Source organism: Marmota marmota, unplaced genomic scaffold (genome assembly GCF_001458135.2).
Source record: "Marmota marmota marmota unplaced genomic scaffold, marMar, whole genome shotgun sequence".
In the NCBI taxonomy this organism is placed as follows: domain Eukaryota; kingdom Metazoa; phylum Chordata; class Mammalia; order Rodentia; family Sciuridae; genus Marmota; species Marmota marmota.
The window spans coordinates 626,022-693,991 of NW_026000140.1; the positions used below are offsets into that span (position 1 = coordinate 626,022).

General features: G+C 33.4%; 1 protein-coding gene across 1 annotated transcript; it reads left to right on the top strand.

Annotated features, from left to right (window-relative positions):
• The first annotated feature begins 51,864 nt into the window (after positions 1-51,864).
• Prr27 (proline rich 27) lies at positions 51,865-55,895 on the top strand. Its single transcript, XM_048785741.1, has 4 exons — positions 51,865-51,915; positions 52,950-52,970; positions 55,023-55,234; positions 55,412-55,895. Exons 1-4 carry the CDS (start codon positions 51,865-51,867, stop codon positions 55,893-55,895), a joined length of 768 nt encoding a protein of 255 aa, XP_048641698.1.
• The last annotated feature ends 12,075 nt before the right edge of the window (positions 55,896-67,970 follow it).

The following is a 67,970-nucleotide window of genomic DNA, read 5'->3' on the forward strand; positions in this document are numbered from 1 at the left end:
TTTCTTTCTTGAGAATTAGACCACTGAAAATATTGTTAAAAGAAACCTCTAACTGAAAATAGGTACAGAAAAAAAAGTACTTTCAGCTACTTTGAGAAACTGGAATTTATTCCCATGTTAATTTAAATGGGGGATCAAGGGAAGATTAAAACTAAGTGTTTTTTATACATATAGATGGAAGAAGATGGACAGATGATAAATAAACAGATGTATAGATATACATCTATAAGATAAGTATATACTGATACATAATTTAAGGAGTTTGAGAACATATTTCCCAAAAAACACAATGACAAAAATTTGAAATCTTAAAAAAATATTATTTTATGGAAAGTGGAAAATGAAATAGAAAATATAAAGAAAACAAATATAAAACACAGAGAAGTCTATTATATAGTGTTAATTTTAAAGAATTACAGATCTGTTTCAATGCAGAAAAGGGCTATGTAAAGATGAAGGAAAATATTCACTGATGGAATACAATAACTGCAAAACTTACAACATGGAGAAAAACATTTAAAAATGAAGAACTTACATTATATTCCTATCAACTTTAAAATTACTCTCAAAGGCACATATCAAAGTCATTATTGAGAAAGTGAACATGATATAACTAGTCAAGAAAATAAGGAGACTCTGAGTAACCTACCAAACAGGGAAAAGGAACACACAGGTTCTCATTCCACCTCATTCACTTGGTACAATGTTTGCTGAGGTCAGCACAGAGGAATTGAGTCTTGAACTCACCTTCAGATCCTGACATGGAATCATCAAATCCTTAATTGTTTCTTTATGAAAAATTATCAATAGATGATACACATGATTATTTTTATTTGATTTTAGTATGAAAAGATTCAACTGAGACCTCGTGTTACCTTGTACATAAGTACATTACCTGTATACAAGATGAGACTCAAGAGTCAGGAGAACTGAGTGGAAGCTGAGCTGAAGAGAGACTGTGCTCCCCTAGGGAGCTGGTGTATTTAAAGACACTGAAATGCCACCTTTGTTTTCCTAAATAATGTCAGTATGAGGTCACTATGAGAAGGAAACTCAAAATACCACCGGAAATCTGTCTCTATGGATTCTAACATCAATACAATGTGGTTTTACAATAAAAGTTCATGAAAACAAAGTGACCAGGAAACGAATAGACCCAACAAAGGTTAATCCCTCTATTTGTGGAGGTTTGTGAGGAGAAGACAATGGGAAACACATTCTGGAGCAAACAGAGCACAAAATGGTTGAAATGATGAAAACTGTCTGGGTAGATCATCATGTTCTCTGTTTCAACAAATGTACTTCCAAGATGGCAGGATTCTATGCCAATAATATTAGTTACCATTTACCAATATTTTACCTGTTCTGTAATAAATCATAAACAATATGGCAGAGTTTGAGTCATTACTAATCTCAATTGTGTTTCCTACAGATCATTGTTTGAAACTTTTACCTTATTCTATTCATTTTAGAAAACTTAAAGTCATGCACTAGATGCAAATATTTGCTGAAATTCAGTAATTAGGGGATGATCTATGATAAAACTGTTCTCATGTAAACGGTGACCCAAGGCACTGTGTGCCATATATTTCACATAGTAACTGGGTGCTTATGATTGGAAATTTAATTTACTAATTTTGCATCCTTAGGGACTCATGTCCCTCAGCAGAGTCTGTGTGTTTACATGATTACAGTGAACAAAGGAGAAAATATTCACAGTATTCATAGGAAAAATTATGCAAAAATCCACTTACTTGCTGCTGATTAGATAATTTCTTGTTCTCAGAAATGACATCAGAAAATCATTGGTAATATTTTGATAAACTATATAGCACATGACATTTTAACTCAGATTGTCACACATGTGATCACCAGAATAAGTGCCAAATGGGAGTTTGTTTGAAATGCAAATTCTGTTTTTTGTTTTTTGTTTTTTGTTTTAGGGCATTGCTGAATTTTTTTATTGGTGCATTACAATTATGTGTAATAGTGGGATTCATTCTTATATATTTGTACATGAATACAATATAATAATATATTTTGATCTGTTTCATTGTTCCCCAATATTTTCCCTTTCCCTTTTTCCTCCAACTTCCTGGTCCTCTTCCTCTATTCTATTCGTCTCCCTTCTCTTGTCAGGAAATTCCCCCAATTTTTTTCAGTCTTCTCTCTACCTTCTGCATATGAGAGGAAATGTACAACCCTTGGCTTTCTGAGTTTGGTGTATTTCATCTAACATAATGCTCTTAGTACCATCCATTTTCCTGAAATTTCATTCTCTTTTATGGTTGAATGAAACTCTACTGTGTATATATATAAAACACATTTTATTTTTCCTTTCATCCATTGATGGACACCTAGGCTGGTTTAATGATTAGGCTATTGTGAATTGTGCTTCTATAAACATGGGTATGCATGTATGACCATAGTATGCTGACTTTAATTCTTTAGCACAGATAACAAGAAGTGGTATAAATGAGTCATATGCTTTCATTCCTAGTCTTTTGAGAAAACTCCATACTCATTTGCATAATAGTTGTAATAATGTGCAATCCCACAAACAATTGCTGAATTAAAAAATATAAAATATAGCACACATAAAAGAGTGTAGATATCATAAGCACACTGCTCATTATAATCCACTACTAGAACCAATCGGACATTTTCATCATCTCCAAACTTAGGTTCCCTTCACAGAATATTCCCTCACTATTTCATTACTATGTGGGCCTCCAAACCTGTGGTTTAGTTTTTCTTATTCCTGTATTTATATAAGTGAAGTCACATACTATGTGTTCTCTTGTATTGAATTTCTGTGCTCAAATTAATGTTTGGAAAATTTATTTCTGTTGTATGTTTCTGAGATTTTTTTTCAGTCACTATTGCTGTAGAGTATCTCACTGAATGGTGTGCACCACAATTTCTACTGTGAGTACATTGGAGTTGCTTCAAATTTGGTGTTGTTACAAATAACATTGCTGTACACATTCTTGAAAATGTCTTTTTATACACACATACTTGAATTTCTCTGGGGATATGCCGGGGCTGGAATTGATAATTCATGGGTAGATGGGTTTTTTTTTCAATTTGTGTTTCCCTAATTTTTAATTAGGCTAAGCCCCTCTCATAGGCTATTAGTTTTTTGGATAATATATTTGTAAAGAAGATATATTGAGTTGTCTGTATATATTTTGTGGGATTGAAAAACTTTTATATATTGTGGACAGACCATCTTTTACATGTGTTGCAAATAGCTTTTTCTCTGTGGCTAACTTTGTTCTCTTCTGATAGTGACATTTGATGAACAAAAGTTCTTAATTTAATATAATTTAATATACATGACAGTAGAATATATTTTGACATACATGGAGTATAACTTATTCTAATTAGGATCTCATTCTTGTGATTGAGCATGATGTGAAATTACACTGGTCAAGTATTCTTGATCCTTTTTTCCATTTTGATGGATTGAATTCCTGAGGCTGCCCTAGGAACACACATTTGAACTCGTGTCCTGGTGATTGATTGTGAACTACAAAGTTGGAGAAACCAAATAATCAATGCTTTATGTGTCTTGAGATTGAGAATTAGGGATATTCCCCAGTTGATATACAATAAATTTAAATGTCTTCTTAAATAAATTAATTAATACAGTCAAATTCAATTAAAATGACTTTTCATGTGGTATAATCATCCTAGACACATGCTGTTTTTCATTATTGTGCAAAACCAAATGAATCTCTAATATATGTTCAGTGGAACAAAAGATATATAAGGTCTACTAAGTATTAAAATATGACTGATTTTTTAAAAAAAAAAAAAAAACAGTTTATTAAAGACAATGTTCAGCTGGGTTGTAGTTCCTGCCTGCAATGCCAACTACTTGGCCCTGGTCGGAGGATGTCCAGTGCAGGGAGCCACCTTCCCAAGCAGATCTCAGCAATGGCTAAGGCTCTGGCAGTTCCCCACAATCCCAGTCTCCCTTGGGGGCCCTTTGGAAAGGGAGAATCAAAGGCACAGGGAACCTAGGCAACACTGAAAGTCTGTAACTCTCTGAATTCCCTCTGTAGCTGAGGGTTAGGATTGGACATTTCCCCAATTGGAACATGAATGTCAAACCTACTGGCCACTAGAAATTAGGCATTCTGAAAATGGCCTAGAGTTAAGGGTACCCAGTAATAATGCCTCTAGGGGAAACCACATTCCCATTTCACCCCTGCACGTCCTCTTTAGTGGGCATCCTAGTAGCCTAATAGGGTCCATGAGACCAGGGTTCTCTACCCCCACTGGCGACTCAATATGCTAGTCTTATCTTCATGTGAACAATTAGCTGAGGCCAGGGTGGGCATGCTCAAAGCTGTAATCCCCAGAGGACTGCAGCAATAGTAGGCGAGCCTGGACAATTAGGCCAGACTGTCTCCAAGGGCTGGGATGTGGCTCAGTGATTAGCAACACTGGGTTCAATTGCAGGAACCAAAGGAAGAAGAATTAGCTTACTCTGGGGGCATGAAGTCTTACTGAGGGCTGGACGAAGGTGCAGAAGTCGCAGACATCCAGAAGTGTGGCTGTGGCAGGTCAAAAGGCACACTGGCTCCCGGAGTCCTCCTCAGACAGCAATATGACTGATTTTTAAAGATGAACCTGATTTTAGTGATTTTGAACGAGTGAGATGACTGCCTCCCTTCATTTTATTTTCTCTCAATCCATAACTTTCCTCTTTCACTTATTTTTCATTAATTCCTGTAACCAGAATTATTAACCACTGTTGCAACAGACCTGTGATATTCACAACTTTGCAAACTACCAACATGATGCTCCAAGGATCCACCAAACAACCATATCCTATCAGGTTACAAGTGGAAGTTAAAATATTTGAAGCTACCATAAAACTAAAATGATGGAACCTGAGTTTGAAAGGTCAAAGTGTACATATTATTTTTCTCCTTTTCTGCTTCAACAGTTTAGGAACAGGGATTCTATAAGACAGTGGGAAACAGGAACAGTGGGTTATAAACCAAAGGAAAACCCTGGGATACTTATGATTTTAATATCAGTCACAATAGTAGGATATTTTAGATTGATGGACCAGAACATATCTGATATATTATAAGTAAGGGAAAGAGATATCTGATCATCTATAAAGGCAAGCATGGTCTTTAAAAATGCCATGGTGTTCACGGAAATATCATTAAAGGTTCACGGGTCTATCACAAGTGTGGTATTACATAGACGATTTAGCAATGCTACTCAAGTTTAGTATTTGGAGTGATGTTTGTGCCGAATGCTCCTCCATCACATCCTCCTTCTCCTCCTATATTTGCCTATGATCAAAGCATTTTGTGTAGTCTGTTACCACAGTCCATCATATTTATTTTAACTAAAATTAAAACCAACAGTATTTATCTCCTTGAGTTATCAAAAGAAAAACACAGCAGCTGACAATATTAAACAACATGTGACTGTGTAATGGATATCATAAAACCTCTTTGGCACTGGAGGCACAGTGATGAGCTGCATTCCAGATCTTCAAGGGGTAAACTACATAATAGATTAAAGAGACAGGCTGAAGGCAATTATACTACAGAAATTCAGAAATGAGTTATTTGCATAAGTTGACACTGGGAAGCAGAACATGCATACTAGAGCTGCAGCTTTGGGACTTACCAGCATATTGATTGTATTCAGCACGTTGAACATAGAAGACATTGTACATGATGTTTCATTCAGAAGGGAAGTAGGCTGAGAATACATCCTTCATATCACCATAATATACTATGAGAGAGAAAATGAAGATGTCCAGGAAAATCTATGAAGAGGAAGAGAATAGCCAAAAGGAAGACAATATCTTGTTAATGTTTTTATCATGGAAGCAAAGAGAATGAAACATCAAGAAAGAAAGCTTAATTCCCATAAGCTAATTCTGCTGTGACCTTGAAGTTTGCTTATCATCATGAAACCGCACTTTTCTCATCTGGAAGGTGTTATCATAATAGTTGGATCCAAATTAAATGGGAATGCATATGTTATGTTACAAATGAGAATTGCTCAAATGTAAACTTTAGATATTATCATTATGGTTTAGTCATCATACTGTTCATTAGAAATTCCTGAATAAAAAAAATCTCTAAGAATAATGGAGGAAATAAATACAAGAAGCAGTGAGAAAATACTTTGAACAATACAGGGGTCATAGGACTGGCAAGGCATTCCCTTATAGAACAGGCCAGATCTTAGGTCTACCAGTTACAAATATTTTGTATTATAAGGAAGTGTTTTAGGCAGACTAAGATTTCTCAACCCTCAGACACATTCACATTCTAATTCCTAAAATCTGTGAATATGTCAAGTTATAAGGCAAAAGGGAATTAAGGTTGGAGATGGAATTAATGTTGCCAATCATCTGAAATTGAGATTAGGCAGGTGAGCATATTGTAATCACAAAAACTCTTCAAAGTGGAAAAGGAAGGCAGAAAGATGACAGTCATGTGATATGAAAAAAATTCAAGCACTCATCAATGGTTGGAAAATGAAGAAGTCAGGCACTGAGCTAAAAAACTCAAGGATCCTCTAGAAGCTAGAAAAGAATGAAAAGTAGATTCTACTCTATAGCTTCCAGAAATGCAGCTTTGTGGCTCCTTAATTCTATCCTAAAAGCATCCATTTTCAACCTATGACCTACAAGTTTGACACAACAAATCTGTTTTGTTTCTGGTAATTTGTCACGACAGCAAAAATAAAGTGAAACAGGCAATTTGGCTCAAATATGCAGTGTTACCATGGACTTTGGAATCTAATAGATCTGAGCATAGGTGAATTTCTCTAAAAGTTTACTAATTATGAGATCTTGGGCTCCGGAAGCCCTTAGGGTATGTCCCCTACTACAGTTTTCTGAAATATTCCTGAGACTTCCTTTCCTATGGTGCTTATCCATATGACTACTTTCCTGTGTGTGTATATATACATATGATTTTATACTTATATTATGAATTATACAAATACATACATATGACATTATTTCCAAAAGCAAGTGGAGCAACTTCTAACTGTAAGAAAAAGTTCTTAAGTCACAGACTCTTATATGCTCAGCCATATTTGTTCACTATATAGCACTATGTTTCAATTCTAGAATTTCAAATAAAAGACAAGTCAATATTCACAGTAAACTTATTGTAACTTCATATTTTGACACCACTACTCAGTGATGTCCAGAAAAACATGAGCAAAATTTTTGAAGTTGCTGACAATACCCCAACATACACTGGTACATATTTTTGGTGTATTTCTTTCCAAATCTATTGCACATTATAACAGTTGAGGATTGGGTTGTACAAAATGGACTACCAAACACTAGACTCCACAATGTTGTACTGCTAACAATGTTCCTTACCTGGAGAAAGAAAAGGAATTTTAGCTTCTTCTATACAGAAATTAAAAATAACAAGTGTTATAATTTTGGTTGATTTAGAAGACCAAGTAAAATTCCTGTTTGTTTTTATTTTTATTTGGAAAATGACCTTTACAAAACTTTACTTATGTGGGTTCATTTGCAAAACTTTCCTCGTGTTCTAGAAATTAAACATGTGATAGTTCTATCTTTGGAGCAAATCCTGTTCTCTTTACTGTGTTTCTTACTGTTTGCAATTCTTTGGGCACTCAAGCTTTTTATAAAATCAATACACTTATTGTATATTCTAATAATGAATGAGATGTATATAAGTGTTTCTAAAGATATTGAAAGATATTATATTTAATAGTAAGTATTTGAGAGGAAAAATATGTCATTTGGTTTTATAAATTAAGTTTTAATTCATATCAATTAGCTGGTATCTTCTCTCAAGCAAAAAGAAGTAAAAATTGAAAGCTGAAGTGATTTTCCCTGATATGAGTATTCAAGATAATCTAGTATTATCCTAGATTTCTTAGAAACTGATGACAAATATATTGTTCCATCTCCATAATCAAATGATGTTCATCATTTCTTTTGTTTTGCTGAGTAAACACATTTTGTGAACAGAAAGGGTGGAAGCTAATTATTGGCATGAAATGATTCAAGTATAACAGTCAAAGGGAGAAGCTTCAGAATGCTATGTCCCTTAAAAATTCATCTATTCAAATAAATGCCCCAGATGATGGTGCTTGCAAGTGGAACCTCTGGGTGGTGATTAAATCATAAGGGCTGGGTCTTCATGCATGAGACTTGTGGCCTTATAAAAGTGATCCCGGAGAAGTTTCTGCATCTTCTACTATGTGAGGAGACTGAAAATAATTGGGCACTTGTGAAAAATGCAAGTGACCCTCACTAACTTCCAGAACTGTGAGAACTGCATTTCTGTTGTTTCTCAGACACAGGTTTATGACATTCGGATAGCAGCTAGGATGCACTGGGACAGGAAATAGGCAAACTGAACTCTTCTAATTTTACTTCATTTTTATATAAAAAATTTATTTTCTGAAATTAATCATCACTTGGTTAAAACTTTAAGGATGTGCCCAAATCTTTCAAAATACATGCTTGAGATATAGAATGATGAGCTGTCAAAGGCTCTGAGCATTATTAGAACTTGTGAGGTAACTGAGTGACAAATTGCAGTGTGTGTGTGTGTGTGTGTGTGAGAGAGAGAGAGAGAGAGAGAGAGAGAGGAGAGTTGAGCTGCTTTTCTCTGTAGATTAATGAAAAAACAATCAGATATGCCTGTAACATTTTTTGAGGAAGATAATGAAAATGATATGTTGAAAAATTACACATATATTTTTGAAATGTATACAACACTTTCATAATGTTCACTAAATACTCAATATTTTGTGTAATTAATATTAGTTCCTCATATATGAAGAGAAAATGAAACTCAGACAAGTTTATGTATTTTACACTTGGCACCAGAGCTATTAAATTGCAGTTACAACTTCTGGCCAGTCTTTCCTAATACAAGGTCATATATTTGTTACATATTTAGTCTTGTGGCTAATCATTAGGGATTCAGAACTATTGTTATTAAGTATGATGAAAGTAACATTTCTTTGGTAAACCATGATGTATGAAGCCTGCCAAAGAAATGTGAGTTCTCAAGTCAATCAACACACAGAGTAAAATGCACACTTTTCCATATGTAACTAAAACTCAAACTCCAAAACCACAGTAAAGATATTTCAAGAACGGAGTGGTTTTGGTGCACTTTAACAATCCGAAAAGTTGTCTTTAATTACTAGTTAATACTTCAGGATAGCAGACTTAAAATACAATCATTATTACTCATAAAACCACTTAACATTTATTGATAGTGAAAAGTTCTGATATTTTCTCTTTAAGTCATGATGAAGATGCAGAGCAGTCTCTTAGACATACACAATTTATAAGAGCCACACATAGAAGGCAGGCAAGGGTGTGGCACTTCATTTTTTTTAGTTCTCTGAGAAGTAGGAAGAATCAGTAAACATTTCCTAAATTCTATATTTTTTTGCATTTATTTACCTTGTCACATACAATAGGAAAAGAGCAATTAAAATATGTAGAAACATAAATTCATGCCTATGAATCTAATGAAACCTATTAAGAACAAGTAATGTTGGACTGGAGTTGGGGCTCAACAGTAGGGAGCTCACCTAGTGCGTGCTCAGTGCTGAGTTCAATCCTCAGCACCACATAAAAATAAAATAAAGGTATTCTGTCCAACTGCAACTAAAACAAAATATTTAAAAAATGAAAAAAGTAATGCAACTGTTTTCTGGGCCTGAGGGTCCAGCTTGGTGGTAGAACACTTGTCTAGTATTTATCAGGCCCTGGGCTTAATCCCCAGCACTGTAACTAAAAACAACCAAACACAATTATAATCATGTTTTCTAATATGAGGAAGGTTCTTTTAGTTGATGTTATTAAATAGCTTGTCTCTAGATAGGGCAAAAGGAAAAGGGGAGGGGGGAAAGGAAGGGAGTATTGGGGTAGGAAAGACAGTGGAATGAGATAGCATCATTTCCCTAAGTACATGTACGAAGACACAACTGGTGGGACTCTACTTTGTGTACAACCAGAGATATAAAAAATTGTGCTCTATATGTGTAATATGAATTGTAATGCATTCTGCTGTCATATATATAAAATTTAAAAAATATGGAAGTAAAAAAATAACTTGTCAAACTGTAAATATTTCATTTGTTTATTTATGTGACACTTTAACCAGTATATTCTGAGTACTAGCCAATTTACAACATAATTCTAGGTATCAACTAATAAACAAAACAAAAATACTGACTAATTCATATTCTTGAAAATGATTTCAAAATTCTTTGATCTGTATTACAAACCTCTATTAATAATATATTCAGAATGTAAAAGATAACAGGTGTTTATTTTAAAGTAGATTTCAAGAGAGTCAAAACCTGTAGCCTGCCTTCAGTGTGAGGAGAAGTATGGGGAGTCCAGACACTGCTGGGCTGTGGGAGTCCTGCCTGCTCCTTCTCAACCCAGACCAGCTGTTGAAATGTGAACAAACCTCTGAACACTGCTGCCCTCATTTGAAATTAATGAAAGACTTGGTATATTTCTAAATTTTCCTCCATGTTAAATAGTAACCATCAGTAAGTGATGTGAGCCTTAAAGAAGATTCAGTGATTCCTGAGGCAAAACAATATCTTGTCACCAACTCTCAACTTCCTTTTAACAGATTATTGAAGAACAAAATAGAGGAAAAATAAAAATCAAAGTCATCTCAACTTTAAGATCGAAGCCTTGAGAGCCAGTGTGCTTCCCATGGAAATGTCACATTTGATTTTTTTTTTTTTTTTTAGATTTTTTTATNCCATTGATTTACAAATTGCCATCCTAGTGTCTGTTGTGCTCCGCTGCCTTTCCCATCCTCCACCCTCCCCCCTCCCCACCTCCCTCCTCCCCTCCCCTCCTCTCTCTCTACCTCCTCCACTGTATAACCCTGAGGGTCTCCTTCTATTACCATGCATTTTCCCTTCTCTCTCCCTTTCCCATTTGATTTTTAAGAAATGCTGACTATGGGATCACATTATGGAAGCTGAAAAAAAAAAATGGACCCAACCTGTCTTTATAACTACCTAATCAGGTGATTTTATAATAGATTTGTGAAAATCAAGATAGCAAGAAGCAAATACACCTATCAAAGTTTAATTACTTTGTTAATCTAGGATTGGAAAAGACTGTAAATTCTTGATGAGTAAACCATGCACAGATATGGCTAAAATGCATAAAAACTATCTGTAGAACACCATCTACTGCTTCAACAAATGCAGAGTGAAGATGATTGGACTCTATACCAACAATATTACTTACTTTCTTACCAATGATTTCTCTATTCTCCAATAAAAACTCACAGCTACAATAGCAAAATTGGAGCCATTATTTCAAATTCTTTTCCAAAAGACTACTACATAAATTGAAGATTGTCTTATTCCATTGACTTCAAATATTGAGGAAATGAAGTAGTTTTAAAAATTTGCAAATATTTTGGTCATTTATATGTTAAAAATTTTTCATATTTAAAGTGAAATGACTTGCGATCTTTGTATTATAAGTCTCACATAGTAGTTGGGTACATATGATTGAGAATTTAATTTTCTTTCTTTGAATTTTTAGGAACACATATTCTTCAATGGAAGCTTGTGTTAACATACTTCCATTGGGCAACAGAAAAGCAGTTTTCATTACATTCCTAGGCAAATTTGTGTTAAAATCAAACTGCTTTTTAGAGTCAATGTTTTCATAATGAAATACCAGAAAATCACTTGTAACCTTTGATAAGTTGTATAATCTCGTTCTTGATTACTCAGAGTATAACATGCAGGACCTTGAGTATGGGTACCATTGAGGAGCCTGTCTAAATGCAAATTCTTAGTGCCTCTGAATGTACCAGGAACCAATATTAAACAATATCATTTTTCTCCTTTCCCTCCCTTCCTCCCTGACCCAGTTTCCTTCTCTCTATTCCTCTGATTTTTCTATTTATTTCTACTTTTTGTTTAATTAGTGTTTTGTATATAGGCATGAAGGCGCTATTCACTGTGGCATATTCACAGAGGAAAGTTAGGTCTGAGTCATTCCACCATTGTTCCCTTTTCCTGTCATTCCTCCCTCCCCACAAGTCCCCTTACTCTAGTTCATCACTGATCTCTATTCTATTTTGATGTAATTCCAACACTCTTTTTCCTCCTCCCTCGCCTCTCTTCCTTTTTCTTTCTCTTCTTCCTCCTCCTCCTCTTTCCCTTCCCCTTCTCCTTCTGCGATTCTCTTACTCTCTTTCTCCTTCTTTTCCTATTTTAGCCTAGCTTTCACATATTAGAGAAAACATTCACACTTTGACTTTCTAGATCTGGCTAATTTTATGTAGCATGATGGTTTCAAGTTCCACCTGTTTTCCACCAAATGCCATAAATTGATCCCTTTTCATGACTAAGACTTCATTATGTATATATGTCACATTTTCTTTACCTATTCTCCATTGAGGGGCATCTAGGCTGGTTTCATAGCTTGGTTATTGTGAATGGTCCTGCTATAAACATTGATGTGGCTGCATCCCTTTAGTATGTTATGCTCAATTTAGATCTTTTGAATAAATATTGAAGAGTGAAATAGCTGGGTCATTTGAACGTTCCATTCTTAGGTTTTTGAGAAATCTCCATAATACTTTCCAGAGTGTTCACACTAATTTGCAGTTCCACCAACAATGTATGTGTGGACCCCCACCCCATTCCCACCACCATTTATTATTATTTTTATTCTTGATAATTACCATTCTGAATGGAATGAGATAAAATTTTAGTGCAGTTCTCATTTGCTTTTATCTGATTGTTAAGGATATTAAATGCTTTTTCACATAATTTTTGGCCATTTCTGTTTCTTCTTTTGAGAAGTGTGTGTTCAGGTCTTTTGTCCTTTTGTTAATTGGTTATTTATTTTTTTGTGTTAATATTTTTTAATTCTTTATATATTCTGGATATCAGAGGAGCAAGTGGCAAACATCTTCTCCCATTCTGTAACCTCTCTCTTCATTCTTTCCATTGTTTCCTTTGCTATGAAGAAGATTTTTAATTTAATGATGTCTGACTTACTGAGTTTGGGGTTTATTTCTTGTGCTTTGGGAGTCATGTTAAGAAAGTCAGCACCTGTGGAAATATGTTGGAGTGTCAAGCCTACATTGTCTTCTAGCATTTGCAGAGTTTCTGGTCTAATTCCTAAATATTTGATCCACTTTAGGTTGACTTTTGCACAGGGTGAGTGTGAGAAGTCTATTTTCATTCTTTCCCACATGAATATCCAATTTTCCTAAAAACAGTTGTTAAAAGGTCTATCTTTTCTCCAAGATACATTTTTGGCAACTTTGTCTGGTATCAGATGACTGTGTCTGTGTGGGTTTGTCTTTTTGTCTTCTGTTTTATTTCATTAGTATTTATGTCTGCTTTCATGCCAGTATCATGTGTTTTTATTTCTATAGCTATACAGTATAATTTGAGGTCTGGTATTGTGATACCTCTAGAATTGTTCTTGTTGCTCAAGATTGCTTTGGCTATTCTTATTCTCATATTTTTCAAAATGAATCTTAAAACTTCTTTTATCATTCTGTGAGGACTATCATTCATATTGTGATGGTGATTGCATTGAGTCTATATAACAGTTTTGGTAGAATGGCCATTTTGACAATATAGATTCTGCCTTCCAAAAAATGGGAGATCTTTTCATCTTTTAGGTCTCCTTCCATTTCTTTTCAATGTTCTATAGTTTTTATTATAGTGGTCCTTCACCTCCTTGATTAGATTTTTCCTCAAGTATTTTTTTGAGGTTATTGTGAATGGAATAGTTTTCCTAATTTGTCCTTTACCCGATTTATTATTGTAATACAAGAAATCAATTGATTTATGTATGTTTATCTTGTGTCTTGCCACTTTAATAAATTTGCTTATCAGCTGTTGAAGTATTCTGGTAGAGTTTTTTGAGTCTTCTAAATATAATATCATGTCATCAGCAATCAGAGATAATTTAACTTCTTCTTTTCCTACTTGTATCCTTTTACTCTTTTCCTTTCCTGATTGTTCTATTGTTTTAAGGACCATGCTGAATAGGAGTGGTGAAAGTGGACATCCTTGTCTTGTTCCTGTTTTTAGTTTTTGGCTGTTCAGTTTGATGTTAGTTTTGTGTTTATCATGGAAACCCTTTACCATGTTAAACAATATCTTAAAATAATTTTTCGTGTATTTTCAGATTGGAGTAACCACATAATAACCCTTAAAAGCATGATTTGCCTTTTGATCTCATGCCATACAAAAACCAGTGGTTTGATTTTGTGTCAAATGTTTAAGAACATAATATTATGTGAATCTTCTATGTTATGTTGTAGGAAAATTATGGTTATTCTTTTGGTAATATACAATACAATAAATGCTTTAGGAAGGCAAGTATGTAATATTAATTAAATTGATTTAACTATTCTTGGGGTAATTCCATGTGTCTTCAAAGATTTATAGATACATAGTCTCTTCTCATACACAAAGTCAATCTCTACTATATTCACAATATGAAAAAAGATATACAGATTTCACTAACTATTGAAATATGTCTGACTTAAAAATGAAACTTGCATTAGTTATTTAAAAGTGTCAAATTATTTGGTCTTCTTCCTCACCCTCCTTCACTTTTTCCCCTCATTTATTTCTTCACTAATTCATTTAATGAACATGAGGAGGCACTGTTGTGATAGATCTGTAATATTCATGGCACAGTGAACAACAAGGAAACTCGCACTCCAAAGACACTACCAGACAACATCCTATCACATTAGAAAAACGGTGAGAATGTTCATATCCACATTTAAACACCATAATTAAAACTTAGCTCATCTGTATTTTGGTTGAAACACCAAAATGTGGACACTATTTCTCTCATATTTCCTGCATCACCTGTTAGGAACTGCAGGTTTGTGCATAATAGCAGGAAAGAGGAGTAGTGGACTATAAATACAGGTAAGGAATCTTTTTGGGGGGAGTTACAGTCTCATACAGGAAAAAAAGTTCATTTTAGAAGATTGGTGGTCAAGAAATTACTTGACATCTTAGAATTTAATAAAACAGATATCTTATTCTCAATCACTAATTACTATGTTCTTTGAAAACATCACATAATTTCTTATGCAAGATAAATATCACCAAAACCTACTGCTATATCATAGGTGTGTCATTAAATTGGTATCTTAATGGTGTACCCAGGCAGTTACAAACATGGAAACTGTGACTGGTTATAAGATCTATAGAACCTTCTTGGCATTGGAGCTTCATCATGAGAAGCAGGATTTCTTCTCTTAATTTTTTTTAAATTTTTATTACAAGTACTAGCTTATATTAACTATACAAAATGGGTTTTTCTGTGACATTTTCATAAATGCATATAATACATTTGATTGTGTTCACCATTCTTATTGATTTAAATCTACCACAAAGAAATCTGTGCAAATAGAGAAGATAATGAGAAATGATGTATAAAATCAGAAAAGCAGTAGGCTAAGAACATGTCCCCCATATAACTGCAATGAAATCTGTAAGAGAAAATAGAGAAGTCTATAAAAATTTGTGAGAAAAAAAATAATATTGGACAAAAAGATAATTTCATGGAAATTGTATATTCTGGACACAAAGGGAATAAAATTTCAATAAGCAAAGTTTTATGTTCATGAACAGATGTTGCATGGATCTTTTAACTTCTTTAATGCCACAAATCACAGTTTTCTATTATGGAGGGTGTTATCATAAAGTCTACACTAGATTAAATGAAAATGTATATGAATTACATTGCATGTGGAAATTGCTCAGCTATAAACATTAGGTATTATTATCAATTTTTCTATCAGGATTTTAATGTTTTACCCTTTTAGTCTTCATTGGAAAAAAATGTCTTTATAAAAAAATTCTCTAAGAATGATAAAGAAATGAAAAGCAAAAAGCAACAAGAAAAAATATCTCTTATTTAAAGAGTTAGAAATTATATAGAGATAGTTTCCTTTATTAAAGAGAGAGAGAGAGAGAGAGAGACTTAAAGTAGTCATAACAAATGCATCCAATTCTCTAGCCAAAATAGGTAGCTTGCTTTCTGGTTTTGACTAATGAGCAGAATGAGTTTAATGCTTTAGAAAATTAATGATGTATTACCACAGGTCATTGGAGGGAAAGGGTACGAGGTACAGGACTAAATATAAGAAAAGATTGTATAAAAAATTTGCATTCTTTGTAAAGGAAAATGAAATGAACATTTGCCTATAAATATGTTTTTTTCTTGTGAGGATTACTACAAGAATATATAAAGATTTCTAGCACTGACACTTGGGCCTGTAGAGTTACTTAAATCCTCATGTTCACCAGATTTGCTGCAATTATTGTTTAGTATATATTAAACGAAGAAATGAATTCCTGTGTAAAAATAAGATTAAATATATTAAGAATAAGTACTGTAAACGGGGATGAAAATAATAGGGGCCTAGAGGTTTGTGTAAGGACAAAGGATCTTTTTTAAAACCCTTTCCTTCCTTCTAAAATATAAATCAAATGCTGTCTTTCTCAAAGGATATTTATCTCAATCCAAATGTAAACTTCACCCACAAATCTTTGATGATCTGCAAATCCCTTTTTTGTGATTTAATTTATTTTTAGCCACTTTTCTCTCATCTATGCAGGTCTCTTTGAAGTTTCCCTAAATTCAGCAAACATTTTTCTACCAATTTGCACTTGCTCTTACTTCACTTGAAATTTTCTTTCTTCATCTTCACTCAAGTTCTCAATTCATATCCTTTTTAAAATGTTAACATGCCAGAGAGGCTGTCATTTACCATCTTATGTAAAACTGAATCGCATGTCCTTGAACTTCCTTTTACTTGTGAAACACACATAACTTAGCCTGAGACCCTGTGTGTTATTGGCTTACTTCTTGTCTACTTCCCTCAGGTACAATGTAAACTCCAAGGAGGCAGGCTTTTGTGTCTTCTTTGCATTCCCTATGACATCCTCAATAGTACCTGACAGCTAGTATTCTCAAACACTTTGCTAACTTTGTTGATGAAGAGCGTTTGTGTTCTCAGGTGCCATTGATTGGGGGTTACCTTCTTGCCTGTAGGTCAGTCCCTACTGACCTAGAAAGTGTGATGTTTAGGAAATGCACTATGGAAAACTTGAAAAAAAGGAACAAATCAGATGTTGACATAAATTGGTCAAGTAATCCAGTTACATTTGGGGATCATGTTTCTGGATGTTATGAAACATTAAGGCTAAATTGGACTTAATTGACTTGAAGGATGTATTGTATAAAGTTGTTTCAGTGTTACTCAAAGCAGAAAAATGAAATGATGAAAGAAATGGTTATATCAATTTAGACTCTAAATATTTATAGTGAAATAAAGAATGCACACATAAGGATATACTTGAAATTTATTGCTTTGAGAAAGAAAATGGATTTGTGTTACTCAGAATCATTAGTGAAATCAGCTTGACAATTTGAAATTGAGACTGTCTAATCAAACATTAATTAGGTACCAGAAAGGCAGGTATCAGAAATTCGGAAAATACATGGTTATTGTCATTATGTATTCCACATTGTGTTTTTAATCACTCTATGAAAACTTGATAGAAGTATGAAGTGAGATGAAGGATGGAAAAATGCATACAGCAACTGGATTTTCGTATCAAACCTGTACAAAAAAATAAAGGAGTAGATTATAATTTTAATGTTATTATAATTTATATTTGGCCTTGCACAGAGTAGCATTATAAATAATTTCAGTTAATATAATCCAGTGATCAAAAGAATAGCTCACACAGATGATATAGTTAAATAATTTTAAGTATCTGAAATAATGTAAATTATCATCATCTTCTACAATTTAAATTTCTTTTATGTCTATCACTAATCTATTGTATTCCACCCTCTAAATACCCTAGACATTTTATTTGTATTTATTTACCTAAAAAAATAGTCTATTGTACCTTTTATTGAACTAATATTTTCAAGCTTTAAATAATGCCTAGATGATCATGTTCAGACTCTTTCACTCTATTAATAGCTATGGGGAACTCAACTGGAATAAAATATCCAAAAGCACTTAAAATGATTAAAGTAGTATTCCAATGACCTATGGTAATACATCATCAATTTTCTGAGCATTCCAACTCATTCTGCTCATTGCTCAAAACCAAGAAGCAACCTACCTGTTTTGGCTAAAGAATTAAATGCATTTGTTATGACCTTTAAGTTTCTCTCTCTCTCTCTCTCTCTCTCTCTCTCTCTCTCTCTCTCTTCTATAAAGGAAACTGTCTCTTATATAATTTCAATAAATGTTTGAATTCTGTGACATTCCACTTTTATCTGAAAAATATTCTTGAATTTCATAATGAAATACTTTTCGTAACATTGGGAGTGTTGTGTTTCAATAGTTAAAACTGGAATTCTAAAAATAAATGGATAACATTTCTACATCTTGTTTATAGTCTTTAATTGGTAATTGCTCATTAGATTCCTTAATGCAAGACTTCTTGAACTTATTGTGTAATGAATCATATAGTGATATGCTAAAATTCAGATTCTGACCATATAGGTTTTGATGTGACTACTTTCTTTAATTCTAACAAGTTCCTACTGGTGCTTGTGCAGCTGCTCTAAAGATTACATTTTAGGAGGGAAAGTTTGAAACAGCACTCAGGATAGCTCTACTGGTAGGGTAGTCTGTAGTTGTGGCAGGGCAGCATGTAGTTATATACAACACAATCTGATCGAAGGCTTTGGGTGGTATATAATATAATAGTCTCACCAATTCTATATAGTGGTTAAATATTATTTTTATATGCTGAAATTGAGATTTAGAGGGCTATGGGTGTGGCTCAGTTATAGAATGCTTGCCTGGCATGCTTGCAGTCATAGATTCAATTCCCAGTACCAGGAGGAAAAAAAAAAAGAGGAACAAAAGAATTGGGTTTAGAGAGGATTAGGAATGACCAGGATACAAACACAGGTATCCCCTTCCTTAGAGCCCAGCTTCTTAAATAGAGAAGAAACAATTATTTTTCCCAAAACTATTTAGATAGATAAGTATATTTCACAAGAGCTACATCAGTTACATACAGTTCTTAAACTGATTTGATGACCTATCAAATCCCTTATTGGATTTGATTTGATGACTTTATTTTGTTTTCTTTTTTTAACACTCAGAATTTATATTTCCAGAAAGTTAAAAAATATACACAAAAGAAAGAGAAAATTAGATTTGAGAGAAGTTACTGAAAATGTCTCACAATGTCACAAAAAGATTAGATAACTATAAGTCCTAAGAACTTATATATCAATTGCATGATTGTGTTTTCAAACTTTTAGTTTTGATTTCACTTTTTTTAAAAATAAGAAAAATGTTTAAAAGAAGATAAAATGATAAAGAACTTACATATTAACTCCTTATTGACAATTTAGTGATTAAACAATACGTTCCAGACCACTGATAAGAGTCAACCACTTTAAATGAGATTTCAATCTGTTATCATATTGCCTCTAAGCTAATACTTTGCCAATCCTTGAATATTACAGGGAGGAGAAATTTCCTACTTCCAACTTCAATAGAATCATGCCATTTCCCTTGTTAATCTATAGCAAATTTTGGACTCATGAAATTTTCATATCTTTAATATTCTTTGTATAGAACATTCCTTATCCTTCCTTTTGTAACTTTTTATGGTGTCATTTTATTGCTATTTTTGTATGTTAAGAGGGAGAATTTGGGGGATATCATGTTCATATAACACATCAAATAAATGGAACACCAATAAGATGACAGACTGACTGACTCATTTGGTGCTCCATGTTCCTTGTGCCTTCACTCCACAACAAAGGATCAAACAATCCCCACCCATTTTAATAAAGTTTTGAAGCAGATTATCAAGTGCAATGGAAATATGGTAGAATTTTTACAGATCATAGAGACACATGTCAGCTCATAAAGAGAAGAGCACGTGTATAGCATCCACCTCTTGTCTCTTGAGAAAACCTTGAATGAAGAAAGACTTTAGTGAGCAAGGAAAGAGGAAGCAGGAGGCCCCTGGTTGTCACCACTCATGTTGGTACCCCCAGAAACTAATTTAGATTTACTAAAGAGACAAGCAATCCTGCCTAACTTCCCTCAAATTAGGGACTACCACTTTGAGCAGCTTGGTCCAGAGAAATCCCCAGAAAAGCAATGGAGTGGCCCTTCCCATATTTCCACATCTCTGGAAGCAAAGAGAATCCACTACCCTGATTCCCCATGAAGTAACCAGGCAGTCTTGCCACCCACTATCAACCATAGGTATCCTACTCCATTGGTTTGGTCTATATATCCATGATCCTGGGAAGTAGTCAGGCAGGTTTTATGACTTTCTTGGCCCATATTGATGTCCCCAACTAGTATCAAATATCCCTCCTCCTTGTTCTGGTCCCAAGAAGCAGCTGGGCTCCCATTCTCAGAAGCTATTCTTACTGAGGCCATGAGAACATCTTTACCCGTGACCTTGTATCACAAGAAGCAATTTTTTGAATACTTGTTGAGTTGTACTCTGGGGTCCTGTGAAGTCAACAATTAAGATCTCATACATTGGTGGATGCCCATACTGGGTCCTCTTGTACTGCATGGTCTTTGCACAAGCCTTAGACATTGCACCATACCTTTATTAACCAATTAAAACTTTATGGGCATCTCACATTCACTACTGTGTATACTGTGCAAAGAGTTGCCAGTGAACCTTGCCCTACTCTCTATGAGCTGCATCTCATCTAGCACTGTAATTCCAAATTTTCTGCAGTCTAAGTGTTGAGATGCAAAGAGATATCACCAACATGAATTATAGATATAAAACAAAATTAGATAGATACTACATTAATGCATCCATCTGGACCAAAGCCAACACAATATATCCAACCAACCTCCTAGGATATATTAGCAACAAAATGTTCTTTATTACAAAAGACACTCTAAAAATTAGTAGAGGAAAATGAGCAACTAGATAGAGAAATACTAAATAAGGATGCAAGAAGCATGAAAAAGCAAGGTGACGTGATGACTTTAAAGGAACACAGTATCTCTCTAGCAATCAGTTCTGGAAAAAAAATGAAATAGATGAACTGACAAAGCTAAACAAGAGAGGAGCAAGACAGCAAAGAGTATATCAAACTATTAAGAAAACTAATCAACGGAATGACAAAGTATGTCTTTATTTATCTGTAATTACCTTATGCATAAACAGACCAAATTCCCAAATAACACATATTATAGAGACTAAATGGATAAGAAAATAAGAAAACACACACACACAAACACACACACAAAAAACAACCCAGAAACAATAGCAATGATATGCTGTTTAAAAGAAATTCTCTTTGGTTATAAAGACAACCAAAGATTAAATGTGAAAGGATAGAAAATGTTTCACCAGTACATTGGAAACAAAAAAACTTGCCAGAGTAGTTATAAATATTTCAGTTTAAATAAACTTTAAGTCAAGAACTATAACAAGTGCCCAAATGGTCACTATATAATGATATTGAGGTCAATTCAACAAAGGGAAATAATAATAATTGTAAATATCCATTAACCACACTACGGAGTTCCCAACTGTGTAAATCAAACATTATTAAATCTAAAAGAGAGAAAGACATTAATAAAATAATAATCTGGGATATCAAAAATCTATTTTAATGAATGGAAAGAAGACAAGGACAAACAAAGTCAGCAAAGAAACACTGGAATAAAATGATAATGTAAACCATATTGACTTAAATGGACATATATGGTCAAAGAGACATTATAAAATATTTTATGCAACAACAACAACAGAATATACATTTTTGTCCTCAGCAAATAGAGTATTCTCCAGAATAGGACATGTTAGAATGAAAAAAAAATTCTCAAAAATTCAAAAAGGTTAAAATCATAGCAGGCATCTTCTCTAAAGTAAATGAAATTTATAGCAAGAGAGGTTTTAGAAATAGTAAAAAATGTATGGGAAATAAATAACATTGTGCTGAAAGACAAATGAGAGAATTAAATGAGAAAATGAGTGGGGCACAATGGTGCACACCTATAATCCCAGCTCTGGAGGCTGAGGCAGGAAAAGCCAGCCTCAGCAAAAGCAAGGCACTAAGCAACTCAGTGAGACCATGTCTCTAAATAATATACAAAATATTGTTGGGGTGTGGTTCAGTATTCGAGTGCCCCTGAGTTTAATTCCCAATACCCCTTGCTGCCGGGGAAAGAAAAAGAGAGGGAGGGATGAAATACTGTTATAAAATTAATATAAAACAAAACAAACAAACCAAACAAAATCAGAAAGAAAAAATAAAACATACCATACTTAAACATCTAGGACAGCAAAATCAATACTAAGGTGCAAGTTTATAGCATTAAATATGTATGTCAAAACAGAAAAATATTTCAATAAGCTATACACAAAGGAACTGAATAAACAAGAAAGCAAAGACAAACCAAACCCAAAATTAGTAGCAGGAAAGAATTAACAAAGAGAAGAGAAATAATTGAACTTGAGACTAAAATTAACACATGAATGATGAAAGAAAAGGAGACTTTGAAAAGATTAACAAAATTGACAAATCTTTAGCTGGACTAAACAAGAAAAAAGAAGCAAGACCCAATAAATAAAATCACAAATGAAAAAGGCAGTATTAGAACTGATTCTGTCAGGAGAGGAAGGAAGGGAGGGAAAGGAGAGGTACTTAATAAGATTGATCAAATTACATAGGTGCATGTATTAATATGGCATAATGAATTCTATTATTATGTATAATTATAATGCACCAATAAAAATGTGAATGGCCTTTCTAGATATTTCTCAGAAAAGGATACACAAATTGCTAACTTGTATATGAAAAACAATGTTCAACATAATTAATCTCAGGGAAATCAAACCCAAACCATACTTAGACGTCATCTCACTCTGGTTTGAATGAGAAAGAAAGAAAAAGGAAGGAAGGAAGAAAGGAAAGAAGGAAGGAAGGAAGGAAGGAAGGAAGGAAGGAAGGAAGGAAGGAAGGAAGGCAGGCCACACCAAAAATACAAAGAATAACAACTGCTGGTGTGGAAAGATGGACTCTTTATAGTGATGATGGAAATATAACTCAGTAAAACCATTCTGGAAAACACCATAGAAATTCCTCAAAAGTCTAGCTACTCCAGTACTGAATGTATATCTAAAGAAATTAAATTCAGTATGCCAAAGAGACATTTACACTCCTGTGTTTAGGAAAGCACTTTTCACAATACTCAGGATCAAGAATCAACCTAGGTGTTCATTGATAGATAAGTGCATAAATAAAATACAGTATGCACACAGAGTGGAATATTTTCTAGTTATAAACAAATAATGAAATTCTGTCAGTTGTAACATAGAGGGAAATGCAGGACAATGAAAATGTCTTGAAAAGAGAGACTATTAGGGCATCTGTTACTTATATGTGGAGCTCAATCGTTGACCTTAAATAAATAAAGATGAGAATATTGGTTACTGGAGCCTGGGAATGATGTGGGGGAGAAGGAGATGGAGAAAGGATGGTTAATGAGTACAAGGTTGCAATTGAATAAGTGAAAGAAATTCTTATGCTCCATTGCAAGCTACTAACAAGTCATTGAATATTTCAAAATTGCTACTGTAGAAAATTCTGAATTTTCCCTACACAAGAATGTGATAAACATCTGAAGTGACAGATACTTCCATTTTCTGAAAAGTCACATTTAGCTGTGCCTGGTAGCTGTGCCTATAGTCCCACCTAGTCAGGAGACTGAGATGGGAATATGGACCAGCCCAGGAGCTGGAGATAAGCCTGAACACAGAAAAACTTGGTAAAAAAGGAAATTTGATTATATTGTATCCTGTTTACATATATGTTTCCTGTGTGTAAATTAATAAAATATATTTAAAATAGTCATTGAGACTACATATTAAGATAAAGGTCAAATAAGTGAAATTTTCTTATTTAAAATATTTAGCTTAACCTATTAAATTTATATTCCTAAAAATGTGAGTTGGTGCAAAATGACCACATCATATGTGTAAAAATTAGCCTTTATTCTTCATTAAGTATGTCTTATATTTAATATAATTAGGACTACAATTATTCTGTGCTTTATCAGACAAAGATAGGTTAGTCCCAAGGGAATAATGGGATTGTTGTAGAATAGCATTATGAGTTTATATTGGAATTATTATGCAGATATTGGGATCTTTCTTAAATGTGTCACAAACAAATATGTACATTAGTCATTCATATTATATATATATATATACAAAATTTCAGACGGAAACACTGTTTCTTTCCACAGACTAAGGAGGAATACTTACAAGGAATTTTTCTCTTCTCTTGAATAGTTTCTATGAAAATAAAACAAAATATGTTAAAAATTCAATACAGTTTGATTATATAGTTTTCCAGTGATGACATCTCTTACCTCCTCAGAAGAATCAGCACTCTGCGGGGGGAACAAGAAATTAATTAATATTTTAATTTTATAATTTAAGATTGATTATAAAATGACTACTTGCCACAATTACAATTAAACAGAAGGAAAGCAAAACTTTGAGTAGATGATACACTACTACTGTTATTATTTTTAAATTAATTATTACATAATTAATTTGTTATAGTCAAGTACCTATTCTCTTCCATCCATATTTCTTAAATGTGTGAAATGGAGAAAAACTTTCTTGAGCATAGATAGGAAACAAAAGTTGAAAGTGACATTTTTGATTTTTTAATATGGATAATTTGTAAGTAGCTCACAAGCTCTTTAGATCCAAATACTTAATTAGATAATAGAGTCTACCATTATCCCTTTCTCTATTCTTCTTATTATTTTATTCCTCCTTATGTCATTTTGCAATGAAAAGTGACAAATGCTGGTCTCATAAGCAATTTGTTGTCTAAAACACTCAAAGAATTACTGTGTCACAGGAAGTAATATTATTTGTGACTTAATTCTCAGTCACTATGTAAAATGAAGAGGAGAGGATGGCAGGAGGAGGAAGATTAATATGAAGACCTCTGTTGAGTAAAGATTTCCAGGAATTTTATAAGCTATTAGTATCATTAATTTTAAAACACTTTAAGTGTTTTTATTTTTATATAATGCTAATTACATTTGAATACCTAAGATGATATACTGGAAATTTATTCCATGGCCTTAGTAAACTTTATAGCTTATTTCAAGGAATCTAAACCTACAAAAACATTAAATTTCTAAAGTCACATTCTGATGAGTGCTAATATAGTCCAGCACACATGAAGTAAGACAGAATCTTTGGAGAGTTACTGAGAACACGTTCTTCACAATTTCCTGATACACTTACTATCATGGAAACCATGAGAGCCAGGAGAAAGGCCAAGACCAGGAACCTCATATTGGCTGAGTCCTGTGAAAGCACAAGTGAGAATCAGTGAACTGTTTATTCCTGCACTCACACAAAAAGGATTCATTCTTCACACTATACCACAAAGCTTTGGAAAATACTAGAGAAACAAAGATGATTAAAACACAATGTCAGATATTACAAAACATAGGGATTGGAAATACTGATGAGCAAAGAGGTGTGCTCTGAAAACACTGAGAACTATAAAAACAAATATGTATTGTAATAGGGGAAAAGAATGGGACATTAAAATAAAAAAGAGGATAAACTGCTATACAGTGTTAATTTTAAACAATAACAGATTTGATTCAATGTAGAAAAAGGCGATAAAAATATGATGTAAAATATTTACTAAGGGGATAAACTACTTTGAAAAGTTTACTTAAAGTATGGACATGATATATACATTTCTTAAGGGAACTTGTGCTATTTTCCTACCAACTTTGGATTTAAACCTTAAATATGATATAAAAGTCACTATTTGAAAAGTAAATATCAGATATCTCATCAAGAAAACAAAAGACTCTGGTAATTCCCACCAAACAGGGAAAAGGAACATGCCCATCCTTTTTCTACACATTCAATTTGTACAATGATTGCTGAGTTCAGCCCTGAGGATGTGAGATCCTGAATTCACCTTCACATCCTGACCTGGGATCATCAAATCCTTTATTACTTCTCTATGAAAAATTATCAATAGATAATATGTATCATAATAAATGATTTTTAATTGATTTTAGTAAGAAAAGGATAGACTGATACATCATGTTACATTGTTCATGAATACATCACCTGTACTAAAACTGAGACTGAAGAGTCAAAGAAGCTGCAGAGGCTGAGCAGAAGAGATGTGAGGTGCTCCCCTAGAGGGCTGGTGTATTTAAGCACACTGAAATGTCACCTTTGTTTTTCTAAATAATGTCAGGATCCAGGAAACTAGAAAGAATGCCCACAATCTGTCTCTACAACTCTAACATCAATTTAATAATGTGATTTTTACAGGAGAATATTGTGAATACCATGTGACCGGAAAACAAATAGACCCATCAAATGCTGATCTCTCTGTCAGTGGAGGCTTGTGAGGAGAAGACAGTGGGAAACACATTCTGGATTACACGGAGCATAGAAATGATTGAAACGAGGAAAATTGTTTTGGTGGATCCTCATGTGTTTTGTCCCAACAAATGCAATTTAAGCTTGTTACATGACAAAAATGTTATTCACCATTTTATCAATATTTGACCTGTTCTGTAATAAATTAATGTAATTAGCCTGACTTAATTAGAGCCATTGTTATGCTCAAATGTGTTTCCTCCAGATCATTATTTAAAATGTACTTTTGCCTTATTCCATTCACTTGAATACTTGAAGTCAGAAACTAGGTGCAAACAGTTGATGAAATTCAGTAATTTCTAGATATCCTATGATAAAACTCTTCCCATGTTTATTATGACTCTAAGAACTTAGTGTTATATTTTTCTCACAGCAACTGGGTATTTATGAGTGGGAGTTTAATTTCCTTCCATATAGTCTGTAGGAACTCATGTTCCTCCATCAAAGCCATGTCTATATTTTTTAGACACGGAAAAAAATTCACTGCATTCATTGTGTACTTTGTATAAATATCCACTTTGCTTGCCATTGGATAATTAATTCCTTGTTCTCAGAACGGAATATTAGAAAATATTTTGTGAAATCTAGATAAATTATACAGCCCTATGCATTTTTACTCAGAATGTGGTACAGTGCATCAGAAAAATCAGCACAACCTGTAGCATTATTTCTTTTTTTGAAATAAAAATTCCTGGTTCCTCTTTCCCAGTTTGATGAGTCAGGTTTGAATATGCATTTGAATATCTCAAGGTGATTCTCTGAACTCTAAAGTTGGATAGATAATATAATCAATGCATTTTTGTCTTTAGATTTGATTTCATAAGGAGAAATTAGATTAACTTCATATTAAGGTTTTTTGAACAATGTTTATTAAATGAATCTTCTATGCAATAGTGGAACTGACACATTGAGAATTAGGATTACTTTGGGTTAAAAAAAATGAAAAGTTTTCTTAAGTAATTTCAGAACAAATTTCCTAAAATTATTGCATTTTGTTATGTGATCCAATCATTTTATGTACATGTTCATTGTTGCATGAAAAGTGAAACAAATCTTGAGTGTGTTGTGCATAAAACAAAGATTCATGGGGTTCAGTAACTATTCAAGTATGTCTGAACTTTGTAAATGAACCCCTGTTTATTTATTTTGAAAGTGCTTATTGTTTTTCTTCTTTCCTTCTTTCTGTCCTTAATTTTCTTCTCTGATTTACTCTTTGTTAATTTATTCCACCAGCATGATTAGCCACCATCATGGTGGATCTACAGTATTCATATCAAGTACACAAGATAATAATGCTTCAAGGATCACCAAACAACTTCCCACAAGTTAACAAATGCAGGTTAAAAGATGTTGCGCTGGTACACTGACGGGCTCCTATAATCCTAGCCCCTCAGGAGGCTGAGACAGGAATATTGTGTGTTCAAAGCCAGCCTCAGCAAAAGCCAGGTGCCTAGCAACTCAGTGAGATCTTGTCTCTAAAAAAGATACAAAAATGGGGATGTGACTCAGTGGTCAAGTTCCCCTGAGTTCAACCCCCAATACAAAAAAAAGGTAGAATCCACAATTAAACTTAAATCATTGATATTGAATTGGAACACCAAAATATGGGCATTGTTCCCTCATTACATTCTGCTTCAACAATTTAAAAAGAGAAGTGTCAGTATACAGCAGTGTGAAACAGCAGCAGTGCACTGTAAACAAAGAAGGAAACTCATGTGCTATAGTCCTATGCTCAGGAACAGTACAGATAATTGTGGAAGACTTATGGACCATAACACGTCTGATATTACATAATTGAGCAGATCAAATGCCTTATTATCTATAAGCAATATGATGGTCTTTGAAAATACCAAGTGCCATAGCCTATGAAAATGCCATGTTGTTCATTTAAAAGGGAAATATCATTGAAGGCCCATGAGCATATCAGAGGTGTGGGATTTCATAGGTGCTTTTAGGATGCTACTCAAGAATGAATATTTAGAGAGATTTTTGTCTACTTCCTCTTCCTCTTCCAAAACACACCCTATTTACTTTTTAACTAAAAAATTCTCATGATGTATGTATATGTTTGAATTATCAAAAAATACTGCAGTTGACCATATTGAAGAATGTGTGACTATCTAGAACCCCTTTAACACTACATTACAGTGGCAAGCTGGGTATCTTATCTTTAGGGGCTAGCTGTATAACTGATGAAGCATACAAGGTTGAGGTAACTACAGAAACAGAAATCCAGGAACAGATTAATTACATATGTTTAAATTAGGGGAAAGCATGTGCATGCTAGTTCTATAACTTAAGAACTTGTAAGCTTATTGATTGTATTCAAAACTCTTAAAATAGAGATTTTACAGGACAGATGTGTCAAGTCCTTAGAAGACATAGGCTGAGGATAGATCTTCTATATCACTCCAATGTAATGAGAGAGAGAAAATAGAGAAGTTGATGAAAATCTCTGAGTAGGAAAGAATAACTGAAATGAAGAATATTTCCAGTTAAGGTGTGTATTATAGAAACAAAGGGGATGAAATTTCATGAAGCAAAGCTTAGTGCCCATGAGCAAATGTTGCAGTCTACTTGGAGGTTGCTTAAGTCATGAAACTGCAGTTGTCTCTGGAAAACTCTTACCGTATTAGTTAAATCTGGGTTAAACGGGAATGTGTAGAAATTACACTGCAAATAGGTATTGATCAAATATAAATTTAGGTATTGTCCTTGTGATTTTCATTATCACAATCTTCATTAAAACAAGTATTCAGAGGTGGTGCTTTGGGAAAGAGATTGCATCATGAGGTCTCTGATCTCATCAACCGATTAATCCACTGAGGGATTTATATTTAATGGTGTTATTGGAAGTGGTAGAAATTGTTCATGTGGTGACTAGTTGGAAGAAGGTTACTGGAGATGTGTCCTAGAAAGGGTGAATCTTGTTCTTGGCCCCTTCCTTGCACTCTCTTTCAGTCCTTCCCTCTATTCTTGATGGCCATGATGTGGGCAGCTTCCTGTGATGCTCTAAGGCTACAATGTTTCTGCCTAGGAGCCAGTTAATGACAGGCTGAGACCTCTGAAATAGGGGCCAAATAAATCTTTTCTCCTACATGTTTCTCAGGTATTTTATCCCAGTGATGGAAAGCTCACTAACACATTGGTATAATATTAGTTTTCCTTCTTCTAGTTGTTTATTTGAATTTTGTTTGCCTTGGCCTCTCAATGTTCTTGTCTTACAAATCATATGGGCGATATTTTTAAAATGAAGATTCTGACTCCACTGTTCTCAATGTGGCTTTACTCTCTGGATTTCTCACAAGTCCCCAGATTATGCTCTTACAGCTTCTGTAGCTTCTGCAAAGATATTTCAGGAGGAAAAGTTTTAAGCAACATCCAGGCACAGCTCCAATGGCGGGATGGGCTGTAGTCCCATAAACCATTCTGATCATGGTTTTATATACCATGTCTTATAATAGTCTCATCAATTCTATAAGGTCATTAGGTATCATAATACCTAGTTTGTTGATGATAACATTGAGATTTATAGTGGATTCAGAATAGTTCAAGATCATGAGTAGTTGTTGTCAGGTTAGGCACAAACACAGGTATTCCCTCCTCACAACACAGCATCTCAGCCAGAGCAGAGCAGAAACTGATTCTCAGAAGGATTTAGATAAATAATTATATTATTGTAGGTATTTATTAGACTGTTTTAAAATGAGGTTACATTTAGTTTGATGGATTGATTATTTTTTCTTCTTCCAACTGTCAGCACTAATACATCTGGAAACAAAATATGTCACTAGACTCAACTTCTCCTTTAGTCATTTCCTGTGGTTACTGAGTAGTGTTATGATATGCATAGGGAAACAATGCGGGGGGTACTAGGGATTGAATTCAGGGGCACTCAACCACTGAGCCACATCCCCAGTCCTATTTAGTATTTTATTAAGAGACAGGGTCTCATGGAATTGCTTAGCACCTTGCCATTGCTGCAGCTAGCTTTGAACTTGTGACCCTCCTGCCTCAGCCTCCAGAGCTGCTGAGATTACAGGTGTATGCCACCGTGACCAGCTGAGAGAAAAAAAAAATGATGGAAGTTGGGCCAATCACAAATATCCTGTAAAGTATATATTTAGGGAAACTTTTTCTTCAAATGCACAATAATGAGAGAATTACAGAGAATTGAAAAAAATGCCTATTCATGTATTTCACAATAGTTTCCATTAAAAACAGAATGTTAATGATGATAAAAACTTATGAATCAGAAACATTATTTTGTTCTCAAATTTTAAAATAAGTTTTCATTTCTTCTAGGAAAACATTTAAAAATGTAAATATGATAAAACATTTACATTTTTACTGTTTATTGATAATTCTGTAGTTTTATAACATGCAGAACCAATGATTACCACCAAACATTTCAGATGAACTTTATATCTACTTCATAATATTGCGTCCAAGCTACAATTTTGCCAATCTTTGAATAACACAGGGACAGGGAAATTCAATATTTCCAATTTAAATAGAATTGTCCATTTGCATTTTTGATGTACAGTGATTTTACTGACTCTGAAAACTCCTACATTCTTTAATATTCAGTTAATCTATTATCCTTCATTCCTCCTCTATATCTGTTTTATTTGGTGTCACTTTTATTCCTCTGTTTATTATGGTAGTAAGAAGAATTTTTGAGATCCTTTCACATTGATATGGCATGCCAAACATCTCAAGACAGAATAACAGCTATTATGAAAAATTTGACATAAATAAAAATTTGATCTTATTTAACATGGTCAATTTAACATTGTGACTTTAAAGTCTGAATAAATGAGAAGGTTTGAAACATACCATGTTAAATATGTAGACATGCATAATACTCTTTTAGACATAAGTTATAATTTTAAAAAATTAGAATTTCAACAATTGATTAGGTCAAGAAATTATTTATTTATAACTGGCACTGTTAGTTAAAGTTAGGAAGTTGTGTTGGCTTCTTTAGGACGGCATTGTCAATATCCATCTAAAAAAGTACAGTAGATCCATGGATCTTGGTGAAAGCACCAGTGAATCATGAACAAATGTAATCAGTGTATACTTTAGTCATTCATGGTATGGATACATTTCAAAAATAAGTGTTAATTCCTTTAACACATCAGCTACCCAGAGGAAAAAAATACATTTGGATTTTACAACATTATTAAAATATTTCATGGTATTTGTTTCTATACCAAAGGTATTTTTGTAAAAAATTTTCAAGAATTAAAAATTCAATATATATGTGTATATATAGATACATGGATGGATAGATAGATAAGGAATTAGATAAATAGATCTTTAGAAACATGTATAGATTTTTATGTAAGAGGCTTAGAAAATATTTCCAAAATAATGCAATGATGGATTCCACCTCTTGGGTCCCCTTCTTCCTCCGGGAGAAGTCTTTTCTGCTGTCCTTTAATAAACTTCTAATTTCTACTCTGAATAAAAAAAAAATAATAATAATAATGCAATGATAAAAATTAGAAAAAAATTATAAATGATAAAAAAGTCTTTATATGCCAAATGACAAGAAAAATAAGAATAAGAAAATTAAATAGGTAAGGTAGAAAACTTGAACTCTTATATAGTATGAATTTTTCAGAGCAAGAGATCTGCTTTAAATGCAGGAAGGGCAATGAGAAGGTGAAGGGAAATTTTACTGATGAGAATATAGTAACTTTTAAAAGTCAGTTTAACACTATAATACATACATTTCTATAAAGAGAAGTTAGGTTATTTTATTATTTACATTGAACTTCAAATTTAAGTTATATTTAATACCATTTATTGCAGTAGTGCATGTCAGACATATGGTTGAGGAAATAAGAAAACTGTGGGAATTTCTGCCAAACAGGGAAGAAGATGCATGCTCTCTCCACATTCTGCATTATTTGTTCTGTACAGTGATTACTGAGATCAGCTGAAAGGAACTGAGTCCCTGAAATCATGTTCAGATCCTAACATGGGGTCTTTTTTATGAAGGAATTTAAAATTTGATTTTTAATTGATTTTATCAAGTGGAAGATTTGACTAAGAGGCTGGAATATTTAACATTGAAATACCACATATGTGTTTTTATAAGTAATGTCATTTGATATGGTTTGGATGTGAGGTGTCCCTTAAAAGATCTTGTGTGAGACAATGCAAGACAGTTCAGAGGAGAAATGAATGGGTTAGGAGAGCCTTAACCCAATCAGTGAATCAATCACCTGATGGGATTAATTGAGTGGTAATTGAAGGCAGGTAGGTTGGTGTTAGAGAAGGTGGAGCACTGGGGGTATAGTTTTGGGGTGTATATTTTGTATCTGGCAAGTAGACTCTCTCTTTCTGCTTACTTATTATCTTGTGAGCCACTTCCCTCTGATATACTCTTCTGCCATAATGTAAATGGTAAATGCCTTACTTGGAGCCCCAAGGAATGGAGCTGGCTGTCCATGTACTGAGACCTCTGAAACTGTGAACCCCCAAATAAACTTTTCCTCCTCTACAATTGTTCTGGTTGGGTCTTTAAGTCACAGCAAAGAAAAAGCTGATAAAACACCATTTATGTGATAATTTTATGGAAACTTAAAATAATGCCCTAAACTTGTCCTTATAAATACTAACAGTAATCATAAAAAGCTAACTTTTTTATAAATTATTATGAACACCAAATAGACAAGGAACAAATATACCCATCAAAGGTTAATTTTCTTTTAATCCAGGCATGGGTGAAGAAGACAAAGGGAAATGGATGATGTAGTAAGCCAAGCACTGAATCATTGCATGATAAAAATAATTTGTAGAACACCATCTACTCTATTTCAATATATGCACATCGAAGATGGTATGGTTCTGTGCCAAAAATGTTATTAACATCTTAACAGCATTTTACTTGTTCTCTACTAAATAATGGCAACTAGTATACCAACATTGGAGTCATTATTTACTTCAAAGTTGTTTCCTATAGATTATTAATTAAGATGTACTTTTGCCTTATTCCATTGATTTTAGAATATTTTAAATCATAAGATACATGTAAACATTTTATGAAATTTCATAAACTCAGGGATATTTTCTGATAATATTATAATTCTCATATTGAAATTCAGTTCTCATATTGAATATTATTATTCTCATATTGACCCTAGGTGTTTAGTACTAAATATCTCACACTGTACCTGGATAGTTATGTTTGTGCATTTAATTTTCTTCCTTTAAGTCTTTGGAGTCTCATGTTCCTCAGAGGAAGACATATGTTAAGATTTTCCAGTTAGACATAGAAAAATATCAATTTTCCACCAATAAAAATGTTTGTCAAAAAAAAGAAAAATAACAATTTTCACTATATTCCTAGGTAAATTTATGTTAAGAATCCACTTGTTTGCCACAGCCAATGTTCTCAAAATTAAATACCAGGAAATCATTTGAAACCTTTGATAAGTTATACAACCGAGTGCAGGTATACTTGAGAGTGTGGCGAATGGGATCATGATAACGTAGATCATAGGGAAGCCAGTGTGAAATGCAAATTCTTAGTGCCCATTTCCAAACATGCTGCATGCTGAACACAGCCTTGGGATGCACCTAAATCTGCATAAACACAATATCTGAAAGTGATTCTTTGTGTATTATAAAAGTAAAACATTCACAAAATAAACCTTTAAACAGAGTATCTAGGGTTTTTTAAAATATGATACCATAAATAAACCAATGGTTTACTTTTGTGTCCAGTGTATAAGGAAATAATTATTAGGCAAATATTCTGTACTATGTTATAGTAATCCCGTTAAAATTTAAGGTCATTCCTGGATGATATACAACACAATAAAATGTTTCATTAAGGAAAATATATAATTTTACTCAAATTCTACTTAATCATTCTTCTGCTTAGGTCATGTGATTTCAACCACAGTGAGTTTGTAGTCCTTTCTTCTGCTTTAGAATTTTCATTTTTCTACTTCACTCACATTCGGAAGTCATATACTTTCTAAAATGTCACTACAGTAGAAAGGGTATGTGAAATTGTCTCTAGGCCCTTGACCTTCATTTTGTTAAGCAGACATCACTGCTTGAGATATTATACATTACTTATTTATTTTATGTCTATTTCTCTCAAGTACAATGTAAACTCCTTGCAGGCTGGAATTTTCTGTTTTATTCCTCGCTATATCTGCAACATGAAGAATGGTGCCTGACAGCAAATATGACTCAATTAGCACTTATTTAGTTAAAATCATTGCTGTCACCACCAATAAAGGACATTGGCACTCTGTATGTATGTGTTCCTTACTCCTGTGACAGGAAATGGAGATTTTTCTTCTTCCCTTAGAGACTGACCTAAAGAATTTAAGACCTCAGAACTTTAGGATATGCTTTATGGCAAACTTTAAAAAGGAGCAAATCACAAATCAAATATTGAAATAAGCTTACTATATAATTCAGTTGAGCAGTTGAGATTGGGGACCATATATTTGGAAAATATGAAATAAAATTATTTTGAGGTCCTATTATGTAAAGTTACTTCAGTGCTATCCAAACTGGGAAGAAAGTGATTAAAGGAATGGTTACACCAATTTAGCCTGTGAATATGAAAACAGATGTAAAGAACATGCACAGAAGAATGTGTTTTACATATTGCTTTTAGAAAAGAAATGGGTATCTCTTACCCAGAATCATTAGCCAATCAGTTTAATAGTTTAAAATTGACAGTCTAATCAAAATTAATTATAAAGGGAGATATCACAAAGTACAGAGAATACACTAAATCATGATCTTTATTTTTTCATTTTGTATCTTTGATTATCCTACCAACTCTTCATGGAAGGAAAATGTTATATGAAGTATTGAAAAAATATATGTAGTGACTGGATTTTCAAGTTAAGTCTATACAGGAAAATAAAATAATGAATTATCTCTGAAATTGAAAGGATATACAACTATTTTCACTTTGGTTTGGTTCATAGTACCAATTTATAGATAATTTCAGTGTATATAATCCAGTGTCCAAAAGGGAATCTCACACAGATAAGGCAATTTAATAACTGTTCAATAAATACTTGAATAAACGTGTTATCAGACATCTTATACAATATAAATATTTTTATGTCTATCACCAACCTATTACATTCATTCTATATATGTAACACTGACATTTTATTCATATTTCTCTTCAAAATAATATTTTAAATATATTCTTCCTTGATTAAATATCTTCAATTATCTTAATGCCTATAGGATCATGTTCAAACTCTTCCACATCATTAGTAATAGATAATTTTGTTGGAATAAAATCTCAAAGTGCACTTAAAACATTTTATTTGTGAAAGAAAACTAAAGTATCTAGAAATAAATCCAGGTATTCACAGAAAGCTCCTTTTTGAAAAAAGCAGGAAGAACAAGTAATGAAGAAAGGACAATGTCTTCAACTAATGCTGCCAGGAAAATTTCATTGCCATATGCAGAAGAAAGAAATTAGATTCCTGTCTTTCCCAGTATATAAAAATGAACTGAAAATGGATCAAATTCATAAACTGTCACATCAACACTGTGAAATTACTATAAGAAAGCAATAAGGAAAACATGTTAGAACGTTGATCTGAGCAATTTTATTTTTTTTTGTTTTTGTTTTATTTCCATGGTTGAGTACATTTATTTATTTAGTTAGTTATTTTTTAGAACACTGGAACAGTACAGTATATACACACATAAGCCATCCAACATAAGTAACATTGGGAAATATGATATCCATTTGTACATTACACAATATACAAAGAAGTGACTTTCATGACCTGTTCGACAATTAATTTGAAGGAAAGAAATAAAACACTTGAAACAAACAGTGCCTTACATTTTTGACAGTATGTTGCCAGTTTTACATGACATGGCTTGTTTTGACATCAGTTGTTCTTGCCCTTTGAGAATCATACAGCTTCTCAGGTCCTGGAGAGGAAGATTACCTCTAGATAGGGAATAGGGGTGGGAGGGAAAGGGAGGGAGAAAGGGAATAGCAAGGATGGTGGAAGGAGATGGTCATCATTATACAAAATACATGTATGAAGATGTGAATTTGGCGTCAACAATTTTATTTTTGCATATGACCCCAAAAGCATAGAATGATGCCTGACAGCAAATCTCCCTCAATCAGTACTTACTTAGTTAAAATTATTGCTGTCACCACAGATGAAGGACACTGGCATTTCTTATGAAAGTGTTCCTTATTCCTGTGATAGAATGGAGATTTTTTTGGCAGAAAGTGAAGTTAACAAGTAGGATAACATCAATTTTAAAAAGCTTCTGCACAGTCAAACAAATAATGAAAAGAAATAAGAGACAACCCAGAGAACGGCACGAAGTAGTTGCAAATTATTTACCTGACAAGGTATTAACTTCCATAATATGTAAGGAGCTCAAACAACAGCAAAATAACAAATAATCGGATTTAAGAATATATGAATGACATGAATAGACATTTCTAAAAACAGGGTATGTAAATTGCTAACAAACATGGAAAAAATTATCAGAAAAATTCAAATCAAATGGCATCTCACTCAAGTTAGAATGGCTTGTCTCAAAAACAAAGAACAAATGCCCTGAGAATGTGACAAAAGCAGGACTCTCACACACTGTTTGTGGGAATGTAAGTAAATGCAGCCATTATTAAAACAGAAGTTTCTTCAAAAATTTAGAAATAATGTTATGCCACAACGGTTGTGCGTCCAGGCTGGAGCTTGCAATAAAGACTAGTGTGATTGCATCACATTCGGCTCCTGAAGGTCTATTGGGGTCCCACGAATCTGGCATAAAATAGAACATCCACATTTTCCAGGTATCCCACAGAAGGGTATATGTTCAAAGGAATTGAAAGAGTATGCTGACAAGACATCTATGTGTGCATGTTTATTACAGCGCTATCCATAGTGGCTTAGTTGATTCTGGAATCAGCCTAGGTGTTCATTGATAGGTGAATGGATAAAGAAAATGTGGTGTACATACACAGTGTAATATTCCCAACTATAAATAAGGAATAAAATTATGGAATTTGCAGACACATTAATGGAATTGAAGGACATTATGTTAAGTGCAATAAATCAGGGACAGAGAGACAAATACTTTATGTTCTCAATTATATGTGAAAGCTAAAAAGTTAATCTTAAGTAAATAGCACTGAGAATACTCATTACCAGAGACTGGGAACAGTGTGGGTGTGGGAGAGTTAGAAATGGAAAAACTATGCTTATTGGGTACAGGGGTGCAGTTGGAAGGGTTGAATACTTTCTTTGGCTCAATAGTATGTTAAAATATTTATGGTTGACAACAAATAATTAAGTATTTCAAAATAGCTTATAGAGAAAATTTTGAATGTTCCTGTATAAGAACAAATGTATATGAAATGATAGATATGCCAGTTAATCTGATCTGGTTATTACATACTATATATATGAGGCTGGTGTGGTATATCTGATCTGTAGTCCTAGCCATTTGGAAGGCTGAGACTGGAAGTTTGCTTGAACCCAGGAGTTTGAAACCTGCTATTCCTATTCCAAGAACATAAAAAAGTAATTTTACATACCATTTAAATGTGCAATTACTATATCATTTAACATAAAAATACATTTAAAATAATTGGGATACATATTTAGACACCAAAAATTTAAATTTATTTTCTTAATTATCATGGTTTGTTAAACCTGTTAACTTTGTAATCCTAAAAATATTAGAAGGTAAAAACTTAATGTATCATATATGTCATTCCCTGCCTCTACTCTTTATTAGGCATATCTTATATTTAATAGAATTACAACTTGAAATATCATTTGCTCCAAGGCAATTATTTATCAGATGAAGATAGGTTAGTTCTGGAGCTAATTTAGATGTGTATCCAACTATTGCACAAGATATTCAGTTCTTTCTCCAATGCATTTTAAGTTAATAAAATCAATATGCATATTAATCATTCATGATGTACACACATTTCAGTCAGAAGTATTGTTTTTTTCTTATAGAATTATCAGGAGAAAATATATTTTTGGACTGTGAAAAATCATCAAGGGAATATTTACACAATGTCTGTCTTTATTCTTAAAATGTTTATTTAAAAATAACAAAAATTAAAAATTCAATAAATGTTTGATTATACAGTTTTCCAACAAATGAGTGTATCTTACCCTCCATATGAATCATCTCTCTGGGGGAATAAAAGAAAATAAGAAATTAGTTAATATTTTAATTAACTAATTTTAAAATTAGTTAACATTTAATTTTATAATTTGAATATAAAATGCACCATTTATTGCAATTATAATTGTAACAAATTGAAGGCAAAATCTTAGCAGATGAACACTGTTTGTTATTTTTATTTACAGCATTTTAAAAAGGGGTGGAATGAATGATTTTTCTGTAGCTAATTTACTATATTCAAATACCTATTCAATTCAACCCATACTTCTTAAATGTGTGAAATAGAGAAAAAATTCATTACCATAGATTGGAGATGAAAATTAAAAATAAAATTTTATATTTTATACGAATTTTTTAAAGTAGCTCAAAAAACTACTTATATTCAAATATATGATAGGCTGATAGAGTCTATCATTATCTCTTTTTGTATCATCCTTAGATTTTTTTTCTAATCTGTTCTTTAGTAACATACTGTAATAAATGGTACTCTCAGAAGCAATGTGTTGTCTAAAATAACCATAGAATTAGTGGTTTATTTGAAGTATTATTAGTTTTTGTTGACAAGTTTCCCATAGTTTCACTAGACATAAAGAAAAAGAGAAGAAAAAGAAGAGGACAAAGAACAAGAGTTCCATCCAGATGAATACCGTCTTTCTCAGCAACACAGACGAATGAATGAAAACAGAAGATGGGCAGTAGAATTTTAGTAGATTTACAACTTATTTAAGGATGAAAAACAGCAGCTTTATTTGAGCAAGGCTGGAATGAGTGTTTGTGAACTTGAGCAGATAGGCTGTGTGTGAAACAACTTGAGAATTCCTCTTTGGATATACTGCAAAACTGGGTTACTTTAATTGACTTTATTCTTTTTCAAATTCTTTTAATTTCTCATAACCTAGAGGTTTGTATCCTATTGAAAATTAATAAGAATATATTCTTCACAATTGCTTATGATTATGAATATGATAAGAGCCAGGAGAAGCCAAGATGAGGAACTTCATATTGGCCTGAGTCCTGCAAAAGCACAGTGAGAATGAGTAATACTAGCCTTCATTCCTGCATTCACACAAAAATATTTATCAATCATATATATATATATATATATATATATATATATATATATATATAAATATATGTAAATATATATTTATNATCATATATATATATATATATATATATATATATATATATATATTCAAATATATGTAAATATATATATATATATATTTGAAACACATATAACAACCTCATTCTACCAGGCTACAAGTGAAAGTTAAAATGTTTGAAGCTACAATAACACTAAAATGATGGAACCAGAGTTTGGAAGGTCAAAGTGTACATATTATTTCCTTCCTTTTCTGATTCAACAGTTTAGGAACAGGGATTGTATACGACAGGGAGAAACAGGAACAGTGGGTTATAGACCAAAGGAAAACCTTGGGCTACTTATAATTTTAATATCAGTCACAGTAGTAGGATATTTTAGATTGATGGACCAGAACATATCTGATATATTATAAGTAAGGGAAACAGATATCTGATCATCTATAAATGCCAGCATGGTCTTTGATAATGCCATGGTGTTCATTCTCACGGAAATATCATTAAAGGTTCACAGGTCTATCAAAAGTGTGGTATTACATAGATGCTTTAACAATGCTACTCAACTATGGTATTTGGAGTGATGTTTGTGCCGAATGCTCCTCCATCACATCCTCCTTATCCTATATTTGCTGATGGTCAAAGCATGGTGTGTGTAGTCTCTTACCATAGTCCATCATATTTATTTTAAGTAATATTAAAACTAACAGTATTTATCTCCTTGAATTATCAAAAGGAAAACACAGCAGCTGACAATATTGAACAACATGTGACTGTGTAATGGATATCATAAAACCTCTTTGGCACTGGAGGCACAGTGATGAGCTGCATTCCAGATCTTCAAGGGGTAAACTACATAATAGATTAAATAGACAGGCTGAAGGCAATTATACTACAGAAGTGCAGAAGTGAGTTAATTACATGAGTTGATACTGGGAAGCAGAACATGTATACTATAGCTGCAGCTTTGGGACTTACCAGCATATTGATTGCAATCAGCACTCTGAACATAGAAGACATTGTACATGATGTTTCATTCAGAAGGGAAGTAGGCTGAGGATACATCCTCCATATCGCTCCATTATAATATATAAGAGAAAAGAGATGTCCAGGAAAATCTCTGAGGAGGAAGAGAATAGCCAAAGGGAAGACAATATCATGCCAATGTTTTTATCATGGAAGCAAATAGAATGAAACATCAAGAAGGAAAGCCTAATTCCCATAAGCTAATTCTGCTGTGACCTTAAAGTTTGCTTATCATCATGAAACCTCACTTTTCTCATCTGGAAGGTGTTATCATAATAGTTGGATCCAAATTAAATGGGAATGCATATGTCATGTTACAAATGAGAAATGCTCAAATGTAAACTTTAGGTATTATCATTAGTTTAGTCATCATACTGTTCATTCGAAATTCCTGAATAAAAATATCTCTAAGAATAATGGAGGAAATAAATACAAGAAGAAGTGACAAAGTATCTTTGGACAATACAGGGGTCATCTCAACTCTTAGGACTGGCAAGGCCTTCCCTTCTAGTACAGGCCAGATCTTAGGTCTACCAGTTGCAAATATTTTGTATTATAAGGAAGTGTTTTAGGTAGACTAATTATTTCTCAACTCTCAAAGACATTCACATTCTAACTCCTAAAATCTGTGAATATGTCAAGTTGTAAGGCAAAAAGGAATTAATGTTGCTAACCATCTGAAATTGAGATTAGGCAGGTGAGCATATTGTAATCACAAAAACTCTTCATAGTGGAAGAGGAAGGCAGAAGGATGAGAGTCATGTGATGTGAGAAAAATTCAAGTAGTCATCAATGGTTGGAAAATGAAGAAGTCAAGCACTGAGCTAAAATCTCAAGGAGCCTCCAGATGTTAGAAAAGAATGGAAAGTAGATTCTCCTCTATAACTTCTAGAAATGAATGCAGCCCTGAGGTACCAAATTTTATTCTGAAAGCATCCATTTTCAACATATGACCTACAGGTTTGACATAACAAATCTGTTTTGTTTCTGGTACTTTGTTACAACAGCAAAAGAAAGTAACACAGGCAACTTGCCTCAAATATGCAGTGTTACCATGAACACTGGAATCTAATAGATCTGAGCATAGGTGAATTTTTCTAAAAGTTTACTAATTATGAGATCTTGAGCTCCAGAAGCCCTTAGGGTATGCTCCCTACCACAGTTTTCTGAACTATTCCTGAGACTTCCTTTCCTGTGGTGCTCATCCATATGGCTACTTTCCTGTGTTTGTATATATACATATGATTTTATACTTGTATTATAATTTATATAAATACATACATATGACATTGCTTCCAAAAGTAAGTGGAGCAACTTCTAAGAAAAAGTTCTTAGGTCACAGACTCTTATGTGCTCAGCATATGTGTTCACTATACAGCACTCTGTCTGAACTCTAGAGTGAGTAGGAAGAGCTGAGCTCTTTTTCTCTGTAGATTAATGAACAAACAATAAGATATGCCTGTAAAATTTTTTGAGGAAGATAATGAAAATGATATCATGATAAATTACATTTATATAGTTTTTGAAATGTACATAACACTTTCATAATGTTCACTAAATACTCAATATTTTGTGTGATTAATATTAGTTTCTCGTATATAAAGAGAAAATGAAATTAATTGCTTCTTAATAGTTCAGGATGACAGACTTAAAATGTAATCACTATTGCTCATATAACCAGCATTATTATCTGTTAGTAGAAAAAAACTGATATTTTCTCTCTTTAAGTCAGGATGAAGATGCTGAGGAGTCTCTTATACATGTTTTGCAAGAACAGCAAGTAGAAGGCAGACAAGGCTGTTTCATGTTTATTTAGTTCTAAGTGAAGTAGGGAGAATCAGTAAAACATTTTCTAACTTCTATATTTTTACATTTATGTATTTTGTCACTGAACTATTAAGTAGCAAATAAAGACAAATTTTTCAGATCATTAAGGTGCACCAAAGCCACTGTGTTCTTGAAATATCTTTTGTGTTGCACAATTTTTCATATCTCTGGTTGTATACAAAGTATATTCACACCAATTCATGTCTTCATACATTTACTTTGGATAATAATGATCATCACATTCCACTATCATTTCTAACCCCATGCCCCCTCCCTTCCCTTCCAACCTCTCTGCCCTATCTAGAGTTCATCTATTCCTCCCATTCTCCTTCTCCCTATCCCACTATGAATCAGCCTCCTTATATCAAAGAAAACATTCAGCATTTGTTTTTTGGGGGGATTGACTAAATTCACTTAGCATTACCTTCTCTAACTCCATCCATTTACCTGCAAATGCCATGATTTTATTCTCTTTTACTGCTGAGTAATATTCCATTGTGTATATATGCCACATTTTTTTATCCATTCGTCTATTGAAGGGCATGTAGGTTGGTTCACAATTTAGCTATTGTGAATTGTACTACAATAAAAACTGATGTGGCTGTGTCCCTGTAGTATGCTGTTTTTAGGTCCTTTAGGTATAGACCGAGGAGAGGAATAGCTGGGTCAAATGGTGGTTCTATTCCCAATATTCCAAGAAATCTCCATACTGCTTTCCATATTGGCTACACCAATTTGCAGTCCCACCAGCAGTGTATGAGTGTGCCTTTTTCCCACATCCTTGCCAACACTTTTTGTTGTTTATATGCATAATAGCTGCCATTCTGACTGGAGTGAGATGAAATCTTAAGTGGTTTTGATTTGCATTTCTCTAATTGCTAGTGATGATGAACATTTTTTCATATATTTGTCCTTTATCAGTGGTGACAACAATGACTTTAACTGAATAAGTACTGACTGACTGAGATTTGCTGTCAGGCACCGTTCTATGCTTTTGGGGTCATATGCAAAAATAAAATTGCTCAGATCAATGTTCTAACATGTTTTCCTATTGCTTTCGTCTAGTAATTTGGTTGGAATTTCTGAAGCAATATTTTAGATCTCAAAGCAATTTTAGAAACTCTGTCATGAACATTATTAAAGAGACCAGAAAGAGATCCCTGCTCCACTGAGGCCTCAAAAGAAGCAGTGAGAACTCCAAGACCCTTCATTCAGAAGATCCAGACTGGTGGGCCTGCATATATCTGAAAAGTTTGCTCTGTAACCTGGCAAGATATCCACAGTATGGTTTACCCCTTGGATAGTTTTCCAAAACATTAGAGAAGAAAATAAAAAGAAATATTTCTACCTCTGAAAGAATTTATTGAGGCTCAGAAGTCATATTGACCCTGAAGTAAGAGGCAAGAAGAGGTCAGGTCCCTCAAGGAAACCTGCCCATGTTCAGCAAAGGACATCAGGACAGCACCTGTGCTGGCCTCAGGAAGGTAGGAATTTCACATGGGAATGTAAAGGAGAGAGAGACTGGTATCCAGATTTGTTGTTCACATCTCTTGAAAGAACACAGTTTCTCAGAATTCAGTTCCTCTCTATATAAAGAAGCACCTGAATTAGTTGTGTTTTTTTTCTTTCTCTTTTTTTCCTCAAGTTTTCATTCTTCTCAATTTCTAAAGTTAGCAATGTGACATTTCCCCTTACCACTAATATACTTAAGTCATGATTTATTTAATAGTTTTCTTAAAATTTCTCTTAAAAAATCAGTTATCGTTAATAATGTGTTATATATAATCTCACTCAACTCACAGGTTTGATTATATATTTATTTTTAAATAAACACAAAAATATTCAAGTAAAATTCTATCTCAGTTCACCTTCTTTTATCTTTTTATATGTTTTGAATATACATTTGCAACATGAAAAGTACATTTCAAAAACACTTGTTGGGAGTGTAGTTCAGTGTTAGAGCACTAGCCTAGCATGCTCAGGGTTCTGGGCTTGATTCATAACTCCACCATAAAGAATAAAAGAACAGTAATAGTAACAATAACAATAATTTATTGAGGGTGTACAATTTACCAATCACAATTCTAAGCCCTTTGCCCATATAACTAACTTAATGTTTACATCAAACCTGTGACAAGTTAATACTATCAATTGATCCAAGATAAGGAATCAGAGGCCCAATGGAGGTTAAATAAATTGCTCACAGTAACTCTCAGAAAACAGAGAATCCAAAAATCAAACTCAGATTTCTAGTTCTAGGATCAAACCACTACTGATACCAAATCATACCCAAAACCAGGTTGGGGACAGAGGGGCGTTGAGAGGCAATTTTTTAACTTTAGATGTAGTGTGACAAACTTGATTTGCTTTTTCATGCCATTTTGGCCCTCCTAATGATGCAAAAGGGTCAGACAACAAATAATTTCAAGTGATTTAAAAAAACATAACTATTATAGATAAGAGCTAAAAATAGTTATATTTTATAAATGGCAATATTTCATTTACTGTCATTATTCATGTTTACTCTACATTTTCTTTAAAATTTACCATGTGTCTCATGATGTGTGTGACTAGAGAGCTACAAAATTAATAGACTGAACTTAACCGTTTTTAATCCCTGTTCCAGAGGGAGACACAGAAAGGTTAATACAGTGTACTAAATGCTAAGATAGAAGTAGCAGAAGGACATGGTAGCACAAGGTCAGGTGATGAACCAGAGAACTAGTATAAGAAAAAAAAAAGCACTGAATTGACCAAAAATTAGAAAAGAAACAGAGAAAACCAAACAATATACAATGGATTTTGAAAAATTTATTTTTAAAATTATTTCTTGAAACATAATTTCCAAATCATTTTGTTTATTATAATCTAGATTCCAACTAGATCAAAAAGTTTTAAAATACAAGAATAATAATATTTTGTATGACTAATAAACTCTTTGGAAAATAAGAATAATTAAAACATTCCTTCAAAATTGACTTAAAATGTAAATACCATTCAATAAATGCATAGAAATGTTATTTTGTATGTAACATTGAAGAATATATTAACTTTCATTCATTATTTTGTTCAGATTTGTCTAACCAGAAAATGGTGTCTCTTTATAATTCATAGATCTCATTGAGTCTTTTAAGCATAAACACAAATAGGTATTAAAATCCTTCTCTGTGTCAGATACCCTCTCAGGCACCAGAAAATATTAACTAGTAATAGTTCTAAATAATAAATTCACTTAAAAAACTATACCAGACTAGGATGAATGAGTGTACATGTGTTCTGTATAAAAATAAACATTATCTTCTGGAATACAAATTCAGTATTCCCCCTTTTTTTAGGTTTGCCTAGAAAATCTATCTGCTACAGTTTTCCTTTCTACCCTATCACTTCATGTTTTGAAGTATATTTGAACAAATGTGTTGATAAAACAAAAACATTGAGCAGAATATCTTCCATATTTCTTATATTATTCTTCTTAGTTCAAGTTGAACATGTTGGGTCTGTGCTATGGTTTCATATGTTCTGAGTATATGAATTTTTAATATGTTTTCAGCACTCTGTATTATAGAACCACAGTACTGTACTTTTCCCCAAAAAGTAAAATGTTCAGTGTATTCTTTGGTGTGTAATAATAATTTCCATTGCTTATACTGACTTACAAGGCTTGTGATGTTAATACAATGAGAACTTCAACAAGGAACTTTTAACATTTTCACTACCATCAAAATAACTTTGTACACTTTTAGGGCACTTCAATTTAACTCCTCCAACAGCTGGTTTAGCAGTACTGTTCAGCTGTTATTTTACCATATCTCTGATTTATTCATGCTTAAATTTGCCACAGCACTAATCCAAAACCTTCTCCTAAGCCCTTCTCTCTCATTCCACATTATCACATTAAAGTAGGGAGTCAGGCATTAAGAACATAACCCTCTTAAGCCCCAGCCTCTCCACTAATGGTGTCACCACATAAGAAAGAGAAAAAGCAAACAATTAGATGTATGAATGAGTTATAAAGAAAAAAATATAGGGGGGTACAAATGTCCAAAGAAGATAGAGGGTTGGGGAAAGCTGTTGGAAAATTCATAAGGGAGGGAGGGACAAGAATGCAGGTTATTTGAGCTTGGAAATTTTTGTGAAGCATTTGGCTGTGATGGGAAGGTATTAGTGGGGTTTTATAGGTAAGTAACACTAAATGTAATGCCTCTGAACAGTGAAAAGATCAAGTTTGAAGATTTTATCTTTGACTCCATAAGATCTCCCAGGCCTTTAACTCTCCTAATCTATTCCAATTCTATCCAAACCCTCTTAGCCTGGCTTCCTTTCTTAAAGAGCTTCAACACTGAAAGACCTTTGAGGAGGGGAGGACAGATGGTATATAGCTTGTAGAGGTAGAACAGGTAGAAGCTAAGAGAATTCTTCTTTGTCTTCATAGAACCTTCAGTCCCTTAACACTCTGATTGTACTACATTCTCTGTATTCTCTCTACAGGGCACACTTCCCTTGGACTTCATCCTTGACTAAATATTATCTTGATTGTTCCTATAACTCCCCTGCCCTTCTACTTTTAACCAACCTTACCTGGAAAACACTCGACCATGTGAGACTGAATTTAAGTCTACTACCACTCTAAGCAGCTGAATCTTAAAGTAAGTTTATGTTTATCCCTGGGTTACTAAGGATATCTGATCAAAACTACTTGGTGGTATTATTAGAGTTAGCTGTCTTAACTCTCTTTAAGCTTCAAATATTTATCTCACCAGACAACAACTTCCCTTTCCACTTTATCCATCTACCTTCTGGTGTGACATGTAAATAACTTGACCTAAATCTGAATATAACTTGAACTCTCTACTTCAAGTTTCAAAGGATATATGGTCTTTGAAGCTCATAGCTCTTTAGAAATATTTTAAAATTTCTTCTGTGTTCTATCCTTTTTAATGATGTTCATTTTGGCAAAACTAATGATAATGATTATACCACCTAAAACTGACCAAGTTCCATTGTTCGGGGTATCTTATATATATATGTCTAAATTAACTTTACCACTATTAAAATTACTACTATATTACTAATGTAGCTATTAATATTATACCTTGTAGAAGAGAAATTACGGAAACAAAATGCCCTTTCTCCAAGGGTATTATTCCTATTTGGCCCTTTTAATTAAAACTGACTTCTTGGTAGTTCTTATAATTTTCTGATATTTTTATGGATTCCTAAATATTTTTCATAGATTCCTCTTTTTTCTCCTACAAAAACCAGGTAGGAAGCTGACCTCAGCCACCACTTATCTAACTTTAAACATGTTTCTTATAGGATTATATCCACTTTAATCATTTAAAATCAATTTTTAACTGTTCAGATTCACCTCTAAATTTCTACCCCCTCCAAAGATAGACAAAATACTTAATTGTCTCCTGAATGTAACATAAATTGAGGAATAAGTATAAGCATTTTGAGTACTGAATCTCCAGTACTCAAAACATTATCTAATATTTAGATAAATTCTCAGGTTGTACTATATATTTTATATATTTCATTATAGCAAATTAAATTGGAAGATAGCATCTACATAGCTCTTTTTTGCCATCAGTAAATAAGCATCAAGGATTTGTCAGACATCTAGATTCAAGATTATCTCATTGGTACAGATGAGGGGGGGCTAAAGATTTTTCCTATGATTGAAAGAGACTTAGAAAATATTAAAACATAAAACACATTACAAAAATTCAACCATGGGTTGCAGATTTATGGCAACATATTTAGTAATACATATTTGTGGAATATTTATCTTGTGAACTAAGCCCATTGACATTTTCCAGAGCATAGCAGTCATTTGTGGATGAAAAATGTCCTCTTTTCATTACTACAAAAAGGCAGGATATATACATATCTGGTCCATCAGTCTTATAAAATCTGATGTTTACAGAGTATGAGATTACACCTAACAAAATAGGTTACTCATGTGCATATCATGTGTTCTTCAACTGTTAACATAATCCACAGTTTTTCATTACATTATTGGATTTATTCATATCATTTTTAAGATTCCATTCTGAAAAAAAAAAAAGGATCAACTAAGTTTAAATGCAGCTTATCAACTTCTTCATTTGCAGAAGGGATTATCTGGGTGATCTGAATTTCAAATACCCTGTATTAATTTTGTCCCTAGATTCCTTTTATCCACAAGAGGACATTTCTCTTGTATCCAGGGCCTTTTGTAGTACCCTGCAGTCATTGTTCCATCAACTAAGGAGGGCAGAGAGTGAAGGAACAGAGAGAGGGAAGAAGGTGAGGCAGAGAGAGAGGGGAGGGGGGGGTAAAAGGAAGAAAAAAGAAGGAAAATTCTTGGCCATTATTTCTTTAAAATTTATTCTGTGTTCTCTTGTGCACACGTGTCCTGCACCCCATCTCTCTTAGGGTTACAATTACACATATATTAGACTATATTAGAACATATACTGTTTTTCAAGTTGTAATTTCTATGATATCATCAGCTTCTGATTCTTTCCTGGGCTATGTTGAATATGATGAACCATTTTCTCTGTTAGTTAACTTTTTATTTCTAGCATTTCTATCTGGTTCTTTCGCTTTACATCTCTGTGCTGAAATGATCTCTGTAATCTTTCTTGTGTACATTTAACACCAGAATCTTCCATATAATAATCAAGGTTATTTTAATACCCTTTTTAAGAATTACAACATCTGTGTTAACAACCAACACTTCTGACTATTGCTTTTGTTTTGGGTGGTACTAGGAATTGACTCAGAGACATTCTACCACTGAACTACATTCCCAGCCCCATTTTTAAATATTTATATCTTGATACAGAGTCTTGCAAGTTTCCCAAGCTCAGCTCAAACTTGCAATATTTCTGCCTCAGCCTCCTCAGTGACTAGGATTAACAGGTATATATATGCCACCATGCCCAGCAAACTAGTGCTTTTTTTAATCTTCAAACATTCTCTTCTTTCTTTTATGTATTTTTATAATTTTTGTTGAATGACAGGTACAACTTATAGTTCAATAGATAATAAGGTAAATAAATGTGTTTACGCTTGAACATAATTACACTTTTTCTTCTGAGATGTCATTAGTGTGGAAAATTGTGTTATTTTAGTCCACATGAGAGAAAAGGTGGACCACCCCTTGGAAAAATGGAGTACTCTCACCCCTGAAAAACACTACAGCCACTGTTACAATGCAAGAATATCAAGCTAAATCATTTCATATTACTCCAATGTATGACTTGGGCACTTCCAGCCAGTTCTTGTGTTATCATAATTTCTTATTTGTTACATATTACGAGGGATATTAGGTTGTCAATAATACATTCAAAGGATATGAGTTATTTCAATTTTTAATATTTATTCATAGTAGGTAATTCATGTTTATAGCAAAAATACAGGAAAGGAAGCCAAGCTATTGTCTAAAGAAGATATATTTATTATTCCATTATATTATATGCTTAATATAAGATGAAGTAAAGCATAAAATTTTTTTATCACCCTTTCCTACTGATGCCAAAATACATTCAAGTAATGAATATTTGCAAAGTGTATTTAGGAATTAAGTTTAAGGTACTTACTCTTTCTATTATGCTATGGAACTAACTTCCCTTGTTTAATTGTTCTACCAAATGAAGTAGTAATTCACACCCAAATTAATGGGCTTTAATTATTGTTTCATATTTTATACTGATTATAAAATAGAAAAATAATCCTTTTGCTTTTAAAGGCCATTTTATAAATATACCTGGAAGAAAGAAAGTGAGGCATATTTTTCAAATAAAGACTTAGGACTTCGTTCCTTCCTACCCTGGAAACAAGGTATCCTCTTTTCATATAAAGATGCTCTTGTGTTTTGTTTTTGTTTTAGATTCTCTGCTTGATCTCAGTAAGACTCTTATAAGGTACCTATAAATTCAAGATGTATTAATATTCTCTTCGGTTTGGAGATGTTGGAACACAGGGTGTTGTGAATATCTAATATGAAACTGCCATTTCAATACTGCATAGGAAGAGACTTACCAAAGGAATTTTTGCCTCTAGTTTAGGCTGGACTTAGGCATTGGCAAAAAAAAAAAAAAAAAAACTAGAAAAATAGGCTCATCCTGTTTAGAAAATTATATCTTCTTCTGAAGAACTGTACAATAGGGTCAAGTAAACTCTTCTCTCTTTAGACTCTACTTGAAAGAAAAAAAAATACTGAGGAAAAGGGAAGGCAAAACTTCTGCTATGTGAATGAGACATAAATGTTTTCTTCTTTCTAGAGGGTTCTAAAGTTAGATGTCACAAGTGACATATAGGTAGATGATAAATAAATTGAGAGGCTGTGCAACACTGTCAGAAGATTTTTAAATGTTAAAAAATCTGAGATTTTTTTCATTTCTGAAATTTTTAAGAACTCAAATTATAATTCTATAATTCTTCATTATTAGTATTCTTAATAAAACATCTCTTGTTGAGCATTTATATTTTTCACATTTTGACATTCTAAATAATGTCAACTATGTCCTGAGTACACTTTTTGTAAAAATAGAGATATTTTATGCATTTGAAGAAGGGAAAAGCTATACAGTTTAATATAGAGATTGGTTTTGTGTTTCCTAAAGAAAATTGAACCCAACCTAGATACACACCTAAATATATGCCTGCCACTTTTACTCTTCAGAGACAAACAAAAGGTTTGGCCATCAAAGACCTAAAGTTTAATGCCACAGGGCATGCTTGCAAAAAGTTTCAGACTAGAAATTTTTCCAAGTAGGTGATACCAATCTCACATTGAATCCATAACAATAAATTCCAATAAAGCTCCTACAGAATGGCAACTTTTAAACAATTTTAGTTCCAGCTAAACCCTCCAAGACAAATTAATTACAAAATATGCCCCCTTTGTAACTGAGTTAACTTCTACTTAAAGACAGTTAGTTAGAAGTCATTTAATTGTTAAAGGAAAGTTGCTGGAAAAAAATGTTTTTGGTGTTAGTTTCATTCCTGTTAGATCATACTCACAGTAGTTAAATAGTAGGACCCAATTTCTGTTAAGGGTCTTCCTCGTCAAACTAACAAAACCAAGTATTCTTTTGATTGTTTCTCTTTATCAGAGAAATAATTATAATATATATTCATATTTTCTGAAGCAACAAGTTTATAATCTTCCTGTTCATAGGGCCAATCAAAATGAAGCTGCTTCTTTGGGTTTGCATCCTGTGCATTGCTTTTGCAAGGAAGGTGAGTAAAATGGACTTTTACAATCATACCAATGGTATAACTATGAAATAATCATTGGAAAAGATTCATGCTAAAGATAAAATTATTTCCCTGTTTATTAAAAAAGCAGAGAAACATATTGATGAGCATGTGGTTTGTTGTATCATAGTCTTCAAAGGAAGTTTTAAAAACCAAAATAATGACAGTTACAAAAACTAGAGCAACCACAAGGATAAGAGTTAAGTAATGTAGGAGTCTGGAGGAGGAAAGAACTACAGAGAACCAGAATCCCATGTAGACAATTTTAGCAGAGTTTTATCTCTTATAATTATAGAATGCTGAATTGGGACTTCTCTGGCAGGGAAGTTCCACTGCTAGAGGTATTTATGCCAAGTCACAAAGAATTCTTGATGGGACAAAAGCAAATGAACATAAAGACCTGCAGTGTAATATAAATAGATAAAAGATTATTTGAGGGCAAATTCTTAATCCTAGCCAGTGAGCAGTGAGTGTGCCGAATACCCTCTTTGAGAAAATAATAACACCTTCACCCAAATAATTGTTTTGAATACTAAATAATTATGTAAAGTGCTTAGCAGAGTATCTAGGATATAGTAGGAAATGATACACTACTATTATTTTGTCCAAATTTAAAATATTATTCTACTTCCTAAAATTACCTGAATCAAGCTTTAACTCTTCAAATGGTAAATGATGAATTTACTATTCTCTCTATCTCTGTCTCCTTCATACACACACACACACACACACACACACACACACACATTAGCAAAATTAGATAAATAAGAGCTGAATGATCTTTCATATGATGAAGATTTATGTACACATAGGATATTACACACTAAAATTCATCTGGCCAAAATAAAACTTCCTGATATATGATGATGATGATGGTGATGATAAATAATTCATACTGATGATTCCTATCTCAAAGAAACTATAATAATTATAAGGTTTTGCAAATTTCTTCATTAATAAATAAATCTGGGTACAGCATTTTCAAATAAATAACCTTACTAAACTTCTTTTTTCAGAAGTGTTTTCCCTTCAATAAGGTAAATCTTTTTCATTTAAACATAAATATGTCTAGTTTTACTTTAGACTTTGTTTTTTTGTTATGTTGTTGCTGTTTTAATTTTTTTAGTTGTTGATAGACATTTTTATTTATTTATTTATTTTTATATGATGCTGAGGATCACACATGCTAGGCAAGCACTCTACCACTGACCCACAACCCCAGCCCATAGATTTCGTTTTAAATTTAACAATTCTCTAATTCCTTAACAATGTAATTTAATGACTGCTAATGATATTGAAATAGTACTTGTATTTATCTTTTCTGATTTGATGGAAAATATTTATTAAATATAAATATACATGACCTGAATATATTTATCAGCAATTCTTTATTTCTTTTCAATGACCAGGAGCATTAAATAAATGCAATAATTTTGTGGTATAATAAAATGTTTGCTTTGTCCAGAGTTTCTTTCATGCCTCTGTAATATTTATCACAAGGTAGTTGAACAAACTACATGATGTATCCAGCCAGGCTTTTCTTGCATGAGCTGTAGTCATTCTGAATGTAAGTAGAAATCTGAAGAAAAAATGTCTTTCAGTGCTGTTTAATTTAAAATAATCATTGTTTTCTTTGTTTTAGAAATCTTTCTCATCCTCATCCAGTGAAGAGGTAAAATATATTCATATTTATTTATATCTAAGGATACTGAAATGTATCTTACATTATTCATTTTTTCTTTAAAATTGATTTTTTATCAAATAATGTTCAGTGATTTAGCATTATTATATTTTTCCTTGAAAAGCAAAGAATTTATTTAGGAACCTATTCATTTCTTTTCCTCTGATGGGCACATTTAAATACACAAACAGAAATATAAACATATTTACATTTATACATTATATAACTTCTTATTTATACTGATATCCTGTCTAATTTTACTGCCTGTTTATTAGGATAAATACTTAAAAGTCAAATGTAATTATATAATAAAGTTTTACATTTCTAAAAGTATAGACAAAGCAGTATTTTCCAATAAATACAAAAACTGAGTCTGTTTATAAATTGCGTCTATTATTGACAAGTTAACTTTGAATACATGTAAAAAATAACTCCATAACACTAACATAAGTATACAAGAAATATTAATGTCGTTTGTCATACTTTAAATTGATATTTATCAAAATTCAAATTTTCTTGAATTTTAATTGAGCTATACAGTAATCAAAGACTCTGGGGGTGGCCTTCCCATGAAAAACTGATAAATTTATGAAAAGAAATAAAACTTCATGAATATAGGCCAAGAAACATAAATTTAAAATGTAAATTCTTATATAATTTTGTGGCTTTGAAATTCCCTATCTTACACATGTGTAAGAGACAAACCTGGAACAACCAGAGAATAATATGGAGTTCTTACCAAAAGAAGTCATTTGAAATTTGATGATAAATTCATGAATAATGTTAATAAGGTAGTCATTTAAAATGCAAATTCCATAGGGAAAATTATATATGAAAAGCCAATTGTATATCATCCACATGCTAACTGCCTACTCTCTTGATAACAAATTGAGAAGCCTGGCTTGAAGTGAATGTGAATGGACACTTTGATGAAGAAAGGAGTTCAGAGATAGAAATCTGAATTTGGGAATAGAGGGACCCCTGTCCCTGGAACAACAATAAGGGAGTGAAGAAATGAGGGCTTTTGGAGACAACTTTAGAGATGTTGGGCTAATGAGGACAGTACATGGGGTAGCGCAGAGAAGGCCTGGAAGCACCAATCCTACCTCCTTATATCAACTCTGTAGCATACATAAACATCTCTTAGTTTTGCCCAGGTCTACACTGGCATAATCTGCAGTCTATAACACTCTTATTTGCCTAAACACAAAATACTTTTCCCTCAATTTGGGTTTGTTCAATTTTTTTAAGTAATTATTATAAGCTACATTCAAAACTTATGAAAAGACTAAATTTGAATTCTTCTTTAAAAAAAATCATTACTTATATAATACTACAGCCATAACGTAAGTAATAAAAAGATAGAACATAAAGTTACTTATCATTTACTTCTTTGCTTCTTCCTTAGGATGTCAGTAGCTATGGCTACCCACTTAATCCATCTCTGGATATTCCTTATGGCTCACCAAATGATGATTTCCCAACTCGTCGTTTGCCTACTCTTTCCTATCCTCAAATGAATAGTGGAATGAATAGTGGCCCCAAATACCCTGTAGCTGACTCTGAATCAGGGCAATCTCCATATCCTTGGGTTCAGTCTGCTTCTGGCTCTCCCTATGTGTACCAAGTCCCTAGTTATTCCCCACCTCAAATGAACGCTCCTGAAGCTCCCGCTGCTATGGCTGGTCCTTGGGCTCCCTCTGCTGCTGCTCCTCTAGTTCCTCACTATTATCCTCCTCCACCTCCTCCTCCTCCTCCTTCTCCTCCTAGGGCATTTCCCTTTTCCCATCCTTTAAGTATGTCTGCAGCATCTGCAGAACCAGCTAGTCTATCTTTTGAATCTGAGTCAGCTGCAGTTACATCTATGCCTGTAGCAGCTGAGCCTGCTGCAGAGTCACTTTCTTCAGAGTTGACTGCAGATCCTCTTTCTTCAGTTGAGCCCGGTGAAGTCACAGATGCCCTGACTGCTGCAGCCAAACATGCTGCCTCCCAGTCTGCTGCAGTTAAATCTGTTGCATCCCTGCCTGCTGATGTCCCGTCGACTGCAACTGAACTTACTGGTGCAGATATGCCTGACACCCAGTCAGCCTCAGCCAAATCTGATGCAGCCGAACATGCTGTAGGCCATTCTGCTTCAGTCAAACCTGGTGGTAATAAGCCTATTCTAGACAAACCTGCTATCTCAGAATCTCAACCCTCTCCTCTTGACCAGGTGGGTTGCCAGTACCTCACCACTGGAATGCATGAGATTTGTAGGAGAAGAAACACAACCTCTCCATAAGCAAACATTTAGAGAAGCTTTATTGAAGTACAATTGACATATGCCAAACTGCAGGTATTAAAAGAGTACACTTTGATAGGTTTTGACACATGTATACACCCACAAAATCACTACCAGGATAATGAACAGCCAGATTTTGCCCATTCCTTTGTAATCCCAGGTTCCCCTTTCTCCCATTCTTGATCTGTTTTTGTTTGTCTGTTTTTGTCTCTAGAAATTGGCTTGGATTTGGTTTGAATTTTATGTAGGTGGAATAATACTGTAAGAATTCCTTTATGTCTGGCTTCATTTATTTTAGATAATACCATGAAGATGTGTAAACCAATAGTAGGGTTTGTTTGGTGTGTTTTTTTAGATGGGGGGGTTGTTTGTTTGTTTGCAGATTATGATTTTATTATATAGACAGAACATAATCTTTTACCCACTCTTCTATTGATGAACATTTTGGCTTCCAAATCGAAACTATTTATTTATGATTGTGCCAACTTACTTCATTATAATGGTAAATGAAAGTGGCTAGATATTATCCCTTTTTCCTGATATTAAGGGAAAATATTAATTTTTCTCATACATGCACAGAGACATATATTCAACATGTAATATACAATACATATGTAAGTTCTGGAAATTCTCCTCAGCTAGTGTCTACCCTCCTTTGCTTCCAGTCTCTTAGTAATCACCATCCCACTGAGATCCTGAAAGAGTCTTCCTCTTCCTATTTTTGTACATATTGTGCTTGTTTGTTTCAGGCAAGAGAGTTAATATAGTTTCTGTTACTCACCTTGGCCGCAAGCAAAGATTTTTAAACTTTTTTAATGCAGTTGTCATTTAAAAATATTAAGAAGACCTGTGTCCCTATATCTTGTTAGATATTTATTAGGTTATTTTATAAAAGGCAAATGTGATTTCAAACTACACAGAAGGTACTCAAAACCCAGGAACATACTGAAAAAAAATCAAAGCTTAAATACATCAGTGAGTAGTACACAGTACATTCACCGCTACATGAATATATCTAGTACTTATTTCCTAGAAGAAGATAGGAACTGTCCTTAAAGATAATCATCAAGGAATTAAATTAAATGTGTGGGTTTTTGCATCTAGTTCAGTTAAATATAAAGAGCTAGGCATATTCTCCATTGTTCCACACACAATAAACATGCTAATTTGATAAACCTCTTCCACATAAGTACTTTTCATCTCCCAGGATATAACTATAGTCCCTGCTTCATTTGAGAGTAGAAGGGACATGTTAGAAAGTGAGGATAAGTTGAAGAAGGACATGATCAGAAGGGACCTTGAAACAGTTAAATGCCCTGGACTTCATCCTGTAGCCAAAGGAACTTATTAAGGAACTTCATTGGGAGGAGTGATTTGACAGATTCTCTGCTTTAGAAAACGAACTCTGGTGGCAGTATGTTAAAAAATGAGTTATAAACTTATCAGTAGGACACAACTTCTTAGAATGATTATTTAGAAAATATAGGCCAGAACTATTCAATGAAGTATATTTTGCTGTGTATAAAAAAAATCTTTCTCTTTTTTTTCCTTTAGAGAAATGACAATTTCGACAGAAATGAGTAACATGCATTTGTTTCTGTAAGTCAAACATGATAATGAGATTTAGAAATCATAGTTTAAATAGACCAAATCTCATCATCTGAAACTACTTTTGAATATATTTTTACTACATGAAAATGAGAAAGTGGGCTATGGAGAAGTGCTAGCAGTCTACCACCCCAGAATTCTGAAATTATGAACTCAAGTCCTATGTAAAGAACTCAGGTTACTTTGGGAAAACTAGAAAGCTCCTTCCTAAATTGATCCAGACTTAAATACTTTGAAATAACGGTGGTCAAAATAGGAAGAAATTTCCATAAGCAGAGAGGGAATTAAACTGTGGTTAGGAAGAGGCATTGTTGGCTTAAAGTTCTCACAAGTCATTATGTACAATGTCTACTTAGCCACCAGTCTTCCCACATTGAGAACCACTGTTTAGGAATCAAACAATTTAGACCTGAAGTTTACCATTATCCACCAAATCCACCACCCTCTACACACTCCACATTACTCCCCAACATATATTTTCCTGGGAAGAAAGGCACTGACCAAAAGCTCAGTTGGATTTATTCCATCTTAGTCATCTGATGAGGAAATAAGTAAGACATTTGGTTACCTTAATTTCAAGTTCTCATTCCTTTAGCCTTTCCCAAAACTGTTATAATTTTAGTGTTCTAAATACTCAGTAGACAGGAAAATGACAAGACTTATTTGATTGTCATCCAAATCAAAAACTCTACTGAAACAACATCAATGGCTCAAGTGGAATTGAAAAACAAATGTGAGGGCAATTATTATTGCTAGTGGTGCTTCTTAGTTGTAGCCATTGCCAGGGCCATTAAAAAGTTTCAGTTTTTATTGGAAATTCTCTGACTACTGTTTATTATTTTGGTTTTATTTATTTTACTGGTATGACAGATGAAAGGTTGGTTAGTGAATTATTTCAAGATATTGATACATATAACAATTTCATATATTCAGTATTTGTAGTATTTTTTACCATACTAATTATGTAATTTACAATAGGTAAAGAGAAAAGATACTACTTTTCTGGAAATGTCTCCCTATTAAAACAGAAAAAGAATGGTCCTTGAAATCATTCCATATCAATAAACAGTGATAATATGAAAAAGTACCCACATTAAAAATCCTGTATAATATGGATATATTCAGGCAAATAAATTATAACATTGAATTAATATTGCATTTGAAAATGAATTGTTATTAGAATAACATTGTTACAGGAATGTATAACTGTGGTAAGAATGCATAGTATTTATAAAAACACAGAAGAAAATCTTTTCTTAAATATGTGTATTCATGGCATGGATTTTTACATGACTGTTATATAAAGTCTTTTAAAATAATCATAAACACAGAATAACAACTTTGCTATAAATGCAAGTGTATTGACAATGTATGATATAAAACTAATATGTTGTTTTTCTCTTTCAGAGACTGGTGCAGAAATCAATGAAATTTAAAAAAAAAACTTTTTCAATTTCATTCTGTTATATTAAAATTCAGTCTTACCATATTCATTGATTTGTGATGGTTTTTCATTGGATTTAACTCATACTGAAATAATATTCATGGTGTACTTTTTTCCAATTTAAAATATAAAAAGCATATTTCATAAATATGAAATAATATAATGGTCATAAATTTAAACATATGCTAAGTGCCTTTCTTTTGAATACTGTCTAAAAATATGACACAAATCGACTTTTATTTTTGTTTCCATATTCTTTTTCCTGCAAATAGAAGGCAAAGAAAAGATCACCTTAATTCATGATTTTTCCATCTCCTCCTTCCCAAAATGTTTCGTCAGCTTTTTAAAAAATCTATTATCAACTTACATAGCACTTTATAGTGCTAGGAGCTATTCTAAGCTCCTTACAAATATTAACTCATTAAGTCCTTGTGATATGACCTTATTAAGTATAATATTATTCTTCTCGTTTTAAAGATTAGAAATCCAAGTATAACAGAAAAGACAAATAAATTGCCCAAGAGTGAGAGGCAGAATGAGAAAACATACCAAGAGAATGGGGACTCCAAACTGGATTGGAAGATGAAGATGAAGCCAACTAACAGGAAGTTAAACATTGCGTTATGGTGGTTGCAACAAATTACCACAAAGTTGATGACTTTGAAGAGCAGAAATTTATTCTCTCTATCCATTCTGGGAGTCAGAAGTCCAAAATCAATTTTACTGGGCTGAAACCAAAGTGTCGGCCTGGTTGTACTCCCTTGATATGCCTTGAAGGAGCCTCACCTCTTGGAGGTGTCTGCAGCTGTTGACTTCCCTTGTTTCTGCCCACCTTCCCTTACTTAATAGGCAGACGCAAGATCCCAATGGAACACAGAAGGGAGCTGAGAAAAACTAGATTGGTGAATACATAGCCAGTCTCTCCACAACTCCCCTTGCTAGTTCACATACCTCCATTTCACTCTTCCTCCCCAATGTCACTTTCTTGTCAGCTATGACAAAATTCAGGATTCAGACTGTCTGCCAGGTCAGAATGTGACATTTCCTATTCCTGAAAATTGAGACAAAAGACAAGGTATCTGCCTGCTGCACTCACTTTGCAATGATAAAACTCAAAACAGGATAACCAAAATAAACAATTTAGAAACAGTCATGGCCATACAGAGCAATTCTACGAATCTCTTGAGATGGGAAAGGTTCATTTTTCTACAGATAGAAAAATATCCTACATCCATTGTTTTCCTCAGTCATTTATCTAAATTAGTTTTTCATCTTTAGTCTTTCAATGACTACCTTCTGCTGTGAGATGATGGAACCTCAGGAAGTAATTGCTTTACAGAAAACAAAAGGATAATTTCAAGGATCCAGGGGCTGGGAGAAATGGGGAGATGTTGCCAAAGGGTATGAACTTACTGTTTATTATAAGATGATTAAGTTCTGGAAGTCTAACTCGCAGCATGGTGACTATCATTAATTTTCATACACTTGAACTTTGCATAGACCTTAAATTTAGTTAGCACAAGGGGGAATAAAAGCAACTATGTTCACTGAAGGATATGTCAGTAACCTTGGTTGTGGCAATCATTTAACAATCTGTGCTTGTGTAAATATCACATAGTACACTTTGAAGATATACAGGTTTGGTTTGGTTTGGTTATTTCATCCGACTCAGACCATTTCATTTACTATCATCCTAATTGTAAAACTCTTCTCACATGTTGAACCATAGGTCCCGTTTGTTACCTAACAAACATGCTACATCTTCCCATGAAACTGTAGAAAATTGTCAGGTATTTTTAAGCCAACCATCGTGTTCCTTTACAAATATTCTTCTTTTTCAAGGTAAGTCTATGACTTCCTGCATCTTCTTTCCCATGCTGTAATTTCTAGTCTCTTCAAATTCCCATAACTTTTGTTTGGTTCTTTTAGTGATCAGTGAGTTTAACTTCTCACAGTCATTTCACATCTTCATATTTCATTTCCCAAGGAACTATCTTCAAAAAATATGTTGGGAAACAAAGCAAGTATTCTTATTTCCTTGTTTATTCAGATGCAGTAAGAGGATCGAGAGTTTCAATTAACCAGAGTGCAAAGAAGATTGGTAACAGTTATGTAACTCTGTTCTATTCTTTCTTCTTTGTAGTGTGCACTTGCAGGGGTGTTTATTTGTGTGTAGGTGTGTGGGGGGGGGCAATTTGATACAAATAAAAATAAATAGGGTCTGTTCAGTCATCACTATGTCAGGAATTCTGCCTACTTGGTTATAGGAGTGGGAAAGTGATTATAGATTATCTGATGAGTACATTCACTTTAGGAATTTTCATGAAGTATCTAAAGGAATTTACCTATGGGTTCTATAAAGACATTATAGAATTTATAATGAATTTAGTAGTGCCTAGTCATCATCTCTTAGCTTTAAACAATCTGAGAAATAGATAAATCTTTATGAATAATGATTAAAATCCACTGAGAATTTTGTTGTTGTTGTTGTTGTTAAGTAGTAGAGGCTAGATTGAGGAGAGTATTTTATCCCCTACCCTGATTTGGCCCTTTAGGTATCAGATGGCAGACAACATGTGTACTCAGATAAGCTAGGAGCTCTCAGGGAAGAAATTGTAGAATACAACCTTACTGTTTCTGTGTGATACTTGTTATCAGCTGCATATGATGAGGTATAACAGGAATAAATAAATTTAGGAAAGAACTCCTTGTTTTACTAGTATACATAAAAGTGAATAGAGTAATTGCAGAATATTGGAAATTCACAGGTTGACTTCTTACTCACCCCAAACAATAAAATTATTTAAAAGACTAAACAATGAAGGCCAAAGATATGATTTTAGTTGGATAAAGTCACTCAGGGAAAAGATCTGATTATTGATGTTATTTTACCATATATTATTTTCTGAAACCCTCATTGAACCCACCAGTGAGGTAAGAGACAGCAGCAAATGAGGACAGAAAATTATTTTCAGAACAGGATTTGGGTACATTTACTGATAATGTGAAACTGATTGGAACCACCTTCATCAAAATCCTACAGTATTTTTATTGAAGTAAGTTGTAGAAGAAATCTTGAGCCCAAACCAGATTAGATCCTGTTATTGAAACTTAAATAACCTCAGAGGTGGTCTAATTCCTGTAGGAGTGTCCACTCCATATTTTCTGTTGTCAAAATTTTTTCTCTGTATTAAAATTGTTAGGTCATTTAAAAGGAAATAAGTAGCCAGGCACAGTGACACGTCTGTAATCCCAGCAGCTCAGGGGCTGAGGCAGGAGGATTGTGTGTTCAAAGCCAGCTTCAGCAAATTAGCAGGCCCTAAGCAACTCAAAGATCTTGTCTCTTAATAAAATATAAAAAAAGGGCTGGGGATGTTGCTCAGTGGTTAAGAACCCCTGGGTTCAATCCCTGGTACCAAACTAAATAAATAAATAGATAGATATAAGCCACCACTTATATTATAAAAGATTTGGTATAGTGCAATTGCTCAAAATCATTTCTCCATATTAAAATATTTTAAGTCATTTATAATAACATAAGTCACCATGTATAAATAAAATAAAAATGAAGGCTATTTTCACACAAGTAGTAAATATATATAATTAAATGCCTTCACCGAGTTTAACTCTTTGACACAAATCATGTGTCTATGACACAATCTAAACTCTGAAATTATTTTTTTGGAAAAGGAATGAAGATTAAAATGAATTAATTGTTTAATTTTAAAAGTTAATTACATTAATTAAATATTAAATTGTAATATTATCATCTTTTTGACTTGGAGAAAAGTTTTTTTTTTTTTTTTTTTTTTTTTTTTTTTTTGAGTATTCTCTTGAGAACTGGGACACTGGGACTATAGTTTAGAGGTTGATCACATGGTATGAGCAAGGCCCAGGTTCAATCCTCACCACTAAAAAAAGAAAAGGCAAAGTATTTCTCTTGAAATAGTCTATAAATATTTCATTATCAATTAACATTGAATGTTGCATTTAAGATTTTATAAATGCATTGACTAGTTTTTCTTATTTTAATATTTTTATTTCAAAATACAAGTAGAATCTCTTTTCGTTGAACAAAAAAAATGGCTTTACGAAAAAAATTATAAAAAGTAATTTTGTCAAAATGTCTGTTAATTTAAACTACATAGTCTTAAAAACTTCTCAATTTTAAAAATATTGGCAAGCAGAAATTTTGAATGATCTATATGCATTTGCACTCTGTTACTCATAAGGGAGTTTCTTTAATAAAACCTTACAAAATTCACAATTTCTGTTATGTACATGAGAATTTATTTAACATATTATTAAAATTTGTGATAAGAACCACTTTTTTGAGAGAATAAATTATGATCTCTATGGTCTTTATCTTTTCAATTAGCTCCACAGATTTGTAACACCTATAACAAAAAGCCAAGGAGAATTCAAATGCTCTAAAAAAAAACTAATCTGAAAAATGAATAATAAAAGTATATTTAAATATTACATGTATTTCCCCAAATTTTCTTTTTTTTGTTGTTATTGTTTTTTGTTTTGAATTGAACCCAGGGGTACTTAACTACTGAGCCACGTCTCCAGCCCTCTTTTTTGGGGGGTAGAGGGCGACTACAGCGTCTTGCTAAATTGTGTAGGGCCTTATTAAGTTGTTAAGGCTGGCCTCAAACTTGTGATCCTCCTGCCTCAACCTCCTGAATCACTGGGATTATAAGCATGGGCCATCACACGTGGCCCCAAATGTTTTCACTCACAAAGCCCAGAATTAAATACAAAAAATTAAGGCATTTTCTGGTGCTTTCCTTTAGTATCTCCATATTTTTACAACATAACTTTGGCTTTATAGCCCAACAGCTCATACTATTTGGAAATAAATGTGAGATTTTCATGGTAAACTTTGCCACTTTGGGGATAGGGATCCTACAGGTAGTAGGTAGTATGTCTTTTTCTGTTACATCATTACCCAACACAGACAAAGCAGTAAAATCCTATAAACACACTCAGTATTTCACTTTATTTTTTATTAGTTGTTCAAAACATTACAAAGCTCTTGACATATCATATTTCATGCATTAGATTCAAGTTGGTTATGAACTCCCAATTTTACCCCAAATACAGATTGCAGAATCACATCGGTTACACATCCACATTTTTACATAATGCCCTATTAGTAACTGTTGTATTCTGCTACCTTTCCTATCCTCAACTATCCCCCCTCCCCTCCCCTCCCATCTTCTCTCTCTACCCCATCTACTGTAATTCATTTCTCTCCTTGTTTATTTTCCCATTCCCCTCACAACCTCTTATATGTAATTTTGTATAACAACGAGGGTCTCCCTCCATTACCATGCAATTTCCCTTTTCTCTCCCTTTCCCTCCCACCTCATGTCTCTGTTTAATGTTAATCTTTTCTTCTTGCTCTTCCTCCCTGCTCTTTTCTTAGTTGCTCTCATTATATCAAAGAAGACATTTGGTATTTGTTTTTTAGGGATTGGCTAGCTGCACTAAGCATAATCTGCTCTAGTGCCATCCATTTCCCTGCAAATTCCATGATTTTGTCATTTTTTAGTGCTGCGTAATGCTCCATGGTGTATAAATGCCAAATTTTTTTTTTATCCATTCATCTATTGAAGGGCATCTAGGTTGGTTCCACAGTCTAGCAATTATGAATTGTGCTGCTATGAACATCGATGTGGCAGTATCCCTGTAGTACGCTCTTTTAAGGTCTTCAGGGAATAATCCGAGAAGGGCAATAGCTGGGTCAAATGGTGGTTCCATTCCCAGCTTTCCCAGAAATCTCCATACTGCTTTCCAAATTGGCCGCACCAGTTTGCAATCCCACCAGCAATGTACAAGAGTACCCTTTTCGCCACATCCTCGCCAGCACTTGTTGTTTGACTTCATAATGGCTGCCAATCTTACTGGAGTGAGATGGTATCTTAGGGTGGTTTTGATTTGCATTTCTCTGACTGCTAGAGATGATGAGCATTTTTTCATGTACTTGTTGATTGATTGTATGTCCTCCTCTGAGAAGTGTCTGTTCAGGTCCTTGGACCATTTGTTGATTGGGTTATTTGTTATCTTATTGTCTTATTTTTTGAGTTCTTTGTATGCTCTGGATATTAGGGCTCTATCTGAAGTGTGAGGAGTAAAAATTTGTTCCCATAATGTAGGCTCCCTATTTACCTCTCTTATTGTTTCTCTTGCTGAGAAAAGACTTTTCAGTTTAAGTAAGTCCCATTTGTTGATTCTTGTTATTAACTCTTGTGCTATGGGTGTCCTATTAAGGAATTTGGAGACCGACCCCAAAGAATCAGAATATGAAATCACTATAATAGCATTAAAAATGTTCAAAAGGGTCAGATGTATTTTCCAAAGCTATTCCTTGGAAAATCTGCATTTCATTTCCAAGGACAATTCATAAATATCTTCAATCCCATAGAGGAAAATTCTTCACACTAATTACATTTTTGTAAACATACCAGTTTAATACCCTATGATCCATTCAACGCAACAGAACATGCTAGAGGGGGTGGCGGTGTTAGATGTGTAAGATTTCTCAGTAGACAGATCCTTTCAGTAAAGTTCTTCACCTACAGTCTTCCCGAACAGTTAATTCACTTCCAAGAAAGTTCAAGGTGGGAGTTTTTATCCTATCTGCCCATTACCCAGGACTTCTGAGGAAGAAATATTTTTTCTTTTTTTTTTTATTTGTTCTCTTTAGAAATACATGACAGTAGCGGGTATTTTGACATATCATACATACATCAAGTATAACTTATTCTAATTAGGAGCCCATTTTGGTAGTCATACCTGATATAGGGTTTCACTGGTATTATATTCATATCTCAACCTAGGAAAGTATGTCTGATTCCTCACAGTGCGGTTACATTAGGCAGAAGATGATTGGCTTATGGATATTGTCTTGCTTATGTATGATTGACGGGCATGCCCCACTGGAACCCTATAACAGTTGTGTGCATTCCAAAAATAAACTGAGCTACTGGACAACGACTTAAGGTGGGTCTCCAGCCAGTTCTCTCACCAGCTCCCAGAGTCTGTGTGTTGATTCTGCATCTCTATCCCCCGCGACTGAGGTAGTCAAGCAACTAATTGACCACACTATGGAACCACATAGGTTCCATAGTGACAGGAACCTATGCATGTTTCGTGTATGTACAATATGTACAAATACATTCTACTCTCATGTGTATCTAAAAAGAAGAGGGGGGGGTTGTTATTGACTTCCAAAAGCTTATTTTCAGAAGTTACAACAAAAAAAGATTGAAATTATAAAACCAGAAGAACTTGAGTTTTGTTTTTATGATCCTTTTTACATTCTATAAATGCAACTCTAATATTATTGGTGTCTTTCATTTTACAGATTAGAATTAGAAATCAAAAAAAAATCTATATAAAATTGTTCTCTCTTAAAATTCCATTTATAATTATACATTAAATCATATATATTTTTACTTCTCTTCTTTAGTTGACTTAACTACTGAATTAATGACCATATATATGGATTTTTCAAGAAAAAAATATCTATTCTATAACTATGAAAGATTAGAATTTAAAATGTATGAGGACAATGAACTTTCTTGAAATAAATCTACTTCATTAAAAAGTGTAATTATTTTAATTAATCTTGTTCTTTCGTTTCTGATACCTTCTTCCTGAGAGAGTGCAGGAAATATCAGGAGAGGAAGGAGTCATCCAGGATGATCCTCCACACTCCCCTGTGCCCAAACCACATTTCACCTATAGTGGAAGGGCAGGGCCATCTTGGAGGTGGTCCAAAGTAAATTAGGAGCTTGACTTCATTTCCTGTCCACCTTCCTCCCACTCATGACTAGTATTTTCTATTCCTTAAGCTTTACGTCTCCATTATCCATTTCTGCCACTGCATCCCACTAAGGTGCATTCTTCCCTGTCACTTGGATGTCATGCTTGCCATCCCTTGCAACATCCTAGTTGCTCTTAGTCTGATCTCAAAACACAAATTGACTGTGAAATACAGTATTCTTTTGGATTTCACACTCAATTTTGCTGTGAAATTTATAAGGACTTATATTTTATTGATAATATTTGATAAGGTCTGAGATCTTATTTAGAAGACTTGCATATTCTGACACTTTGTTGAATTTTCTTTATTGCTATTTTTATGATATTTTATTGAATTGTCATATACACAAAAAGTATACTACTTATAATGCTGTAGTTCAATGAAACATTACAAAGAAGTCATTTTATCATTGGAATAAAATCTGAATAGCTCCCCTCTGGACTCCTGAAGACACTCATCTGTACTGTCTACTCACTCTTGTATCTCAGTAAATAAAATACTATTGGTCTAGTTGCTAAGAACAAAAACAATGAAGTCTTCCTTTGCTGTGACACATGACTAAATCAGTGCTGTGATCACTCCAGGTGAATTGGGCTGGCCCTAAATAATCACACAGAGACAGAGAAAATCCCTTTTTATTGGGGGTTGAGTGACGGCTCCTCTGCCTCAGCTCCCCAAGGGAGGCAAGAGAGGCAGGTGAAAGAGAGGGTGAGCACACCTGAAACCCCATTTATTGAGAAGAAGACACTTGAGAAAGTTCCACCCACATGAAGCAAGGGATTGGGTTAGCCTGGTCCCATTGGGTGACACCCACTCCCACAGTTGTAAGCTTTCTGCTGCTAACTAGCGAAAGCCAGTTCCACACCTTCATTGCTCAAGGCTAAGGGTACTGCTCAGCTCCTAAGTGCTCAGTTCCTGTTCATGGTGGCCCCAACATTCCTTGAGTCTTTTCTTTGTCACATGCCACACAGGAGATCATTAGTAAATTGTAATAGCCCTACCTTCCAAATATTTCCAGAATTGTCCATATCATCATCTACTGCCGCAGTCTGGCTGGGCACAATCAGAAGCCACTTGTCAAAAGAAACTAACTTTATTTTTAGAACCACACACGCCAAACAAAACAGCCTCTCAGGAAAAACCCTCAGAGCCTCAACTGCCACCACCGGCTTTCCACAAGCCTCTC

What these genes read in the sequence shown, in the direction of transcription:
- Prr27 (XM_048785741.1), top strand. Translation starts at nt 51,865, where the DNA reads ATGAAGCTGCTTCTTTGGGTTTGCATCCTGTGCATTGCTTTTGCAAGG. An exon ending in GCATTGCTTTTGCAAGGAAG is followed by an intron (nt 51,916 to 52,949) that starts GTGAGTAAAATG and finishes TTCTTTTTTCAG; the next exon opens with AAGTGTTTTCCCTTCAATAA. An exon ending in GCTTCTGGCTCTCCCTATGT is followed by an intron (nt 55,235 to 55,411) that starts GTACCAAGTCCC and finishes CCATCCTTTAAG; the next exon opens with TATGTCTGCAGCATCTGCAG.